The 72,089-nt window shown below is 40.3% G+C and overlaps 2 protein-coding genes across 3 annotated transcripts; one reads left to right on the top strand and one right to left on the bottom strand.

Annotated features, from left to right (window-relative positions):
* Positions 1-50,512: 50,512 nt before the first annotated feature.
* On the top strand, positions 50,513-52,486 carry LOC122020113. Its single transcript, XM_042577878.1, has one exon. The coding sequence runs from the start codon at positions 50,726-50,728 to the stop codon at positions 52,313-52,315; it is 1,590 nt and encodes a 529-aa protein (XP_042433812.1). The 5' UTR covers positions 50,513-50,725; the 3' UTR covers positions 52,316-52,486.
* Positions 52,487-52,582: 96 nt separating this feature from the next.
* Positions 52,583-56,869, bottom strand: LOC122020112 (BTB/POZ domain-containing protein At3g44820-like). Of its 2 annotated transcripts, XM_042577876.1 has the most exons (5): positions 56,657-56,869; positions 56,374-56,573; positions 55,808-55,877; positions 53,815-55,017; positions 52,583-53,112 (listed from the first exon to the last, which is right to left on the bottom strand). In XM_042577876.1, exons 1-5 carry the CDS (start codon positions 56,666-56,668, stop codon positions 52,741-52,743), a joined length of 1,857 nt encoding a protein of 618 aa, XP_042433810.1. In that variant the 5' UTR covers positions 56,669-56,869; the 3' UTR covers positions 52,583-52,740. The 2 variants fall into 2 exon arrangements, with proteins under 2 accessions (XP_042433810.1, XP_042433811.1); XM_042577877.1 differs by lacking the exon at positions 56,657-56,869 and having other exon boundaries at positions 53,815-55,048; positions 56,374-56,446.
* Positions 56,870-72,089: the final 15,220 nt, after the last annotated feature.

Below are 72,089 nucleotides of genomic sequence, written 5' to 3'. Positions count from 1 at the left end.
CCGAAATTCAGAAACTCACAACAAATTCCAGAAAATTCCAAAAATTATAAAATTTTGAGGATATATTCCTCATAACATATACTATCAAGGAAAAATAGTTTTCTATGAAAATAACTTCCATTTTCAAATCTTGATACAAAGTTCGAAAAGTTTTGAAATAGCTCAAAGTTTCAAAAACTTTGTATCACTTTGTTCAATGATGAATGCTATCACTAGAAAAGCTTCACCAAGGTTTTTCTAATCACTTTTGAAATGATTTTAAACCTTTTAATTTGGGACCACAATCTTAGGACTATATGCACATGACTTGTACACAAGCTTTCCCTATGATCCCCAATCTCTTGAATTAGGCTCATCTAGGTACAAGAACTATGTACCTTGATCCTAACTCATGATCCTAATATCTCACACACATCTAAAGTGTATCAAACACATCCAAGTTAATTTTGATGTGAGATATGGGTTTAGGTCATCTTAGGCTAAGTTCTCATGCATTTGCTAAACTACACTTTGATCTCAATATCAAAATGTGTTTTTATCCTTAAATCAATTTCATTGATCATTAATGCACAAGATGATGACATGGCATATAATGATTTCATAAGTAAAAATATGTGCCAATGTCATGATGTCATGGCATAAAGTGTGAAACTTAAATAAAGCATGACATTTAAACTAACCTAATCATTATCATGACATTTTAAATGATCATAAAATAAATATGATGTCATGACATGGTATATGGCAAACAACCATGGTAAGTTAGCACAAATAAAATACCTAGATTACCTATCTAAGTATCCTTAACACCTTAGCTAACTTAAAATCTAAACCTAGATTGCTCAAAGTGCTTCAAGAGAATACCCAAACCTAAGTTGGCATTCCTATTTTTCTTGATTAATTTATGCCACTTAACATTAAGTATATCCTCAAATATTGGCATATTTCATATTTCCTCAAGAATAACACCTTTTTAATTAAGGCCTAGATTGTCTTAAATTCCTAAGAGAGTACCAAGACCCCAACTTGGTATTTCTCTAGGTTTTCCTAACTTGTGCCAATGAGGATTAAAGTCGATATAATTTTTATTTTCAACTATGGCACAATTTACTCTTCAAGGAGTAAATATTAATGATTATTCCATTTCATTTTCAAATGTTCACAAAACCTTGAAAATGCTCCTTGAGTGTCAATTTCCTCAAAGTTGGGTTAACTACCCTTCTAATCGGAGTTGACACTCTCTAACCCATCTATGGGGTAGAGAAGATGCTCCTAGGAACCCAATACCTATTAGAGCTCATTGGGTTCACTAAATATTCACTAGGAATAACTTCCCTAGCAACCCTCCTAATGACCCTCTTAGGCTTTAAAGCCTTGGCCATTTGGGACTCATCAAGATCAACTCTAGGGGTGACTCCCCTTGTGACCTTGGTGTTGGTCTTCCTAGCCCTAGGTGTTGTTCCATAATCGAATGGAACATTATGATAGGTGGGCTTGACCATTTGGGACTTAGGTTTGTGACCCAAACCTTTCTTGTCCTTGGGCTTTGAAATTTGACCCTTAGACCCTAGAGTTGACTTCTCTAAATTCTTTAGGGTCTTTTCTAGAGTGTCAAGTCTTGACCTCAAGACTTGATTTTCTTTCTCTAAAACCTCAAGTTTTAATTTATCATTCTTTCTTGAGGTGTTCCTAGGAATATGTCTAGTTGTCTTGGAGTTTCTACCTAGATTTTCCTTAGCCTTAGATGAGTTGATCCTAGGATTGGCTTTCCTAGTGTTATCCTTATCTAGGCTAACATGTTTAGCACCTAAGCACATATATTGGTTCCTTAAGTTAACATGCTTATCATTATTAGCAATTGCAATAAAACTACTAGCATGTGTCTTATTAGAATTGCAATAATGAGCTTTAAATGTTACCTTAGGGTTTGCCTTCACTCCCCCTATTGACGTGCTCGGTCTCTTGTCCTTGTGAGGTTGCCTCCCCCTCGGATTGACTCCTATAGTGTCCCCTTCGCTTGCATTGGAAGCACACCACGTGCTCCTTGCCTTTGCGTATCGGGACTCCGGCTTCCTTGACCTTTGGCGCCGGTGGAGACTTTCTAATCCTCTTTGGACACTTACTCTTGTAGTGCCCACACTCCCTACACTCAAAACACATTATGTGTAATTTGCTTGAAATTAAAGTGCTTGAGTTACCTAGGGTTGAGGATGAATGTAGACTCTCTCCTTCATCCCTTCCGGAGGTAGATGCTTCTTCTTGCTCCAATCTTGAAGAAGTGCTCTCCTCCTCTTCTTCCTTAGATGTTGAGTAACCCTCAACTTCTAATTCCTCTCTTCCATGGTGTGAGCTACTTAGCTCACTTGACTCCTCTTCATGGCTTGAAGTGGAGCTCTCCTCATGGAACTTGGCCAAGTTGTTCCACAACTCCTTGGCATTGTTATAACCACCTACCTTACACAAAATGTCATTAGGTAATGAAAATTCAAGAATTTTCGTTACCTCATCGTTGATTGTGGATTGGTGGATTTGCTCCTTTGTCCACTTTTTCTTCTCTAGGGTTTCTCCGTCTTTATCCACCGGATGAGTAAACCCTACCTGCACACAACTCCAATTTTCAAGGTTAGTCATAAGAAAATACCTCATTCTTACCTTCCAATACTCGAAGTCGCATCACTCGTAGAATGGTGGAAACGTGATGTCTTCTCCGAGTCGATCCATTCTCTAGCTTGTGCTCCCCCGGGTGTTAATCCGACGAAGAGCAACCTTGCTCTGATACCACTTGATAGGATCCTTCGTACGGAGGCTAGAGAGGGGGGTGTGAATAGTCGACACCAAATCGTTGTTTCTTTCTACAAAACGTGTTAGCGCAGCGGAAAATAAACACAGAAACAAAAGGGAAAGAAGACAAACCTCAAACAAACCGATGTAACGAGGTTCGGAGACAAACTCCTACTCCTCGGCGTGTCCGTAAGGTGGACGAGTCCAGTCAATCCGTCGGTGGATGAGTCCCCGGAGAACCGGCTAATACAAACTCCTTCTGGGTGGAGAAACCTCGCCACAACACACTCTTGCAACAGCAAGTAAGGAGAGTACAGAAATACAAGGAAAAAACAGCAAGAAATACAACAGTAAGAAAACTCTTGCTTGCCTTCTCTTCGACTGGAAGAAGCAGCAGCTCCAAGCGCCTGCTGTTCTACAACAGCAGGTGACCCAGCCAAAGGGAAGCTCACGCGAAGCTTCAACGCTTCAAGAACTCAGCAGAGCTCAACAGCAGAAAGAAGAAGAAGGTTCGGAGAGGAGGAAGAAGATCTGTAGAGTCACTCGAACCCTTATATAACCTGCGAACCTGCAAGCCAAAAAGCCAGAAACACATAAGCCAAAAATAGCCTAGCCGTTGTCTCTCAACGGCTAGGGCCAGATCAATCAGGCATCGCCCTGATCGGTCTGGAGCTATCCTGATCGGTCCGAGAGACCGATCAGGCCCCAGTCTGATCGGTCCGGACCATCCTATCGGTGAGGTGGTCGTCTCGATCGGTCGTGGAGACCGATCAGGCCCATCTTGATCGGTCTCCGACCGATTCAGGAGTACCCTTCTCTGTGCATACCTGATCGGTCCCGGGGACCAATCAGGCTTCATCGATCGGTCCCAGGCACCGATCGAAGCTCCTGAGGCGATCGCTTCGATCGGTCTCGAACGGATCAAGAAACCACGATATCCGGATCGGTCACGGACGATCCAGTCTTAATTTTGCCCAAACCAAGTCCAAACCAATATCCGGTCAACCTTGACCTATTGGTACATCATGCTTAACATCCGGTCACTCACTTGACCTTCTCACACTCCGATCACCATGATCCACTTCCCATCTGCCCGGCTTCACTCACCAGGACTTTCACCTAGCTTCACTCACTAGGATTTTCACCTGGCTTCACTCACCAGGATTTCCAATCTACCCGGCTTCACTCACCAGGACTTTCCAACTGCCTGGCTTCACTCACCAGGACTTTCCCACTGCCTGGCTTCACTCACCAGGACTTTCCCACTGCCTGGCTTCACTCACCAGGACTTTCACCTAGCTTCACTTACTAGGGTTTTTACCTGGCTTCACTCACCAGGATTTCCAATCTGCCTAACATCCCAGTTAGGACTTTCCCTCGTGTCAAGCTCCCTGCTTGGACTTCTCCGTGCCAAGTCTCCATACTTGGACTTTTCCGAGTCAGGTCAACTCACCTCGGGTCAACCAGGTCAACCTTGACCACGAGTTGCACCCACAATCTCCCAAGCTTGTATCCTTGTCAAACATCAAGATATAACTTTTCTGTTCACGTCATAACTCGTCAAACATCAAAACATAACTCGAGTCAAGTCAACTCGAGTCTGGTCAACCAGGTCAACCTTGACCTAAGGTTGCACCAACAAAGAATTCAGCTTTTTTCTTTGATTACTAGACTGATTCAGATAACAAATTTAGTAGGTGCTTTTGGGCTGATCATGTATCAAGAAGGGCATACAGTGTATTTGGTGATGCAGTTGTATTTGATACTACATATAACACCAATAGATATGGCTTAATTTTGGCACCATTGGTAGGAGTTAGCCATCATCATTAGACGATTCTTTTTGGTTGTGGATTTATTAGTGATGAGAAAACTGAGTCTTTTGTTTGGTTGCTTACAAAGTTTTTAGAAGTCATGCCTAAAGGTGCACCAAACATTATCATCACTGATCAAGATCCTGCTATGACAAAAGCTATTACACAAGTATTCCCTCAAACAGTGCATCGATATTGTTTGTGGCATATATTGAACAAATTCCCAGAAAAATTAGACCCTTTGACTTTTCAAAACCACTATCACAGCATAAAGAATGTCATTACAAATTCTACTGTTAGAGTGTATACTGAAAGCCTAAGCTTTTGTAAACATTTATTTTGAAAAAAGAATCATATTTGGTCAAATTGTCTATATTTAGTTGTAGTTGTTCAATTAATTTATATTGTAGATAGCATAGTATGTGGTGCCACATACAGAAGATGATGTTATCAATACCTTATAAATTATAAACAGTAGCTCACGACCAAAATGGAAAGGAACAAACCATTGGAAGGTCATAGTGTAATTAGGAATTAGTTTATCTTGACTATATAATTACACTAGTACACTTAGAGTGTATTGAGTAGGATCATTTGAGGTTGTTTCTTTTATACTGACTTTATAAAGGAACAAATATCTCATTTATTATGGAAGTGTGTGCTCTTAATCCTAATATAATAACAAGCATATATATTTGATATTTATTTCTTTAATTTATCAATGGGTGAGATTTAGTTCGATGAATCAATAAGCCCGATAAGTTGGGAAATGATATCACTTATAGTGTGTGTTGTTAATTATAGAAGGAAACTGTGTCCTAGTAATCTAGGTTGATAATGCCCCCAAGATGAGCTCATAAAGATTGTCATATTAAACCCTGCAGGTGGACTTAGTCCGACATGACGATAAGGTTGAGTGGTACTATTCTTGGATTAAGATATTAATTAAATGAGTTGTCAGTAACTCACTTAATTAGTGGGCATTCGACATCTTAAACACAGGGAGACTAACACACTCATAATAAGAAGGAGCCCAAAAATGTAATTTGGGATTGGTGCGGTAGTTCAATAATAGTTCTCTAGTGGAATGAATTATTATTGATAAAATTAAGTTGTGTGCTCAGGGCGAACACGGGATGCTTAATTTTATCGGGAGACCAAAACCAATTCCTCCTCTCGGTCCCTATCATAGCCTCTTATTTATAGAGTACTATACCCACCTATACCCACCTTCGTACCCATGATGTAGGAGCCGGCCAAGCTAGCTTGTGGTTCAAGCTAGGGCCGGCCAAGCCTTGGTTCATAGGTGGCCGGCCCTAGCTTGAACCTAAATTTAGGTGGCCGGCCCCCATTAAATTTAAAAGAATTTTAATTTTAAATTTTTCTTATGTGGAAAATATAATTTATTGGAGAGAATAAAATTAAAATATCTCTTTTACAAAGATTAAGAAAAGAGATTAGATCTCTTTCCTTATTTGTAGAGAGGAAAGATATTTTATTTTTTCTCTTTGTAAATTATTCACATGTTAAAAAATTAAAATTATAGAAATTTCTTTTTATCAACCATGAAGGGATTTTAAAGGGAAATTTTATTTTTAAAATTTCCGAAGACAAATAAGGAATTTTTAATTGTTGATTAAAATTGTCTTGTTTGCTCTCCATGAGGTGACCGACCATATACAATTGATTAGGAAATTTTATTTAATTTTTCTTAATTAATTGTTATCAAAGAAAGTTAAGGAAATTTTATTGTAATTAAATTTCCTTATTTACTGATCCTGTCCGAAAGCTGAATCAACGGACGCTGGGCAAGTGGCGCTCTCCGGTCGCTGACGTGGGTCTTCGAATGCTGGTGCAAACTTCCGGCGATCCTGCAAAAAAGTCGGGCCGGGAAGGGGTTCCCGGCGGCGACCCTCCGACGCTCAAGTCAGGCAAGCTAGCAGTGAAGAAATGGCGCCGAAAGTTGTAGAACGCGTACCTCCGGCGAAGTATAAGACTCCTTATATAGAGTGGTGAAAGAGCTCACGCACACCTATCGAGGCAAAACACGTGTCCTTAGCCCATACCTCGGTATGTGTTTGTCAGAAAGCTTACCTGACACCATACTGCTATAGCCTCGGCACGTCTTCGATGGGACAGCAGAACACCTCATCACCAGACTAAGAGTATGGCCTAGTCATAGGACTAGACGGCTGTCATAAGATGTTCCTTGTCCTTCTCTCCCTACCCCATGCCGAGGCGTCCGTCCGGTCAGCTGGACGGGGCGTCCCATCCGGCTGGCCCTCATTTTACGCCTGGCCGAACGACACTCACATCCCGTCCGGCCTTCCGTTTGCATCGGTATGTTGGGGAGATCTTTGGTAAGGTGTCATGTAAGGACTGCTAGCAGTATGCTACCTTGTGTCTTCGGCCAAGACTTCCGCTCGGCCCATCGTTACTGTTCAGTCGAGCGCCGGAACTCCGATTCCTGTCAGGGCGCCTTTTGCCCTCGGTTATTCATCGGTCTGCCGGCCGGGAGGTCAGCCCATCCTTCTCCGGTCGGCCGCTCGGTCCGTCCTTCTCCAGTCGATCACCTGGCCTTTTGACTTCCACGTGGCGTTGACTCCTCAAAATGGGGATCGCCTGTTCTATCCGCCGGATCACTTGCCTCCCCCTCAAGTCTAGTCGAAGGAGGCGAAGTCCGACTGACTGGACTGCCGATCTGACTGAGTAACGGCCGCTACACAAGTCCGCTCGGCCAGGCATAGAGATGCTCATCCGGTCGGCGGTGTATTGCTCATGCCTTGTTTAAAAATCCCTACCAAATCCTTTCCTTTACTGCCAGTCACGTGCGCTGCGCACGGTAAGGGGTACTCATTAAATGTGACCCGTATCCTGTTGACACGTGGCGATCCTGCTTTTGTCAGCGTATGGCGGTAGCGTCACCTTCGATGGGACATCCGCCGTTTGAAATGAATGGCCGGATGATGGCCTCGTATTTCACGACCTGAATCGGACGGTGAAAGTTGATTGCGGCCGTCATTATAAAGCTCCCGACTTCTCCTCTTCGTCGCACTTTGGCTTCATCGATCCCAGACGCCTCACTGCTCCTTTCTTCTCTAACGACCTCGCTTCTCCGACGACTTCAAAGCCCCCTGCGACCATCTTTTTGCTTGTAAGCCTTTCTTTTCCTCGATTTCTCACTCCTTTTCTTCCTGTTAATCACCTCCATCATTCTGCCCCCTTCTTTCCTGGCTTTATTTCTTTTTCCTTTCATTCCGCGTTCATTCCCGGCCCTATACCATGACTAGTACCTCACAGTCGACCGGCGGCGCTCCCGGTCTCTGGTACACGACCATGGAGAGCCGGTTTGACGAGGAGGACGCACTGCGCCTCGCTCGGACTTATGACATCCCTTCCGACCACCATATAGTAATAGCCACCCCCGCCGACTGGCCACATGAACCACCGCCCGACACTGTTCTTTTCTTCCGAGACCAATTCTTGGCCGAGCTACGCTTTCCACCCCATAAGTTTTTCTTGCAAGTTTGCAATTATTTTCGCATCCCGCTCGGCCAACTGGTTCCGAACTCCATCAGGCTACTGAGCGGGGTGGTAGTTCTCTTTAAATTGAACAACATCCCATTAGACCCCAAAGTGTTCCATTACTTCTATTACCCCAAGCAAGCCGAGTGGGGAACTTTTGTTTTCCAATCTAGGATAGGTTTCGTCCTTTTTGATAACATGCCGAGCTCCAACAAACATTGGAAGGAGCACTTTTTCTACATGCGTTTCCCCGAGCCACCGGCCTTTCGTATCAAGTGGCAAATGGCGATGCCAGCGCAACCGGAGCTCGGCAAGTTCAGGAGCGATCCGGCCTACCTTCATGCAGCCGACCGGCTGATCGGCCAGCGATATCACATCGACAAGCTGCTCCTTCCGGGAGTATTGTATCTATTCGACTTGTCTTCCATCCCAGCCGATCTGCCTTGCAGCATGAGTAAGTTCTCTTATCTTCCCGTTTCTTTTGTTCTAATTGATTTATTCTTTGCTTCTGCAGCTGAAGTCATGTGGCGCGCCAAGGCTACCGAGCGGCTGAAACTGAGAGCCGCTGAGATCGAGGCGGCCAAGAATAAGGAGGTCGCCGAGCGGGGCTTGGCTTCAGCTGATCCGGCCGGCGAAGAAGATGAGGGGACTCAATGTGTCCCCGAAGCCTTAGACGCTCCTGCCTCTCATGACGAGGTCACGGGCGATATAGAACCCTCTACTCAAGTCGAGGTAGAAGGCCGTTCGACCGACGACGTTCCCCTGGCAACTCGGAAGCGCAGACGGCCAGAGTCAGCATCTCAACCGACTCCATCTGATGAACCACAGTCTGAGCGGGGCGATGAAGCTCCAGTGTTATCCGGGACAGTTTCTATAGAGAGTGTTGGGGTTGCAAGGTTGCAAACATAGTCTCATATTGAAAACACATGGAAAAGATCATGGGTTTATAAGAGAAAGATATCTCCATTGGTATGAGGCCTTTTGGGGAGAGCCCAAGAGAAAAGCCATGAGGGTCTAGGCCCAAAGTGGACAATATCATGCTATTGTGGAGATATCTAAATTCTTTTCGATCCTACAATTGGTATCAGAGCCCGGACTGCCAGAAGGTTTAACCGCCGACTGTGCACAAGAGCTATGGTCTGATTGAACCATGTGAGTACAATATTGACCTCGAACAAAGAAAGTGGGGGCTCCTATGTTCGGATCAAGAGGACCAGACACCAGGCAGGAAGTCCTAGTAGGTCGGGTGGACCGAGGGGCAGGAAGTCCTAGTAGGTCGGGTAGACCGAGGGGCAAGAAGTCCTAGTAGGTCGGGCAGGCCGAGGGGCAGGAAGACCTGGTGGGTCAAGGATCGGACGTGGGAAGCCCATGGTCCTTTGTTTGAGGGGGGGGGATTGTTGGGGTTGCAAGGTTGCAAACATAGTCCCATATTGAAAACACATGGAAAAGATCATGGGTTTATAAGAGAAAGATATCTCCATTGGTATGAGGCCTTTTGGGGAGAGCCCAAGAGCAAAGCCATGAGGGTCTAGGCCCAAAGTGGACAATATCATGCTATTGTGGAGATATCTAAATTCTTTTCGATCCTACAGAGAGTACCCCGACGCCGCGTGGCTCTCCAAGGGCTACCTCTGAGGTGCCGCCTTCCAGTCCTACCCGCACCCTACGACGTCTTAGGCGGTTGGGCGACCGTCCTTCTTCCTCCACCGGTGAGCCGTCCGGTAAGGCCGCTGCTTCTCAGGGTGATCCGAGCGGCCCCAAGTTGATAAAAACCGTCCTGCGCCTCCCGTCGGAAGAATAAATGGCGGCCGCTGATCGGCCGATGGTCCCCGAGCAGCAAATCACACTCACGGGTCCTCTCGCCAAAGCTTGGGAGGATGCTCGGCTCAGAATTACCATGATGACTCCTGGGCAGCTCGGCGACAGTAATTTACAACAGGCGACTGGGGTATGTTCTTTTGCTTTATTGGTTATTGTGGATTGAATTTCTAAGTTGTTCATATTCGTTCGCAGAACTGGGTGGAGCAGATTGCCATCAGCAATCGACTGGCCGAGCTGGAGGATGAGCTGAAAAAGCTCAAAGCTGCGGGGGACAACAGACAATCGACGACCGCTCTGGAGAAGGCCAAAAGGTTGCTGGAAGCCGAACGGGGTAAGTCTTCCGGCTTGACGAGCGAAGTGGCCCGCCTCGAAGCCTTGGTCAAGCAGCAGGACAAGGAAATAAAGACTGCGACCACCCGGAAGCTTAAAGCCATCGAGGACATGGATATAATGAAGGTAGAGTACCGGGGGTTAGAGCAGCGCGTGAAAGACCTGGACGCCCTGCTGAAGACCGAACGGGATGGCCGCTCTGCCGACCAAGCTAAAGCGGAAGGGACTCTGGCAGATCTCCAGGCGGCCCTTGACGCTTCCGGAGCCACTCTTAAAGCTAAGGACACGTGTTTTTCCTCGGTAGGTGTGCGTGAGCTCTTTCACCACTCTATATAAGGAGCCTTATACTTCGCCGGAGGTACGCGTTCTACCACTTTCTGAGCCACTTCTTCACTGCTAGCTTGCCTGACTTGAGCGTCGGAGGGTCGCCGCCAGGAACCCCTTCTCGGCCCGACTTTTTTGCAGGATCGCCGGAAGTTTGCACCAGCATTCGAAGACCCACGTCAGTGACCGGAGAGCGCCACGTGCCCAGCGTCCGTTGATTCAGCTTTCGGACAAGATCATTTACCAAAGCTAAGGAATATAAAAGAGAGGGTTGGGGTACCTTCATGAGATACAACTCTATTATTCTCTCCCTCTTTTCCTTGATGTTGTGGTCGGCCATCCTCTCTCCCTCTCTTCCTCTTTATGGTGGCTGAAACTCTACCTTGCTTGGAGCTTTTGTGGTGGCCGGATACTACTTGGAGAAGAAGAAGAAGGAGAGAAAGCTTGCATCCCTTGGAGCTTAGTTGGTGGAAAAAGTTCTTCATCCTTGGATTTTGGTGCTTGGCCGAAACTTGAAGGAAGAAGAAGAAGGTGCTAGGTGGTCCTCATCTTGGAAGATCGTTGCCCACACAATGTCCGAGGTTAGAAGAGGAATACGGTAGAAGATTAAGAGGTCTTTCTAAAAGGTATAACTAGTATTTTTCCTTTCCACATCATACTAGTTATTTTTGGAAATAATACCAAATACAAGAAGTATACGATTCTAGTATTTCGAATTTGTTTTCGATGTTGTGTTCTTTTGTTTTTTCTTTTCCTTGTGATTTGATTGTTCTTTTCGGTTGACCTAAAGTTATTTAAGAAAATTAAATATTAACTTTCCTTAAAATGTTTTGTCTAGTCGGTGGTGGTTGTTCCCATATCCAAGAAGGTCATGTGCCTCGCCACGTCAATACTGGGAGCCAATTTTGGAAACTAATATTTAATGAAATTAATAACCTAGGTGATTTGGATCGAACGTGTTAAGTTCCGCAGGAGATCCGAGTCTAAACCTAAAAGAACAAATAGATTAAATTTGGATCAAACGTGTTAAGTTCCGCAGGCGATCCAAGTTTAATTTAAAAGAACACATGGTAGTTAGGTAAAGGTTCAGACCTTTGTACAAAATTTTTGTACAGTGGAACCATTAGGTTTACCAAGTAGCAACCAACATCTACAACACCTGATGATTTTAAGAAGTCATGGGAAGAGACTATCAAGTGTGCTAACCTAGAGAAAAATAATTGGTTATCCTTGATGTATGAATTGTGACACAGATGGGTTCCAGTATATTTTAGTCATGTATTTTCTGTAGGAATGTCAAGTAGTCAAAGATCTGAAGGCTCACATGCATTTTTTAAGAAATTTGTCTCAAATAAGAACTCATTAATGGATTTTATCACCCATTTTAATAGAGCACTGAGACACCAAAGACACAATGAGTTAGTTGCAGACCATATTGATATAAATGAGCATCCCAAGGTTAAGACAACCTGGCCAATGGAAACTCAAATGGTTAAGCTATACACAAAAAAAAATGGTTGGAGTTTCAAAATGAAATGACTGAGAGTCATAGTTATTATGTGCAACAAACATTTACAGGAGTTACATCAGCGGTTTACAATGTGATGAAATTTCAAAGTTCTTCTTCCTCAAAACCAAGAGTGCTCACGTATTACAAACAAAGAGATTGCATATCGTGTAACTGCACGAAATTTAAGTTCGAGGGCATTCCATGCAGACATATGTTAGTTTTTTTTCGTATAAACCAAGTGCTTATTTTGCCTAATACGTATATACTCAAACGATGGACACGAGATGCAAAAGTTGGAGCAATATATACTTTAGGGGAGCAACATTTCATTGATGATCCAGATTCAGAAAGGTATTTGATGTCAAGACACTCGAGGTTATCCTATAAATCTTTAGTATTAGTTGATGATGCATCTTTGAGTAATGAGAGGGCAACCTTCTTGGATGAACAATTTGATTATATCTGCAACAAAATTCAAGAGATGTCCATTAGTACAACATGAAGTGATAGAAGTCAAAAAAAGAAATCTATTGATGAGGGCATTGGTATTATTGATCCTTCTACAGTAAGAACTAAGGGATGTGGGAAGAGATTAAAATCATCAAAGGAGAAATCAACATCAAATTCCAGGCTTTGTCGTGCATGTGGACGTCGGGGAGTATCACATGACAAACGTAACTGTCTGTATTTACAGCAAGGGTATGAATCGATTAATTTTACATTTTTATTATATTTTAATATATTTTATATATGACAATGTGTCAATTATTAGAACAATTGAAGATAATAATTATATCAGTCTTGACGACGCATATGAACCTGATTTGGGATCTATAGCTGGTACTATCAAAGTTTTAATTTGTTAAATTATAGTAATTTATTGTTTATTGAGAAAATGAAATTAATAAATTATCTTTATTGTTGCAGGTTCTAACAACATGCGTTAGGATGTTGATTTCTACAAGTATTTTTCATGGTCATTTATGTGAGCATCTTTATTACACTGGTTTGTTGATTTCTGCAAGTATTTTTCATGCATTAATCCAATATATGAGTAGAACAAGATGAGTTTGCACATTTTGTTTTCCCTAGTGTTTACAGTATGAGCTTGAACATTTTCAATGCCTATGGTTAGTGTGGTTCTTTCCAAATATATATTCATTAAGATTATTTGTTGTTAATTTATGATGTATTCAGATCTTAATTATATATTGCTTTCTTTTCTGGATTTCTATATATTTTCAGCTAGCTATTATGTGCTTCCTTTTTCTGGTAGATATGAAGCACATCTTTAGGATAACAGTTGCAAGCAAGAAGGCCAGATGAGGAAAGGGAGGCAAGGTGAGTTGAAAAATGAGATGAAGTGTTTGCTGGAAAGTAATTACTTCAGTTTCATGTTTAATTTTTGCATAAACCCTTCTAACTACAAATTATAATCTTGTTTGTTATGTTATTCCTTGTGCCGAATCTCGTAAATGAATACGCTTTTTTTGCAGTTTATCTCGGTAAGCTTGCTTTGCACTCAAAAACTCTATCTTCATTTCTTCTGTTTCAATATTTGTTTATCTTTGTCATTTCGGCCTCTTAGGGGGTTATGATATGGAGGAAAAACCTAGTAGGGCATATGATCTTGCGACATTGAAGTATTGGGGACTATCAACACATATTAACTTTCCAGATTAATGTCATGCTGCATCAAACTTGGGGTGGCCTTCAACCGTTTTGAGATCTGAAATTTTAGTTCCTGATTTTGTTGATAATTTTAACTATGTAAACTAAAACGGTGGCACTAGAATTTGCAATACTTAATGTGCTTCTTTAATTTGCAATACTCACTGTGCTTCTTTAATTTGCAATACTCAATGTGCTTCTTTAATTGTCATCGTTATTCACCGCTGGCACTAGAATTCTTCTACACTTTTAGTCTTCATGTCGGTTACCTACTCTTGAACACCATCATAGATGTTCAAATTGGATGCTATGGGACAAATTTCAGAAGTTCAATAAGATACAAAAAGATGAATTTCATGTTGTTTGTCTCTCTTCACATTATTTCTCAGATCTTGCACTTTGTTCAATGACACAATTTACAAACCCATGTATGGTGAGTTGGTTGCTCTATACGAGTTCTTTTGAAATTGCTAATCATTATTTCCTGATATAACTTGTCTTTTATAGGAGACTGTCTTTGACCCAGTTTCTCTCACATGTGGCCATCTTCTAGGCTACATGTGTTGTTGTTCTGCTGCATCGGTGGCAATAGTTGATGGCTTAAAGGCTGCAAACCACAAAGCAAAATGTCCTCTTTGTCGACAGGTACACATTACTCCCAATCCTTGTCTGGTTATATGTATAGTAGAAAATCGAATTACTTGATGGATGTTGTTCGACTGATAAATTACAGGAAGGAGTATATGAAGATGCAATGCACTTAAATGAGTTGAATATCTTGTTGAGCCACAGGTATGTTTCAGAAACATGACTTGCCTTTCTGCAATTCCTTTGCTGCTCGAGATTTTTCCCTAATTTGTATGTCAAACAGTTGTCGTGACTACTGGCAGAAGCGGCTTGAGATTGAAAGAGTTGAGCGAGTTCGTTTGACAAAGAAACACTGGCAATCTGTGAGACAGGATTTCCTTGGTTTCCAATGAACAAAACATTGTTTGTCAGTCAGTGATCAAATTGCTTTGGTGAAATAACTCTGGTTCAAACCCCTTCTTACCTTCTTGTTTACAGTTGTAAGTTTTTATAACCAGATGATTCGCGTGAAGTCCTCATAGGTCAAAGAATAATGTAAATGATACTGTTGTGAAATTTTCTGAAAGTGTATGCTTGATAGCTAAACTTTAGGATGCTATACTGCTAAAAGGTATTTTCGTGGTTGCCTTGCTAGTAATGTTTTGTTGATGTATTACAATATAATTAAGTGCACTAACAATCCATTTTCTATCTCCTGTCGCAAAAAGTTAAATGAGGTCTCTAGCTAGGTGGTGAACAGTGAATAAAAAATGAAAACACAAACAAACTAAACACCTGGATTTAACATGATTCGGCAGCCTCATCTTCTACACTACTTATTGATTATTCAATTGGATCACCTCCAAAATAGCTAATCACTTTGGAGTTTACAATGTAGCACAAAGAAAGTTAAAGAAAATTATAATGAAGTTCTGGAATGCTTGAAATTTTTCTTCTGATTCAATTTTCTAAATTTTGAAAGCTCTTCTGCCACCTCTTTTGTCGTAAGCCTTTCTTCTCCTAAAAACACTAAGTCCAGCATGCGGTCCACTTCCAGTCATTCTTTTGTCGTGAGCTTTCCACTGGGGATGAACTCTAAGACCAGCATTGGTGTTCCACTTCCAGGCAACAGTCCAAAAGCTTTACTGTGATCATAGGTCTCTTATTTCCACAGTCCAATTATCGTTCAAGATTCCTTTGTATACTGTTCAACGACCACCAGCCTCAATAATTTGATTCTTGTTGAACTTGTTTGTTGCCACCACATATAAAAATGAAATTACTTCTGATGAAATGTAAACGACGATGATGATAAACTTCAGTTGTTCGAGATCAGAAGTGAGAAGATTTGGATTGCAAGAACGGAATAGTCATATATAGATATTAAGGATTAGAGTTGATCTCCATCACAATTGTAACACTAACATTATGCAACAATGTTTAATGTTTCCAACACCAACTAACAAATTAATTTTGGTCCAGAATTACAAACATTTAGCTAGTTACATTATAACATGAGCATTACTTAACACTAACTAACAAGATGAACTAATAACACCATCAAGATTATGGCTAAGAGAATCAAGTTGACCATCACTGATATCCAAATGAATTTCGGTACTTGGATTATTCTTGGGTTATGTCCATGTAAAACATTGTGTTCACTTTCAATATTACTAGATGAACTAGTATCGGGCGTCACCCACTTTTGCCATCCATGTTACCTACAGCTGTAATACTGTCTTCCAGGATTCTTGGTTGATCTAGAAACACACACCAATGTTCTTTGTCCGCAATCCCTGCATGTTACAGGTTGAAGTCTTGTATTTTCGATGCTGCTAAAACTTGATGATGCCATGAAATAGCAACCTAATAATCAAATTTTCTTTACTTAAATTAAAATAAATATTATAACATTCTGCAGAAGAAATATTGAAGATAATTTGTTATGGAACTAACACTATAGATAATGTTTAGTTAAAAAGAAGACAAGTTGGAGCCCTGTGCTTAACCATACAGAAAGATGAGTAGTGTAAAATAACTTCATGGTAACTTATCATATGAGAAGACATCAAAATCAACCAACCACAAGAGCCTTGTGCTTAACCATAAAGCACAACTTGATGTGAAAGTACGGACAGAAAATCTCTGAAGTAAAACCTTAAACTATTTATCTAGGTTAACTAATAACAATAATAGAAGATGCAGGAGCATAGTCAGAGGATTTCCGAAATATTAATAGGTTGTGAAGTAAAGGGTAACCTTAAACTATCAATAAGACAGTTACAAATGCGAGCAAAATGTTGGAAAAGAAATATGTTGGTGCTTGACACCGTGTTGCTAGAAATATGTTGGTGCTTGACAAATGCGAGCAAAAATTTTAGGGAAAACTCACAGGAGCTTGTCTTGCGTCTCGGTGAAGTTGTTCTTACGGCGGCGAGAGAGGGAGGAGCGACTGCGAAACGGCAAGCTTCGGTGATAGAGGGAGGCAGCAAGCTTCTCAGCGAGAGAGGGAGGAGCGATGGTAGAGGGAGGCGGCAAGCTTCTCGGAGAGAGAGGGAGGATCGACGGTAGAGGGAGGCGGCAAGCTTCTCAGCGGAGAGGGAGCACCCCATGACGCACGAAACCTCCTTCGCGGCGAGAGATGGGAACGACGCAAGAAACCTCCTTCGCGGCGAGAGATGGGAAAAAAACTGTAACGACCACCCTTCTTACTACTACTACTACTCTCTAAGGATGACCGTTACTTACTACTAACTCTACTTAACCGGTATGATTAAAAATCACATAGAAACTCTACCGAAAAATTTCGGCAGAGTCTCCCCTGTACCGGTGACCATATCCGTAAATACATACAGAGTATACTCAGCCACAGGCGGCTGTAACATATAATTTCACAACCACGCAGTATAATAGCACAATAAAAATATGAAACTACTCTAGCAATGGCAAACAACCATATCACTCCAACAATAGGAGGTATCAAACTACAAATGCGGAAATAAACTCAATTTCAATATAACATTAAAAGAGAACTAAAAGAAAAGTCTTGACAATTTTGCCCGCTAATTCTGGATCTCTCCATAGTCCAGTCATCACACACCGTCACAGCATCTCCTTGTCGCCTTCTTCCTTATACTTTAGCTTTTCCTTTATCTGCAGTAGGAGGAAAATAGTATCTATAAGCTAAAAGCTTAGTGAGCGCTATCCTACTCACAAAAACTCGATATGCATGTATATAAATAAAAACATGCTAAAACTGAATGCTAACATGTAAAGCTACTCATGCTCATAAATAGCAAAGAAATCAACTAACTGGAAAACTAACATGTATAGCTACTCATGCTCATAAATAGCAAAGAAATCAACTAACTGAAAATCTAAACATGTATAGCTACTCATGCTCATAAATAGCAAAGAAAACAACTAACAGAAAAACTAACATGTAAAGATAATCATGCTCATAAACCAATAAGGAATCATACTAACTGAAATACTAAACATGTATAGCTAATCATGCTCATAAATAGCAATAAGGGAATCACACTAACTGAAATACTAAACATGTATAGCTAATCATGCTCATAAATAGCGAAGAAACTAACTGAAAAGCTAACATGTAAAGCTAATCATAGAACTATCATGTGTATCAATAAAAAACTGAATTGCTACCTAAGCTAAACTAATTAATGCTAAACTGAGTCTAACTTGTATTCACATAACTAATTTGTGAAGTTTTGAAAACTATTTACATAATAGATTAAAATAATAATCATGCTGCTGATGGGCCCGGCAACTGTACTTGCTGTGCGCGCATCCCTAACTAAACCCGGGATTACAAGTTCCGAGTCTAGTAGGGTTTACTAGGTTATCTAAACCTAGGGACGACTGTGAGAGCCCAACCCAATGGATATCTAATCCAGTACAGTGCCACTGCTGAAAGTAAAATACTAGTTCATAAGCTAATTAACTTATCTTGCTTTTACTAGGTTATCTGAACCTAGAACTAGGTTATCTGAACCTAGAGGCGACTGTGGGAGCCCACCCATTGGACATCTAGTCCATAAAAGCTGTAGCAAGACTATATAAGTTGAATTAAATGCTTCTTACTGCATTCACTGTGCTATATAGATGCTTACTGTAGCATCCTACTGAGCTAAGCATTCTATCGAACACTTGGTGTGCACTAGAACACACCCTACGTACTGAAAATCTGTATACAAAGCTTAACATAAATCTGCATGCAAAGCTTAACAAAAAATCTGCATATTAAGCTTATCCAAAATCTGCATACTAAGCTAATAAAATTCTGCATATTAAGCTAACACAATTCTGCATACTAACTTAATTAAATTTTGCATTATAACTTGCTAAAATCTGCATTACAAGTTTCACCAAAAATCTGCAAATCTAGTTAAGCTACTAGGGATCTAATTGGATCTTCCAATGCTAAACCATCAAAACTGCAATGCTAAACAAATCCATGACAACTGGTTTAACAGTATGGTAACCACATCAGTCGTTCCTACTAAAAGGTTCATCAGAAAACCAAAACTTCGTGTATGGATTAGCTACTAAGGATCCAACTGAAACTTCCCTAATTAAATCTGCTCATTGTTGTTCCTTTACAAGCCGATCATGCTTAAAAGAAATAAATCTATTTAACTAACTGTTCTTAAACTAATAGCAGGTTCCAAAGGCAAGGAAGGACTAAATCCCTAGCAACCATAATCTGTTACAGCAGGTTCCAAAGGCTGTTCTTTTCAATGCATGGCACAAACAAAGCTAAAATCTGCTGAAGCTTAAAATCTAATTAAAAATCTCTTCTCCTCTTCTTTATCAAACTCACGGCAGTAACTAAATGGTTCTAAAACTGCACACTAAATCTGAAACAGGAAACACTTAAACACTTGCTGTACAGAAAAAATCCAAGCATGGAATCAAAGCATACTAGAATCCTGACTGTAACAAGCTCTAAGGGGGGCTGTTCTAAGCTCTAATTAAGCTGTTCATGGTTACGAAATGCAAATAAAACTGCATGTACAATCCGGAACCAACAGCAAGGGCTGTTCTTGCCCACTAGCAAACTAACAGATCCAAGGGTTTCATAGAATAAGCAAAGCCTCTTTACACATACTACAACAGAACATAAAGGAGCAAATAAAACTAAGTCCACATTCTATCAGACAAACACATTGAACCAACACGCTGTGCTACGCAGGAAATCCACAATCGTGGCAAGAAATCAAACCAATCGAAAACCAATCGAAGGGAACTACTCCTACTGCAGGTGAGTAGCAACTCACCTTTTCTTGGAATACTTTGACTTACAACCGGAGAAGATGAGATTCTCGGGTTTGGAGAAGCTTGCGATCTCGGTCTCTTCTTGTGCTCACGGACTCTCCTCAACGAGAGGATCTCAAGGAGGTGGAGAAGACCCCTCGGAGAACCTTGACCAGCCGTCGGAAGAGAAGCCCTAACCTAGCTCCGCCGCCTCCTTCGCCCGAGCAGAAGTCTCGACGCCGCGTGAGGAGAAGAGGTGAGAAAGAAATTAGGTTTCGGGAAAGGAAAATAATTCCCTTTAATAACCTAGGTTATTTCAGTTCCAACTATTACTTAAATTAATTCCGCCCCATATATGATTAACGAAACAATTACAGCACAGTTGGTTGGCTGCTGCTTGGCTCATACTTGGAATCACGGGTTCGAATCCTGCCGAGCCCCCTTTTTATTTCCAATTTATTTCCTATTCCCTAACTACTGCTTAAATGTGTTTCGTTACATATAGGGTTAACGAAACACTCGCAGCCCAGTTGGTTGGCTGTGTCCGGTTAGGTTGGGTTCGGCCGGAGGTCTTGAGTTCGAGTCTCAACTTTAACATTTTTGGTCAAATCTTCTTTCTGTTTGTAAACATACTAAACGAACTCCAAAAATTGCATATAAATACTCTAAAAATTTCTAAAAATCTCTAGAATTTTTCTAAAACATTTCTAGATTTTTATAAGGACTTTTAGAACTTGAAATAGGGAAAATTGGGTCGTTACAAAAACCCTAACCTACGACTTTGATTTTTTTATTTCCTTTTAATTTTTTTAGTTTTGATTTTAACTAAGGTGACGTGGCTTGCCAACTCACTGTTGCCGCACCAAACCGTAGGAGACAAACCGCAGGGGAGCACTGTTCTATATATATATATATAAGTCATGATATCTTATACGACTTCTAGTCCTTATCTGTGCACGACATGTGCTCGGGACGTCTGGAATTGGAATTGATCCAATCGCCTTATTACTGTAGAAATTAAGAAAAAGAAAAATTAATCATATTATTGAATCTAAAATTGATAGAGAAAATAAAGAGTACAAGGCTTTTATATAGTTAATTATGAGAAAAAAAATCTAAACCCTAAACTGAAAAGGTAAAACACTAAATCTAAACACTAAACTGAAAAGGTAAAAGACTAAATTGCCCTCAAGGCTATAAACAAATAATTCTAATAGAGTATATAATATAAATTATATAATCTAACATCTCCCTCAAACTCACGATGCTACAGCCAGAAGCATTGAGAGTTTGTCAGATAAAAATCGGAAACGCGAAGCGGAATGAGACTTGGTAAACATATCAGCAATCTATAACTTTAAAGGAATAAAAGGCAATGTGATGGTGTCAATCTGAAGATAGTGATGAGTAATGTGACAATCAATTTCAATATGTTTCATCCATTCATGAAAAACTGAATTGTGCATAATTTGAATAACACTCTAATTATCACAATATAACGGAGTAGGTTGATGAAGAGAGATACCTATATCCGCAAGTAACCAATGCAACCAAACTATCTCACAAGTAGTTGAGGTCATGACACGATACTCAGCTTCTATGGAAGATCTAGAAATAACATCTTACTTTTTACTCTTCCAACAAATGAGGGAATCACCAAAAAAAACGCAGAAGCCAGTGGTAGATTTGCGATCCGTAGGATCACAAGCCCAATCGGCATTAGAGTATGCTCGCAGCTCAAGAGATAAAGTAGAAGGAAATAAAAGGCTTTGAAATTGAGTGTCCCGAAGATACCTGAGAATACGAAGAACAGCATCCCAATGAACTGTAGTTGGTACAGCGATAAATTGACTAACCACATAAACAGCATACGCAAAAGTGAGCCATTAGATGGAGAATATCGAGCATTAGTCTCAATAGGAGTATCAACAACCCTATTATTGTTGGTACGGTTAGCACTAACGGTCTAACTCTAACTCAAGTTTTGATGAATGATAAAGTAGGTTAAGTTAGCTTCATATTGATCTAACACTTCTACGAAGTGTACAGGAGAAGCCCAGACGAGTCGATGGGCTGACCTGACATCTGGCACGAAGTCCAGCTAGGTTGATGGGTTGACCTGATAGCTGGCATGAAGCCCAGACGGGTTGACGGGTTAACCTAACGTCTGGCATGAAGTCTAACTAGGTCGATGGGCTCACCTGATAGCTGGCACGAAGCCCAAACGAGTCGATGGGCTACCTTACGTCTGGCACAAAGTCAAGCTAGGTCGATGGGCTGACCTGATAGCTGGTACGAAGTCTAGACGGGTCGAAGGGCTGACTAGAGGTCTGGCAGGTAAGTTAAGGTAAGTCACTGAAGGGGAGTGACTGTGAGAACGCATTCCCGGGAAGGGAACTTAGGTGTCGATCCAACTTAGAATTATTTTGGAACTCTAAGTTGAGATCTTGACTAGATTCCGGTCTCGGTGAGACGGAATCTAATTACTATTCTGTTTGATTATAAACTATGCTAACACTCTATTTTGCATGATATATAATTTATATTTGCCTCAGACTAACGTTTTCTTGCAGGAAGGAGATTGTTGGAAAACAAGGGTCCGGATGCCCGGAGGCAAGTTTTATCCTCCAACACACGTCGACATGTGGAGCTTCGTGATTGGCTGGGCTACGTCACATTCCAGGTGCCCAGAAGGGATCCGGGCGCCCGAAGCCTCCTTTATAAGGAGGGTGAAGGCTGGAGCAAAGATAACTGACAACACAAGATCTTCCATTGCTAGCTCTGTTGTGCTCCTGCGACGCTGCGACTGACAAAGTGTTGTTTTTCTTTTTTGCTCTTTATTGTCGATATTTCTTTTTTTTTAAAAGGCAATTCTACACTCTACTTTTGTAATATTTCGAATTGCTAGTGGATTACCCAATGAAAGTACTTAACGAGTGTGGGCCTTGGAGTAGGAGTCAACATAGGCTCCGAACCAAGTAAAAAATTACTTATGTTAGCGTTGCTTTAATTTTATTTATCCCGCTATGTACTCGATCTTCTTTGCGACGTTTTTTAAATCGATATTCCCCCCCCCCCCCCCCCCGCTCCGTCTATCAAATTACACGATCCAACAATTATCAGTAAGACGAGCACGCTCAAACAGATCAGATATATATTTTGACTGAGATAAAAGATAACATTTCGGGGAATAGGCAACCTCAATGCCCAAAAAGTAACGTAGTATATCCAAGTCTTTCATAGCAAAACAATAAGTCAGCTCAGACTTCAAATAAGCAATTTCATCAGAATCATCACCAGTAATAATCATGTCATCAACATATAATGATAAAAGAATATGACCTACACTCGTACATCTGACAAACAATGTTGAATCCTGATTACTAGGATAAAAACCAAACGAAGTAATCACTGTAGAGAACTTCTCAAACCAAGCACGAGGTGCTTGTTTAAGACCATAAAGCGTTTTACGAAGCTTTCAAACTTCACCAGGATGGTGTGAAATACCAGGAGAATGTGTCATATAAACTTCTTCATGAAGATCACTATTTAAAAATATATTCTTAACATCCATTTGAGATATTCTCTATCGACAAACAGAAGCAACATCAATCAGAGTACAAACAATCGTCATTTTTGTAACAGGAGCAAATGTTTCCTCATAATCCATGTCATACTCCTGAGAATAACCTTTAGCAATAAGATGAGCTTTGTATCGTTTGATAGATGCATCAGATTTAGTTTTGATCTTATATACCCAATGAGAATCAATGGTATGTTTTCCTGGTGGTAATGTGACCAAATCCTATGTATGACTAATGCAAAGCAGTTAATTCCTCAGCGATAGCACTCTGCCAAAGTGGGTTACAAATAGCTTCTTTATAGGATACAGACTCAGAAAGACAATGAATAGATGCAACAAATGAAGCAAAGGAATGAGAATAACAAGAGTAAGCAAAATCTGGTAGTTTAGTAGACTTATGAATATGAGTGGATTGACGACGGTGGAGAGAAGGATCATCCACAATCTCAGGAGATGATTGGGTGATGGCAAAAGGAGGAGCATGTGGAGCGGATATCTCAGGAACCAAAGTACCAGATTCAGTTAAGCTACCAGTAGGAGTTGTGGGTGAAGTTTCCTCAGTGTCGGTATTGAAAGGATCAATGCAAATTATATCTGACTTTGTCATATTATGGGAACTAGCAGGATTAAAAAAGAATGGAATATGTTCAAGAAACACAACATGATGAGAGACATACAATTTTGACTAACAAGATCAAATCAATGATATCCTTTTTGACTAACACCATAACCCAAAAAAATACAAAGAGCAAACCGAGAGGTTAACTTATTACGCTCTGCATGTGGACGAAGGACAAAGCAAGTACAACCAAAAACACGCAAAGAGGAATAGACAGTAGCATACTCATATAATTTTTCAAAAGGTGACAAACCTGAATTGTGTGAGGTTGGAATTCTATTAATGACATGAGCAGCAGTAAGGATTGCTTCCTCCCAAAAGGCACTAGGAACATTGGCAGATAATAAAAATGAACAGGTTATTTCTATTGGATCATGGCGGCCGACTAGAAGGAGAGTTGAATAGCCTGAAAATAAAACGCAAACCCTTCTCGAACTCTTAAACTAACACTTGCATAAAATTGAAAAACAATAACTTAAAACAGAAAATACGAGGCACCGGAGTTGACTTGGTTACAATCGGGGAGGTTGTTAATCCAAGGAGAATGATCGTACTAAAAACTCCTTCAGGCGGAGAAGCCTCTCACAACGATGAAGCGCAGAAAACAGAAGTTTAACTACAGAGAAAGCGTACAAGTGTAGAAAGAATGAATTGCTTGAGTTGTTCTCATTGTTGAAAAAGCTTCTGGACCAAGGCTATATTTATAGCCTTGGTCGGGGCGCCCTGAAGGTTCTGGGTGTCCTGGGGGGATAAACTTTATCCCCCAACGTTCAGATTGAGTCAAAACTCGATCCTGTGAAAAATTCAACTCCGGGCACCCGGAAGGATTCCGGGCGCCCCGGAGGGGTCTGGGCGCCCTGGACAGCTCCGGGTGCCCCGGACTGTTCCCGGGCGCCCTGAAGGAAAAAGTCAACCCCATTGACTTTTTCCAACCGGGGTGTTCTGCTCCGGTTCCGTTCACCTTAGACCGAGTCTTCCGCTCGCTTGGGTGATCTCTGTCATCCGGAATAGGGCTCATCTTAACCCAACTTCCGGTCTTCTCGAGCAAGCTTCTGCTCCGGCTTCTCGTCCCTCGGAATCGCCACATCCTTCCTTCTCGTCCGCCAGCGTACTCATCCGCAGTCTTTGTCCCTCGGTTGCACCCCGTGCCGACCTTCTCGCTAGCTCTGTCTCTTGCTCCTCGAGCAGTCTTCCGCTCCGGCTTCTCGTCCCTCGGAACCACCGCAAGCTTCCTTCTCGTCTACCGGTGTACTCTTCCGCAGTGCCTCGTCCCTCGGACGCACCGCGTGTCGTCCTTCTCACTAGCTGTGTCTTCCACTCGACTACCTGTACTCATAAGTTCCTGCACACTTAGACACAAAGTTAAAAACACACAGGACTTAACTTAACCTGTTGATCACACCAAAACAACCTTGGGGTTCCAACAATTTCAACAAGATGTCTATGTTTTCGTTCAACCACGCTATTTTGTTCAGGAGTATCTGTACACGAGGTTTGATGAATAGTACCATCAGAAGTAAGTAAATGTGAAAATTGATTCGAAGTGTATTCACCCCCCAAATCACAATGAAAACATTTTATGATACTAGAATGTTGAGTTTTCACAAAAGCTCTAAAGTTATTAAAAATTGTAAGATAATCAGACCTGTGTTTCATAAGATAGAACCAAGAGTACTGAGTGTAATCATCAATAAAGGAAACATAATACCTTGAACCCTCTTTTGTAGGAATAAGAGAGGGTCCCCACACATCAGAATGGATAAGATCAAATGGAGCGGAAGAAAAGAAAGACTTTTAGAAAATGATAAGGTGTTAAAATGTATACTAAAAGTCTAGCTTTTGGTATAAACATTTATCTAGAAATAAGAATCACATTGGTCAAATGTCTACATTTATGATAAATGTAGTTGTTCAATTAATTTATATTGTAGATAACATGGTGTGTGGTGTCACACACAGAGGATCATGTTATCAGTACCTTATAAATTATAAGCAGTAGCTCACGACCAAGATGGAAATGAACAAACCATTGGAAGGCCGTAGTGTAATTAGGTATTAGTTTATCTTAACTATATAATTACACTAGTACACTTAGAGTGTATTGAGTAGGACCATTAGAGGTCGTTTCTTTTTATACTGACTTTATAAATGAACAAAGACCTCAGTTATTATGGAAGTGTGTGCTCTTAATCCTAATATAATAATCAACACATATATTTGATATTTATTTCTTTAATTTATCAATGGGTGAGATTTAGTTCGATAAATCAATAAGCCCGATAAGTTGGGAAATGATATCACTTATAGTGTGTGTTGTTGATTATAGAAGGAAACTGTGTCCTGGTAATCTAGGTTGAGAATGTCCCCAAGAGGAGCTCATAAGGATTGTCATGTTAAACTCTGCAGGTGGACTTAGTCCGACATGACGATGAAGTTGAGTGGTACTACTCTTGGAGCTAGATATTAATTAAGTGAGTTGTCAGTAACTTACTTAATTAGTGGACATTTGTTATCTTAAACACAGGGAGACTAACACACTCATAATAAGAAGGAGCCCAAAATGTAATTTGGGATTGATGCGGTAGTTTAATAATAGTTCTTTAGTGGAATGAATTATTATTGATGAAATTAAGTTGTGTGTTCGGGGCGAACACGGGATGCTTAATTTCATCGAAAGACCAAAACCAATTCCTCCTCTCGGTCCCTATCGTAGCCTCTTGTATATAGAGATTTATACCCACCACATACCTGTTAGGATCGATGTACTCGGCTAGAGAGGGGGGGTGTGAATAGCCGACCCCAAATTCTTCGCGTTTCTTCCTACGATTAGGGTTAGCGCAGCGGAAATGAAACCGTAGAAACGAAAAGGAACCTCAAACTCGATGGATGTAACGAGGTTCGGAGATATACTCCTACTCCTTGGCGTGTCCGTAAGGTGGACGAACCCTATCAATCCGTCGGTGGATGAGTCCCCGGAGAACCGGCTAATAAGTACTCCTTGTGGGTGGAGAAACCTCGCCACAATAACTTGCAACAGCAATATGGAAATACAAAGAAGATCAAGAACAAAATACACAATGAATGTACAAATACTCGCTTGCCTTCTCGTCGACTGAAGTCCCGGATGAAGCACCAACTTCACGGACGAATGCCAACAAGAAACTCAGTCGAAGAAGCTCACCCGAAGCTTCGGAGCTCAGCAAAGCTCAAGAGCACAGCAGTGAAGAAGCAGAAGCTTCGGACCAGAGGAAGAGTGAGAGAGTTACCGCACTGTAGAAGCCCTCAGCCCTCTTATACCTGCATCCACCTGCGAAGAAGAAGCCAGAAGACAGAAGACCGTTGGCTCACAACGGATAGTTCTGGACCGATCAGGCTGAAGCCTGATCGGTCCAGGGTACCTCTGATCGGTCCTGGGGACCGATCAGAGCTTCCTCTGATCGGTCCAGGGACCGATCAGCATGCATTCCCTTCCTTTTCTCCCGAACTTTTTGCCTTCTGATCGTTGTTTCCTGATCGGTCTGCAGACCGATCAGATAACACTCAGTAGGCTACTGTTTGGTTACTGATCGGTCACCAGACCGATCAGCCGTATCACTGGATCGGTCCCCAGATCGATCCAGAACTTGGTTTTTGCCCAAACCAAGTCCCAAGCCTTCCAAACCAACATCCGGTCAACCTTGACCTGTTGGTACATCATGCTTAGCATCCGGTCACTCCCTTGACCTGCTAAGACTCCCCACCAAGTGTCCGGTCAATCCCTTTGACCCACTTGGACTTTTCTCTTCGTGCCAAGTATCCGGTCACTCCCTTGACCTACTTGACCTTCACAACACCAGATGTCTGATCACCCTTGATCCATCTGGATTTTCCCTTGCCCGGCTTCACTCACCAGGACTTTCACCTAGCTTCACTCACTAGGGTTTTCACCTGGCTTCACTCACCAGGATTTCTAATCTGCCCGGCTTCACTCACCAGGACTTTCCAACTGCCTGGCTTCACTCACCAGGACTTTCCCACTGCCTGGCTTCACTCACCAGGACTTTCACCAACTGCCTGGCTTCACTCACCAGGACTTTCACTTTCACCTAGCTTCACTCACTAGGATTTTCACTTGGCTTCACTCACCAGGATTTTCCCGACTGCCTGGCTTCACTCACCAGGACTTTCCGAACTGCCTGGCTTCACTCACCAGGACTTTTCCTTTCACCTAGCTTCACTCACTAGAATTTTCACTCTGCCTAACATCCCAGTTAGGACTTCCCAGTCAAGTATCCGGTCAACCTTGACCTACTTGACTCTTCTTCATTCAACCTGATCAGACATTGATCAGTATCTCTCCGCATGGACAACTGCACATGCATTGTGTATGTCTACATGTCTTTCTGTATTGTCAAACATCGAAACCATGACCAAGGTTTACGCTTGGTCAACTAGGTCAACCTTGACCTACTGGAAATTGCACCAACAATCTCCCTCTTTTTGATGTTTGACAATACCTTTAAGTTAGGCTAATCCAATAGCCTCAACTTTCTTCATGCCACTAGGTAATGAAACATAAGTTACAACCTTACATTCTCCTTCTAAGAAGGCAACCTCCTTCTTAGATAATGAAGGCCTAACTTAAACCCTTCATTCTCCCCCTATTGGCACACATCAACAAACTCTCCCCCTGAAGAGTAAGTTATCGTTGTTCACAACTTCACTCGTTGTGATCAACAAACTCTCCCACTAACTCCAATGTTCTTCCTTGAACATTCTCTAGACATTCTCTCCCCCTTTTTGATACACATCAAAAGGAGTAAATCAAGGTCAAGAGTTTCTTCCTAATGAAAGTCTCATACCTTTTATTGAAACCCTTAGTTTCCCCCTTGATACTCAATTCAACAATCAACTTAGTGATAATTCCATATCACTCATCCTCAAAAATTTCAACGAGTAAAAACTCCCCCTAAAAGTCAATTTCTCTTGACTAATAGGTAAAACTCCCCCTAAAGGTCAACTCCCCCTTGACCATTGCACCAACAATGTCTTGGAGAGTTCCAAACCTTTAGAAATCCAAAACACCAACTTCATTGCTGAAATTTCAGAAATTTTAGACAGCACAGTCGAAACTGGCACGCCCTGATCGGTCACCAGACCGATCAGGTCTTCCCTGGATCGGTCACAAGACCGATCCACACTCTCCTGGATCGGTCCTAGTGACCGATCCACACTTTCCTGGACCGATCAGAATCCTCTCTGATCGGTCCACAAGTCTGATATCAGAATTTCTGATTTTCCTCCCGAAATTCAGAAACTCCTAGAAAATTCCAAAAATTGTAAAACTTTGAGGATACATTCCTCATAACATATACTATCAAGAAAAAAAAGTTTTCTATGAAAATAACTTCCATTTTCAAATCTTGATACAAAGTTCAAAAGTCTTTGAAATAGCTCAAAGTTAATCACTCTTTGTATCACTTGTTCAATGATGAATGCTATCCCTAGAAAAGCTTCATCAAGGTTTTTCAAATCAATTTTGAAATGATTTTAAACCCTTTAATTTATGACCACAATCTTAGGGCTAAATGTACATGACTTGTACACAAGCTTTCCCTATGATCCCCAATTTCGAATTAGGCTCATCTAGGTACAAGAACTATGCACCTTGATCCTAACTCATGATCCTAATATCTCACACACATCTAAGGTGTATCAAACACATCCAAGTCAATTTTGATGTGAGATATGGGTTTAGGTTAGCTTAATCTAAGTTCTCATGCATTTTTCTAAATAACAATTTGATCTCCATATCAAATTGTGTTTTAGTCCTTAAATCAATTTCATTGATCCTTAATGCACAAGATGATGACATGTCATATAATTGTATCATAAATGGAAACATGTGCCAATGTCATGATGTCATGGCATAAAGTATGAAACTTAAATAAAGCATGACATTTAACTAACCTAAGCATTATCATGACATTTTAAATGATCATAAAATAAATATAATGTCATGACATGGCATATGGCAAACAATATATGGCAAATAGCACATAAAGGTATAGAAAATACCTAATTCTAGCCTTAGTTGCCATTTTTGATAATTTTGATCATTTTGCCATAGGTTCTATATTCCTAAGTATAATAGACCTAGCATCTTATACTAAAGATTTTTAGATCACTATGTGCCAACTAGATTGACTCTAGAAAACTCCTCAAATTTGATTGGCACATTCTAATCACCTTAGGAATAATTCTTAATTTCATTTTCAAGGCTTGATTATACCTTGAAAATCCTAAAGTGTCACCTTTTGCCATGATTAGGTTAACTACCTATTCAAGTAAGGTTGGCACACCCTAACTAATCTAGCGTGATGAAATCACGCTCCTAGGAACCCAATACCTATTGGAGCTCATTGGGTTCACTAAGTATTCACTAGGGATGACTTCCCTAGCAACCCTCCTAATGACCCTCCTAGGCTTTAAAGCCTTGGTCATTTGGGACTCATCAAGATCCACTCTAGGGGTGACTCCCCTTGTGACCTTGGTGATGGTCTTCCTAGCCCTAGATTTTGTTCCATAATCGAATGGAACATTATGATAAGTGGGCTTGACCACTTGGGACTTAGGTTTGTGACCCAAACCTTTCTTGTCCTTTGACATTGGTTTTTGACCCCTAGACCCTAGAGTCAAATCCTCAAGAGCCTTTTCTAGAGAGTCAAGTCTTGACCTCAAGACTTGATTTTCTTTCTCTAATACCTCAATTTTTAATTTGTCATTGTTCTTTGAGGTACTCCTAGGCATATGTCTAGTTGATTTGGGATTTCTACCTAGATTTTCCTTAGCCTTAGATGGGTTAATTCTAGGGTTGGCTTTCCTAGTGTTATCCTTATCTAGGCTCACATGTTTGGCACCTAAACATGTGTATCGATTTATATAATTAACATGCTTATCATTCTTGACAATAGCAATAAGGCTACTAGCATGCATCCTACTAGAATTGCAAGAATGTGCCTTAGAGATTACCTTAGGGTTTGCCCTAGCTCCCCCTATACATGTGCTCGATCTCTTATCCTTGTGAGATTGCCTCCCCCTCGGACATTGGCTCCGATAATGTCCCCTTCGCTTGCATTGGAAGCACACCACGTGCTCCTTGCCCTTGCATGTTGGGACTCCGGCTTCCTTGACCTTTGGTGCCGGTGGAGTCTTTCTAACCCTCTTTGGACATTTACTCTTGTAATGTCCAAATTCCCTACACTCAAAGCACATTATGTGTAATTTATTTGAAATTGAAATGCTTGAGTTACCTAGGGTTGAGGATGGATGAAGACTTTCTTCTTCATCCCTTCCGGAGGTAGAAGCTTCTTCCTCTTGCTCCATTCTTGAAGAAGAACTCTCCTCCTCTTCTTCCTTAGATGTTGAGTAGCCCTCAACTTCTAATTCCTCTCCTCCATGATGTGAGCTACTTGGCTTACTTGACTCCTCTTCATGGCTTGAAGTGGAGTTCCCCTCATGGAACTTAGCCAAGTTGTTCCACAACTCCTTGGCATTGTTGTATCCACCTATCTTACACAAAACATCATTAGGTAAAGATAATTCAAAAATTTTCAATACCTCATCGTTGACTAGGGATTGGTGGACTTGTTCCTTGGTCCACTCCTTCTTCTCTAGGGTTTCTCCTTTCTTGTCCATCAGAGGCTTGAAACCTAATTGAACACAACTCCAATTTTCAAGGTTAGTCATGAGAAAGTACTTCATTCTTACCTTCCAAAACGTGAAGTCGTCGCGATCGTAGAAGGGTGGAATCGTGACATCTTCTCCAAATAAATCCATTCTCTAGCTCGTACTCCCCCGGGTGTTGATCCAACGAAGAGCGGCCTTGCTCTGATACCACTTGTTAGGATCGATGTACTCGGCTAGAGAGGGGGGGTGTGAATAGCCGACCCCAAATTCTTCGCGTTTCTTCCTACGATTAGGGTTAGCGCAGCGGAAATGAAACCGTAGAAACGAAAAGGAAGAAGACAAACCTCAAACTCGATGGATGTAACGAGGTTCGGAGATATACTCCTACTCCTCGGCGTGTTCGTAAGGTGGACGAACCCTATCAATCCGTCGATGGATGAGTCCCCGGAGAACCGACTAATAAGTACTCCTTGTGGGTGGAGAAACCTCGCCACAATAACTTGCAACAGCAATATGGAAATACAAAGAAGAGCAAGAACAAAATACACAATGAATGTACAAATACTCGCTTGCCTTCTCGTCGACTGAAGTCCCGGATGAAGCACCAACTTCACGGACGAATGCCAACAAGCAACTCAGTCGAAGAAGCTCACCCGAAGCTTCGGAGCTCAGCAAAGCTCAAGAGCACAGCAGTGAAGAAGCAGAAGCTTCGGACCAGAGGAAGAGTGAGAGAGTTACCGCACTGTAGAAGCCCTCAGCCCTCTTATACCTGCATCCACCTGCGAAGAAGAAGCCAGAAGACAGAAGAAGACAGAAGACCGTTGGCTCACAACGGATAGTTCTGGACCGATCAGGCTGAAGCCTGATCGGTCCAGGGAACCTCTGATCGGTCCTGGGGACCGATCAGGATAAGCCTGGACCGATCAGGCTATGTCCTGATCGGTCCAGGAGGAGTCTGATCGGTCCCTAGGACCGATCAGCCTTTCTCCTTCTTCTCTTCTGTTTGCTTCCTGATCGGTCTTCAGACCGATCAGATAATCCACAGAAGCATTCTGTTTGGTTACTGATCGGTCACCAGACCGATCAGCCGTATCACTGGATCGGTCCCCAGATCGATCCAGAGCTTGGTTTTTGCCCAAACCAAGTCCCAAGCCTTCCAAACCAACATCCGGTCAACCTTGACCTGTTGGTACATCATGCTTAGCATCCGGTCACTCCCTTGACCTGCTAAGACTCCCCACCAAGTGTCCGGTCAATCCCTTTGACCCACTTGGACTTTTCTCTTCGTGCCAAGTATCCGGTCACTCCCTTGACCTACTTGACCTTCACAACACCAGATGTCTGATCACCCTTGATCCATCTGGATTTTCCCTTGCCCGGCTTCACTCACCAGGACTTTCACCTAGCTTCACTCACTAGGGTTTTCACCTGGCTTCACTCACCAGGATTTCTAATCTGCCCGGCTTCACTCACCAGGACTTTCCAACTGCCTGGCTTCACTCACCAGGACTTTCCCACTGCCTGGCTTCACTCACCAGGACTTTCACCAACTGCCTGGCTTCACTCACCAGGACTTTCACTTTCACCTAGCTTCACTCACTAGGATTTTCACCTGGCTTCACTCACCAGGATTTTCTCGACTGCCTGGCTTCACTCACCAGGACTTTCCAAACTCCCTGGCTTCACTCACCAGGACTTTTCCTTTCACCTAGCTTCACTCACTAGGATTTTCACTCTGCCTAACATCCCAGTTAGGACTTCCCAGTCAAGTATCCGGTCAACCTTGACCTACTTGACTCTTCTTCATTCAACCTGATCAGACCTTGATCAGTATCTCTCCGCATGGACAACTGCACCTGCATTGTGCATGTCTACACGTCTTTCTGTATTGTCAAACATCGAAACCATGACCAAGGTTTACGCTTGGTCAACTAGGTCAACCTTGACCTATTGGAAATTGCACCAACAATACCCACCTTCTTACCCATCCAATGGGGCCGGCCAAGCTAGCTTGGAACCCAAGTTAGGGCCGGCCAAGACCAAGTGGATGAGCCAAGTTGGTGGCCGGCCAAAGCTTGGGTCCCAAGCTTAGGTGGCCGGCCACTAGAGTATTAAAAGGATTTTTATTAAAATTATTTCTTATGTGGATATCAAGGTTTTTAAAATAGAGTTTAAAAATTAAAAATTTCCTTTTATAGCTTTCTACAAAAGATTAAGAGAAGAGATTAATCTCTTTCCTTATTTGTAGATTAAAAGGATGGTTTTAATTTTTGGTAAAAACTTTCCTTATTTGAAAATCATCTACATGTTTAAAAGAGAGTTTAAAATTTGAAATCTTTCCTTATTTGTTGATTAAAAGGTGGATTTTAAATTTTAAGAAAACTTTCCTTTTTAACCATGTTCATGATTTAAAAGAGAGTTTAAAAATTAAATATTCTCTTTTATAAGTTTCTACAAAAGATTAAGAAAAGATTTGATATCTTTTCTTATTTGTAGATTAAAAGAGATTTTAATTTTTAGAGATAACTTTTTTTTTACCCACATATTTAAAAGAAAGATTTTAATTTATTAAATTTCTTTTTTATAAACCAATCATGAAGGGATAAAAATTATTAGAGAAATTTTATTTTAAAATTTCCGGAAACAAATTAGGAAGGTTTTAATTCTTGATTGAATTAAATTTCCTTTGCTTAGATTATTGTGCCGGCCATGTTGATTAATAAAAGAGAAATTGATTTTATATCAATTAAATTTATTTTTCATGGCAAAAGAATTAAGGAAATTTTTATTAAAATATTCTTATTTTCCAAGACCAAGGGTTATAAAATAGGGGGTAGAGGTGCCTTCATGACAAGAACTCTATTCTATTTTTCTCCCTCTTTTTCTTCCTTGGTGTGGCCAACCATCCTCTCCTCCTCTCTTCTCTTTGATGGCCGAACCTCATCCTTCTTGTGGAGATTCATATGGTGGCCGGATCAAGTTTAGAGAAGAAGAAGAAGAAGGAGAGAAAGAAAGCTTTGTTTCTAGCATCCCTTGGAGCATGGTGGTGGTAGCTGAACCTCTTCATCCTAGGAGAAGTTTTGATGGCCGAAACTTGCAAGGAAGAAGAAGGTGCTTGGTGGTTCTCATCTCGGAAGATCATTGCCCACACAATGTCCGAAGTTAGAAGGGGAATACGGTAGAAGATCAAGAGGTCATTAAAAGTTCACAAAGAAAGGTATAACTAGTAATTATTTTCAACATCATACTAGTTTTATTTCTTTGTAAAAAATACCAAATACAAGAGGCATGTGATTCTAGGTTTCGAATTAGTTTTCGATGTTGTGTTCTTTTGTTTTCCTTTCGAACTTGTGCTTCGATTATTCTTTTTGGTTAACCTAGAGTTATTTAAGGAAATTAAATATTAGCTTTCCTTAAAAGGCTTTGTCTAGTCGGTGGTGGTTGTTCCCATATCCAAGAAGGCCATGTGCCTCGCCACGTCAGTACTGGAAGTCAATTTTGGAAATAGATATTTAATTGTCTTCGTAACCTAGGTGATTTGGATCAAACGTGTTAAGTTCCGCAGGAGGTCCAAGTCTAAACCTAAAAGAACAAATAAGTTAAATTTAGGATCAAACGTGTAAAGTTCCGCAGGCGATCCAAGTTTAATTTAAAAGAACACATGGTAGCTAGGAAAAGGTTCAGACCTTTATACAAAATTTTTGTACAGTGGAACCGTTAGGCTTTCCGAGTATAAAAGAAACATAATACCTTGAACCCTCTTTTGTAGAAATAAGAGAGGGTCCCCACACATCAGAATGGATAAGATCAAATGGAGCAGAAGAAAAGAAAGACTTTTAGAAAATGATAAAGAACAAAATTTGGTCAGTTTACAACCACTATAATCAAAAATATCAAAACTTTTTAAAGGTCCTAATACTCCTGTAGAAGCTAAAAACTACAAACGAGACGTTGAAACATTACCTAAACGGAAGTGCCACAAATAAAAATCAGAAGATGAATGATTCAAATGAAAAGATGATAAATCCACACTTGAAGCTACAACTTCTAGTACTTTGAGTTGATCTAAAACATAGAGTCCTTCTTGCCTATGACCGGTCCCAATTAGCCTCTGAGATCGCAGGTCCTGAACATAACAATTGGATGAAGAAAAAGAAACTAGGTATCCAGACTCACATAATTGACTAACAGGAACAAGATTTAGAGTAAGACTTGGACTATAATAAACATTAGTTAGAGATAAAGAAGATGTAGCAATTGAACCGACACCTGCTAATGGCATAGAAGTACCATCAACAGTCACAATAGATACAGATAAACTGGGAGAAAAAGAAATAAAAGATGACAAATTGGATGACATATGATGGGAGGCACCAGAGTCCAAAATCCATAAGGACGAAGATATATCTGAAATACCAGACGATAAAAAACCTATATGAGAAGAAGCTGACATGACAGAGAGCTATGAAGCAAGGAACTGTTGAAACTGCACAAACATAAACGAATCAAATTTCCATGAGGTATTTGCACGACCAGGCATGATGACAGAATGAATAATTTTCAGAATAACCAAACTGTAAGGATACACATTTGTATAATCTGCAAAAACTGACATCAGTGTCGAAATTAGTAGAAAAGGGTGTCAGTGCCGAAATTGGCAACATAGGGCGTCGACACTGAAATTGACAGAAAAGAACGTCGACATTGAAATTGGCAGCACATGACGTCGGTGCTGAAATCAGAAGAACAGGTGTCGGCGTCGAAATAGTTAGAAGTAGGACAGAAAATAGATAACGACGCTGAAATCGACAGAACAGGGTGTCGGCGCCGAAATCGACAGAAGCAGCCGAAATCAACAGCAGCAATAGGAGACGACAGCAGCAACAGGAAGCAATAACAGGGGCGGTAGAAAAAAAGAATTAGGTTAGAGAAGGAGAATCTCGCTCGGATAACATGTAGAAATTAAGTGAAGGAGGATCTAACTATATTATTGAATCCAAAATTGATTGAGAAAAAAAAAGTGCAAGGCCTTTATATAGTTAATTATAAGAAAAAAATCTAAACCCTAAACTGAAAAGGTAAAAGACTAAATCTAAACCCTAAACTGAAAAGGTAAAAGACTAAATTTCCCTCAAGGCTATAAACAAATAATTCTAATAGATTATATAATATAAATTATATAATCTAACAGTTACTTTTTTAATTTTTTTTTTAAATTTTAAATTTCTTAAATCTTAAACCCTAAATATTATATCCTAAATTCTAAATTCTAAACCTTAAAAAGAATTACGTACCCTAAATATTATATCCTAAACACCAAATCCTAAATCCAAAACTTTTTTTTTAAAAAAAAAAAATACACACCCTAAATCTATATACTATACCGCGTGAGCATCTAAAAAATTTTTTATCTTGAATACTATAACTCAATCCCTAAACTCTAAAGATAAAATCTAATTAATTTAACTCCTAGCTAAAAACATAAATAAATAAAGAAGAAAAAAACATTTATAACAACTAAGATGCCTCGAATTGATTCGAGGCACCTCGTCGTAGAAAATGAAGGAAAAAAAAAAGCTAAAAACGACTGAGGTGCCTCGGAATATTCGAGGACTAAACCGCACCGATGCCGCAGCATAAGGAGAGTAGGATATCATTTCATATATATATATATATATATATATATATATATATATATATATATATATATATATATATATATATATATATATATATATATATATATATAGTTTTAATATATCTATCGCACACTCCCATTAGTACATATTAAAAATCTTTTCTCAAGATTCATTTATCTTAAACTTTCAACATCACAATAATGGTTCCCTACCGACCATTGTTTTCAATGCTTAACCTTGAGCATACACTCATCTTCCTATTAGGACCAAAGGAATTTATAAATTTTTATAATGGTATGATATTGTCCACTTTAGGCCTAAGCCCTCATGGATTTATTTTTATGCTCTAGCCAAAATGCCTCGTACCAATGGAGATATCTTTCCCTTATAAGTCCATGATCCTTTCCATATGTTTTTAATGTGAGACTTTATTTGTAACCATTGCAACCCAACAACCCCCCCCCCTTCAAACGAAGGACTACCCCCTCAAGCCTATCCACTTGATGTCATCTAATCCTTGACCCACCAGGACTTGAGCACCTGAAAAAATCGTTTTGAAATTTTTTGTGCTTAATACTATAACCCAAGTAGTTAACCCCTAATCTCTAAAGGTAAAATCTGATTGGCATAACCAAGAGTAGGGGTGCAAATGAATTGAATTAAGCCGAATAATATGGAAATATTGATATTTGAGTTTAAGCTCAAAAAATATATATAATATTTGAATCTCGATTCGAAACTCAAAAATATAAATAATTTTGGCTTGAGCTTAATTTGAAATAAAATTCTAGCTCGAGTTTGATTCGAATTGTTTGAATCTTGATTCGAGCATATTAGAACTATAATTCGAATTGATTTAAATTTAAATTCGGTTCAAATTATTTGAACCTTATTTTAAATATATTTAATTTAAAATTGTGTAAAAATAATTAAGATTTGATTTGAGTTCGGTTTATGAACGACTCATGAACAATTAAACAAAATATTATATATTCAAATTTGGCTTGAAAAAATTATCGAACATGTTAGAGTTCAGGTCAAATTCGATAATTTCGAATACGAATCAAATATTTTTCAAGTCGGCTTAAAAAGCTCACAAATAAGCTCAATTCATTTGCACCTCTAACTGGGAGCTTAAAATTTAAAAAAAAAAATAAAAAATGAGTTATTTTGGGCGTGCACAAGTGAGCACGGCGCAGGCACCTAGCGTAAACTCGCCTATGCACACCCAGCATAACTCATATTTTTTTATTTTTATTTATTTATTTAATCTTTCGATTATGCTAATTAAATTTTGTCTTCAGGATTTAGAAGTTGGGCTATAGTATTAAGCACACAAAAATTTTTAAAAAAAAAAAAAAATTGATGTGCTCAAGGGATGTGCAGTATATGCCAGTGTATAGATAAGACTTCTTACAAAGGTTCTTATTTATTAACGCATGAACTATCATATGCATTAGCATTCCACGAACTATAAGAAAACTGACAATACTTGATTGTACTTTTATAGAAGATCCTTGTAACTTAGACTTAGACCTTCCCAAAGATTTATTTTTTCTCACATATTTACTACACTTAATAAAGACACAATGAGACCTAGATTATCTGATATCTCAATTAGAAAAAATAGAAATCATAGGCGAATATCCTACCAAATATTGGGAACGGTATAAGATCTATTACAAATTAGCAATAATAAACCCATACTTTACCATAAAACCCCAAGATTTAAGATACACCAATTGAAAAATAGAAGAATGCACAATGCATATCAAACAATTAATAGCTCGAGCAATCCAAAGATCTACTTCTAGGCATAGAAGTTCAGCTTTTATAGTAAACTATTTGAACAAAAATATGGATAGTCCAAGATGATTTTTAACTATAAAAGACTTAATGATAACTGTCAGAAAGATGGATATAAGATACCTGACAAAGATCAACTTCTAAACAGAATATAAAACTAAAATGGTACTAAAAATTTGATATGAAATCAGGATTTTAGCAAGTTAAGATGCATCCTGATTCTACAGAATGAACGACCTTCTCATGTCCAGAAGGACACTTTGAATGGTTAGTCATAGTATTTGGACTTAAGGTAGTAGCTTAAATCTTCCAAATAAAAATGAATGATATATTTAAAGATATCTCTTTATTCACATATGTGTATATTGATAACATCTTAGTTTTCTTAAAAACAAAAGATGAGCATTACACTCATCTCCATATGATCTTTGACCTATTTGAAAAACATGGTCTTATAGTATCCCACAAAAAGATGAAACTAGCCATTAAACATATAGAATTTTTAGAAGCATAAAATATATAAGGAAAATTTTCGCTTCAACCTCATATTACTTCCAAAATCTTGACTTTCTCGGACAAAATGGAAGACACAGAGGCACTTAGAGTTTTCTTAGGATTTCTCAATTATGTTAGAAGGTATCTAAAAAACATAGGAAAAATTAGTAGACAATTATACAATAAGATATCAAGCACAAGGCAGAAATATTTTAATCAACAAGATATATAACTAGTGAAATAAATCAAATTAATGGTTAAAATATTCTAGTCTTAACACTTCCAGTAGACACTGATTACTTGGTGATAGAAACAGATGGATATGAATTAGGATAGGAGGAGTATTATTCAGAAAAACTTTAAAATATAATCCTAAAATCACTGAAGCTTTATGTAGATATGCTTCAAGAAAATACAAAGAGAATGGACATCTGACTTTTTTAGATTATGAACTCTTAGCAGTAATTTATTGTCTTGATGCATTCATATTTTTCATTTGCAATAAGCAAGGAATTACTATTAGAATTGATTGTGAAGCAATTGTGAAGTACGACCAGCAAACAAAAGGATTAAGAAAAACTCTAAGCACAAAAAGATGGTTAAAATTTATAGACACAATCATAAACTAGGATTAAAAATCCATTGGGAACATATTAAGGAAATAAATAATTTCATAGTAGATACTTTATTTAGACTTTTACACTAACTTTTAATGGATATTTCAGGAATGGATAGACAATGAAAGGTGCAAACTTTTTCCATGAAAATCATGTGGTTTGGCAAATTAAGAACTTCAATAATTTACAAAACATGATAATCAATTCCATTTATCCTCAAGAGAAAGACTTGGCAGTATACAAAAATTTTTACTTGACAATATTTGAAATATCCCAATAATACCAAGAAGTTTCAATTACGAGATTATTATAATTAATGCATTATCAAATTACTTCTTGACAACAATACAAAAACCAGATGGAAATAAGTACTCTTGTTACATAGTCTTTTATAGAACACAAGCAAGAGTTTACTATGGTTGGAAAGAAGTCAAGTCATACAAGAGAATGTGAAAACCCATTCTACAAATGCTTTTACTCCTTAGATGAAGCATTTACTTTTGCGAGAGAAAGAATATGCCCTAAGTTTTTTATAAGCACCTTATTAAAGGCAAGCGAAAAAATTCAGTCAGACAAAACATATGCTCAAGCAGCTTTCGATGAGTCTAAAAAACAAACACACGGCCTTCAAGCCTTATTCATAGGCCCAATTACTCAACTTTAGCCCAGCTTAAAGCTAAGGCTACTGAAACTTCAAAACAAAGGGCTTCAGAATCAATGCTTTTGGGTTTCCCTGCTACTATCCCAGAAGACATATCCACATATGTTCGAAGTATGGCAAAAAGATCTACTTTTTAGACTTTCCTTAACTTGTGTGAAATACTCAAGGTATTTCATATAAGTCCTCTTGAAGGTATGACAATTGTTTACGAAGTTGAATTCAGTTATATACTAAAATGTCAAAAACTCTCCAAAGTCTGTGCAAATTTAGAAAAATACGGTTGTCCATGCCAACTAATTTACTCCTTCAAAAAAACTGATATTGAACTTTGAAAAAAATGTACAAACAAATTTCAGAGGAAGACTTATTACTCCATTTACTTTAATGGATTATGGAATTTTACACAAATTTGGATACACGACTTGAATTCCGTTAAAGACTTTCCAAAGAAATTAGGCAACATTATAGCTCACACTCTTGAAGAAAAAGAAACATTTGCTATCTATACTTTTGAAAGTTCTCCACCGAAGTAGATAAACTTAAAGATAGAACCAGTCAGACACTTAATCAAGATAGAGATCCATGAAATTAATGGCCTTCAATTAGAAATTAAAGAATATCCCTCTGATCTTGATCTAGAGTGGGCAGCACTTCTTGCACCAACAGATCAACTTAAGCACTAACATGCTTCAACTCAAGAAAACAATTGGTTCTAGGATTAACATAAAGATCCAAAAAATTAATACTAGTCAGAGAAACCTACACTGAAAAAATCTACATGCCAAGAGACATGGGCACTAGGTTTTTTCGATTAATTTCTCTATTCAACATACAACTCTCTGCCAACATTATCAAAAGAAAATAGAAAGGTGAGCAGCAAAGAAAATAGCCAACTCAGCAAGATCAACCATGTCCTACAGGCGTGCTCTAAACACTGCCAACACTTTGACTCAAGCTACCAACTCCAGAGCCCCATCATTAGACTCAGTAGGTGAACACAATTTGGAAAATATGATGAAACCCTAAAGACGATGTAAGCAATGATGCCAAAAATGTAACCAATGATGTCATCATACAAAAATGTAAGCAATGTGTCATCATACCAAAAACATAAGTCATGATGACATGGAGCATTATTCTAGACCGATAACTTTACTAGCTGGCAACAGCTTTATTCTCCACTATCCCACTTTATTCTCCACTACCTTGACATCTCACCTCCACTACATTTATCACCCCCCCCCCCCCCAAACTTATCCTAAAGCAAACACTTCATCACCCCAAAGCAAACTCTCCCTCTCCTTCTATAAATACTTCTCTTCTTCAATGCTGAAGGCATCCAAGAAGAGTGCAAGAGCGAAAGAGTTCAAGTGTGTTTCAAATTTTTTGTAAATATCTCTTGTAATATCCTTGTAATTTTCTTATGTAAGCTTGTACCTAACTTATAATTTCCTTATGTAAGTTTGTAACTAGCTAAGTTAGCTTGTATGCTTTCAATTTTCTAGTTTTATATTTTTCTATAAAATTTCTATGATAGCTCAATAAAAAAATTCTGTTTTCATCTCATTGTCTTCAAAAGTTAGGAATTGTCTCATGATTTAAGCTTGTAAAATTTGTGCTGACCAAGTTGGGTAACAAAAGATACTGAAAGCTTGTTATAAGGCCTACAAAGTTAGGGTAAAGCTTGACAATAAGACAAAATTGATGAGAAGGAAAAATGAGGAAAATATCCTTCCAAAAAGCCTAGATTTGACAATTAATGTTAGAAATTACGATTCACAATTACTGTTTGAGATTTCTATTCACTTTTTACTATTTACAAACTTTAGAAAATTTGAAAAATATAATATATATATATATATATATATGAATGATACCTTGCACAACGATGGGTGACATCCAACGTGGATGATCTAGCATGGCCAAAACTTTTTTTTTTTTAATTTCTCTCTCTCATCTGTATGCAATTCTCTTCTCTCTCCTATATGTAAGGTAGTGCTGGTTTTTACAAACTAGCACCAAGGTGAAACTGATATTTAAAGACTAGCATGTTGGAGTTGATCTTTTAAAACCAACACCAGCACATTGGTACTGGTCTTTAAATATTAGCACCAGCACGTTAGTGCTAATTTGTGAAAACCAGTATGTTAGTGCTACTTTGCGAAAACCAACACCAACTACTAGTGCTACGTGGTGCAAACCAGTACCAATAGTTTATGCTAGTTTGCACAAACCAACGCCAACGTGGTGCTGGTTTGCACAACTAATCTTCTATTGGTGCTCGTCTTTAATGACCAGCATCAACGTGGTGTAAACTAGCACTAGTAGTTAGTGTTGGTTTGCACAAACTACTATGTTGGTGTTGATTTACGCAAACCAGCACCAACGTGGTGTTAGTTTACGCAACTGGTCTTCTGTTAGTGCTTATTTACGTAAATCAACACCAATGTGGTGCAAACCAACACCAGTATTTGGTACTGGTTTGCGCAAATCAGTACCAACATGTTGTTAATTTGTGCAGTACTAACATACTGGTGTTGGTCTTTATAAACTAGCACGTTGGAGCTGGTCTTTAAAGATAAGTTTTGTTGGAGTGTATACTAAAAGCCTAGCTTTTGTATAAACATTTATAAGAATCACATTGATCAAGTGTCTATATTTATATATACCAAATGTAGATGTTCAATTAATTTTTATTGTAGATAACATAGTGTGTGGTGTCACACACAGAAGATCGAGTTATCGGTTCTTTATAAATTATAAACAGTAGCTCACGACTAAGATGGAAAGGAACAAACCATTAGAATAGTCGTAGTGTAATTAGGTATTAGTTTATCTTGACTAATAGATTACACTAGTACACTCTAAGTGTATTGAGCAGGACCATTTAAGGTAAGTTCTTTTTATACTGATTTAATAAAGGAACTAGACCTTAGTTATTATGGAAGTGTGTGCTCTTAATCCTAATATAATAATAAGCACATATATTTAATATTTATTTCTTTGACTTATCAAAGGGTGAGATTTAGCTCGATAAATCAAAATGCCCGATAAGTTGGGAAATGATGTTACTTATAGTGTGACTTGTTGATTATAGAAGGAAACTGTGTCCTAATAATCTAGGTTGATAATGTCCCCAATAGGAGCTCATAAAGATTGTCATGTTAAACTCTGCAGGTGGACTTAGTCCGACATGACGATAAGGTTGAGTGGTACTACTCTTGGACTAAGATATTAATTAAATGAGTTGTCAGTAACTCACTTAATTACTGGGCATTCGACATCTTAAACACAGGGAGACTAACACACTCATAATAAGAAGGAGCCCAAAAATGTAATTTGGGATTGGTGCGGTAGTTTAATAATAATTCTTTAGTGGTATGAATTATTATTGATGAAGTTAAGTTGTGTATTCAGGGCGAACACGGGAAGCTTAATTTCATCGGTAGACCAAAACCAATTTCTCCTCTCGGTCCCTATCGTAGCCTCTTGTATATAGAGATTTATATCCACCACATACTCACCTTCTTATCCATCCTAATGGGGTCGGCCAAGCTAGCTTGGAACCCAAGCTAGGGTCGGCCAAGACCAAGTGGATGAGCCAAGTTGGTGGCCGGCCAAAGCTTGGGTCCCAAGCTTAGGTGATCGGCCACTAGAAAATTAAAAGGAATTTTTATTAAAGTTATTTCTTATGTGGATATCATGGTTTTAAAAGAAAGTTTAAAATTTAAATATTTCCTTTTATAGCTTTCTACAAAAGATTAAGAAAAGATTTAAAATCTTTCCTTATTTTTGTAGATTGAAAGGAGATTTTAATTTTTGAGAAAACTTTTTTTTTAACCATGTTCATGATTTAAAAGAAAATTTAAAAATTAAATATTCTCTTTTATTAGTTTCTACAAAAGATTAAGAAAAGATTTGATATCTTTCTTTATTTGTAGATTGAAAAGAGATTTTAATTTTTAGAGATAACTTTCCTTTTTGGAAATTATCCACATGTTTAAAAGAAAGATTTTAATTTATAAAATTTCCTTTTTACTAACCAATCATAAAGGGATTAAAATTATTGGAGAAATTTTTTATAAATTTCCGAAAACAAATTAGGAAGTTTTAATTCTTGTTTTAATTAAAATTTTCCTTGTTTTGGAGAGAAAGTGGCCGGCCAAGAAAATTGGAAAAAGAAAATTGATTTTTAATTAATTAATTTTTCTTTTTCATGGCAAAAGAATTAAGGAAGTTTTTATTAAAATTTTCTTATTTGCCGACCAAGGATTATAAAAGAGGGGGTAGAGGTGCCTTAATGGCTAACGACTCTATTTTTTTCTTCCTCTCTTTTTCTCCTTGGTGTGGTCGGCCCTAGGGTCTCCTCTTCTCCTTCTTTTCGCTTCCTCCTTTGTGGCCGGTGGCATCAACTTAAGGGAAGTCCATGGTGGCCGGTTCTAGCTAGGAGAAGAAGGAGAGAAAGAAGGCTTCGTTTCTAGCATCCCTTGGAGCTTGGTGGTGGTGGTCGGACCTTTACTTCTCATGGAGAATTAATGGTGGCCGAATCTAGCTTGGAGAAGAAGGAGCTTGGTGGTTCTCATCTCGCAAGATCGTTGTCCACACAACGTCCGAGATAAGAAGAGGAATACAGTAGAAGATCAAGAGGTCATTAAAGTTTACAAAGGAAGGTATAATTAGTAATTAATTTCCGCATCATACTAGTTGTATTTCTTTTGTATGAATTCCAAACACAAGAGGCATTAGATCTAGTTTTTCGAATTAGTTTTTCAAGTTTGTGTTTTCTTCTTTTTCGAATTTGTGATTCGATTGTTCTTTTTGGTTAACCTAGAGTTATTTAAGGAAATTAAATATTAGCTTTCCTTAAAAGGCTTTGTCTAGGCGGTGGTGGTTGCTCCCATATCCAAGAAGGCCATGTGTCTCGCCATGCAAACCTGGAAGTCAATTTTGAAAATTAATATTTAATGGAATTAATAACATAAGTGGATTTGAATCAATAGTGTTAAGTTCCGCTTGCGATTCAAATCTAAACCATTAAGAACAGATAAGTTAAATTTGGAATCAATGATGTTAAGTTCGGTCTGCGATTCCTAATTTAACTTCTAAAGAACACAATAGGTTATTTAAGGAAAGGTTCGACACTTGTACAAAAATTTTGTACAGTGGAACCGGTATGATTTTCCTATGACTAACCAACAAGTTTCATGTTGATGCTGATTTGTAAAAACTAGCACCACCTTGTATGTAGGAGAGAGAAAATAATTACATGCAGATGAGAGAGGAAAATAATAAAAAAATCAGTTTTGACCGTGTTAGACCATCCATGTTGGATGTCGCCCACCATTGTGCAACGTAAGTTGTGCAGGATATTGATAAGCATAAAGTATATAGAGTTTTTATTATATTTTCACACTGTTTTGGATCAACTTTGCACGTATGAATTCCATGATATTCTACTTTTTTGCTTCTTTATTATGATTTTCTACTCCTAGATATTGCTTTCATGTAATTTTGATGGCAGAGGCAAAGGATGGAGTGAAATGAGGAGTTAAAGACTAAGAGGAGAAACTCTCGCAATCAGACATGGGCAGCTCATGCCCAGCGGCACGAGTCGTACCCGGATCAACAACCCTGCCATGGTGGCCCATGCTAGACTCGGCTTCCTCGCCACAGGTCATGCCCAATGGCATGGGTCGTGCCCGGCAGCACGGGTCTTGCCACACGGCATGAATCGTGCCTGGCCTCACGGGACGTGCCCTGCTTAGGAGCCTTATTATGACTTGCATGTGCCCATCAGCATGGGTCATGCCCGGTTCTGCTGCCTCTCCACGGTCGTCCATGCCTAACCACACAAGTCATGCCCTACAAATCTGAACTTCTGCACGCAACACCAATACCCATGCCCACCAGCACGAGTGCTTGACATAAGCACCTGTGCCCACTGGTAAGGGTGCTCGTGCCTACCGGCACGGGCTGTGTCGTGCGAACGATTTCAACCCCTATAAAAGGGGCAGAGGACTTCATCCTCCTCCTTAAGAAAGGGTTTCCCACTCTAAGGGAAACCCTAGAGCAATCACCTTCATCTTCTCCGACAATTTGTCCACCTCCAAAGCAAGGAATCATTCCGAAGACACCTGCAATTTCCTTGATAAGTATTTCTTCTTCTCTATCTCATGTTTGATTTTAAGAATGTTTTATATTGTGTCTTTCGTTTGCAAATTCTTCACAATGGTGTAGATATCTGGATTTTAAGAGTAAGGAGTAGTTATGATATAATGTGATATATGAACTATGTATTTAGAAATTTTCTTATGACATAATATGTTTATTGACATATTCTATGTGTGTTATGCCTTGTATGTGTTTGATAAAATGTGTGTGAGGTCAACTCATATAGATGTAGAGTTTTGTTCACCGTGTAAAGGAGGTGTTTTAGATTGTATGACTAGGGAACCTTGTGACCGAGGGTATCTTTACTTTTTACAGCATTCCCTTGAAACGGAGGGTAATTCCCTATAAAGGAAGCTAATTAGAGTTTGTGAGTTTTCCCCATATTAATGTTAGGAAGTGATTTGCATAATTTAGAGATTGTATGACTGAGGGACCCTTAGTGACAAACGGTGATGCTTTAACCAGACTTTCTAGGTTACATCTTCTACTTAATGTCATTAATCTACTATTAGAAAGTACATTAGATAACGCTAGTGATTGTATGACTAGAGGTCCTAGGATAATCCTTTAACTGGACTTTCTAGAATTTCTTTTTTACTTAATGGAGTTAGAACTTGGGTAAACTCTCTGGTGTGATCTTCATGGAGTTGTGTCGGACTTTAATTAGGTAGATGAATATAAGCATTGAATTAGGTAGATGAATACTGCATTAGGAACATTAACTAGCATCATAATGAAACCAAAATCTTAGATTCATCCTCAAATTCAACTTCACTTTTGCTCACTTGTGCTCACTCTCTCTGCTCTCTCTTTCCTCCTCTCTTTCTCTCCTCTCAACAACTCTCTCTCTTTCTTAGCGCTCATGAACCAACTTTAGATTTTTCTAGATAACTCGCCATGTGAAGTCCACTACTGTTTAATCAACCGTTCCTGTGTATCGATATTTTATTGCTCGACAACACTTCTATGCACTTGCATATTTGCTAACACATCATATATCATTCTTAGTGGATGACATTCAACGTGGATGATCTGACGCGATCAAAACTTTTTTTTAATTCTCTCTCTCATTTGCATGTAATGTTTTTATCTCTTCTGCATGTAAGCAACTATTTTCTCTCTTCTACATGTAAGGGAGTATTGATTTGTACAAACCAGCATCATCATTGGTGTTGGTCTTTAAAGATCAACATAGGGATAATAATGTTCCCCACGGGTTCAGGGTCTCGTGAGAAAAATTCGAAACGGAGACGGGGATCCCCGATTTATTCGAGGATAGGGACGGATTCGAGGCTGGTATGGGGATACTGCTCCCATCCCCGAACCTCTCCTGAAAATAATGATAATATTATTATTATTATTATTATTATTATTATTATTATTATTATTATTATTATTATTATTATTATTATTTTAAAGAAATATTAATAATAATGTCATTAAATAATATTGATAATAATATTAATATTTTAAAAAAATAAAATATTAATAATAAAATTATTATTATTATTTTTTATATTAATATTATAATTAATACTAATAGTAAAATAATAATACTATAAAATTAATTTTGGGGATGGAAGAGAATGGGGACGGGATGGAGATTTGATCCTCATTGATTCGGGTTCAGAGATTCTCCGAACTTGAAAAAGTGGGGGATAGAGACGGGGATAAGGGCAGGGATGGAATTTGGGGATGGGGATGGCAAATTCGCCCCCTCCCCAACCCATTGTCATCCCTAGATCAACACCACATTGGTGTTAGCTGATGCTGGTTTCAATTCAGCATTGGTTCTAGTATTTAAAGACTAACACTATGTTGGTGTTGGTTGGTGCTAGTTTCAAACACCAACAAAAATCAGTACCAATGTTAGTGTTGATTTCAAACTAGCACTGGTGCTAGTTTCAGACCCGCACTAGTGCTAGTTTCAAACCCGCACTTGTATCGATTTTTAAAGACTAGCACCAATACTGATGTAGTACTGGTGCTAGTCTTTAAAGAGTAGCACCATATTAGTGCTGGTGCTAGTCTTTACACTAATATTGGTCTTTAAAGATTAGCACAAGCGCTAATTTGAAACCAACACTAATCAACACCAGTGTTGATTTTTAATGACCAACACTAACGTTGATTATTAATGACCAACACTAATATTGATTTGAAATTAACACTAATATTAATGTGGTATCATTTAGTTTTTAAAGACTAGCACCAACATTGACATTGATTTGCACCAATTAACACTAACTTATATACAGAGAGAAAAAAGAATTATTTGCATGTAGAAAAGAAAAAAAAAAAAAGCGCTACATGCAAATGCAATATAGCAATAAAAAATAAATAAATTTTACCACGTTCTATCATCCACCTTAGATATCATCCATCGCCACTTAGAATAGATTGTACACGATATCACCCACCGTCACCTTTTTATAAAGAAAGCCTCACCCATCGAGTGTGTGATGCTAAAGTAATGAGAGGACCACCGAAGAGGATTAAAATTTGAATTGTACTCGGAATAAATATTTTGAAAGTCTACTTATGCATGAGTTCAGACGATCTTGGGAGTAAGACCGTGCAACTAATATTAAAACAAATAAATAAAGCCTTTGATAAATTGTCCATATACAATAATATAATACAACTTTTATGAATTGTAATTTTTTTTTATCGATGTTCACACTTTGCAATAGTCAATTTTCCGCCGATATTCACACTCTCCTAAGAATTTGCAATAGAATTAATATAAAAAAAACTTCAAAATATTAGATTTCTTAAAAATCTTTGAAAATTCCATTCCACTCCAACTTGTTAGTGGCTCTGTAATCCTACCTATCGAAGCATTGCCTACTCAATCCCATTCCATTGTAGCAAAGCTAAAGTGTTCAGCAAACTCCTAAAATCCACTGTTTAAATTTTAGTTATGATGCACGGTAGATATTTTACTCCTGTGAAATAAAAAAATCTAAAAAGTTGGTTGCTCAATGTGGACCCATTATGCTTTTGAATTTATCCTATGGATAAACCGAGAGAAAAACCACCCATCTCTAAGATTAATTGAGCCAAGGTTTACATAGTTGGATTATAAAAAAAAATAGTAAATGTAATCAAAAGTACCAAGATGCTTATAAAAATCTACCACTGATATTCTAATCATCAAACATACCCCACTTGCTCAAGATCTTCAAATATTTTTCACTTACCCTAACCTAACCTCATATATCAATGTTAATATCAAATTAGAAAGAGATGATGAGATGAGAATTGAAATTGGCTGTAGATATGAACTCCCGGACTTCTTGGCTTTCGTTCAAATTGTGCTTCTCAATCTTCGCTGACAAATGTCTTCTTTTTCCTCTACGTGTCCTAACCTCACAGGATAACTAACTGTATGTGTTAATTTTATATATTTCAAAATATCTTGACGAAGGAACCGCAAAGTCTTTGATTAGCGGTGCTGCGGCGTGAAGCGCGATGTATGAATAGATCATTAGCATTTATCCTTCTGTTTTTTTTTTTTTGTTTCCTTCCAGTTATTATACTTTCAGACGGATTCGATTCACCATGTGCTTGCAACCACTTCCGAATTAAGTACTTTGGATGAGTGTCCATGCTCGAACTAATCTGTTGCTTTCGATCTCCACTGGATGTCAACGAGGTTCTTCAGCAGGATTGCTGATTGGCCCACGCTCTCGTGAGACTGGAGCTGTCTTCTACCATGCATGGTAATGGCAGCTGCAACCAACAAAGGCGCAGTGGAAGAAGGATCTTCGTATGTGGCTTGCATTTGCTTAATTCCACCACTTCTGCTGCGTTTGTTGCGTTCGTTCTCTTGCGTCGATGAGGACGGTGAAGTCAGAGTCGTGGCTTGCCCGAGTGAGCCTCGTGAGAGGAGGTAGTAAGAGGAAGACCGAACAGGGGAAATCCGCCGTCGTCGGCGTGCTGGCCTTCGAGGTGGCTCGGCTCATGTCCAGGGCTGCCCGCCTCTGGCACGCCCTCGCCGACGACTGCATCGCCCGGCTCCGCGACGAGCTCCGCTGCCTCGAGGGCATGCGTAAGTTAGTTTCCGACGACGATGACGTCCTCCTCCAGTTCGTCCTCGCCGAGATTATGGACGGCGTCGGGTTCCTAGCAAGCTCTGTGTCCCGCCTGGGCCGGCAGTGCTCCGACCCGGTGCTGCAGTGCTTCCACGCCGCGATTGCGGACCTGCAGGTTGAGACCGGCGCTGACACGTACGGCTTCGAGTACGTGGGGTGGAAGATGGAGCGCAAGGTGAAGAAGATGGAGAGGTTCGTCGCCTTGGGGGCAAGTCTGCGCGACGAGCTCGAGGTGCTGGGGGAGCTAGAGCAGGCGCAGCGGCGGATACTAGCGAACCCCCAGGCCACCCACCTCGTCGATGAAATCGATCGAAAGGTGGTGTGGCAGCGGCAGCAGGTGAATTCCCTGCGCGAGGCTTCGCTGTGGGTTCAAGACTACGACTACGTCGTCCGGCTGCTGGGCGGGTCTCTGTTCTCTATTGTGAGGAGGATCAGGCAAGTCTTCGGAGTCCAACAGAGAAAAGAAGCCATCAAGCAGTCCGGCGGCCATATCCCCCGCCTAATTCGTAGCCGCTCGGTTGCCGGATTCATCTCCAGACCTCTTGTGGCCGCCGTGGAAATAACGAGATCTGAGAACCGTTTGCTTGACAAGGCAGACTTGCCTCCTGTTCCAGTTAGGAAGCAACGCAATTCCCGAACTAATTATCTAGCCCGCGACGGCGACGGCGAAGACCCAGCAAAAAATCTTCTTTTGCCGATGATGGACCCGAGATTCCGCTGGCTAAACGCTCCCGCGTCGACCCTCGGAGACGCAGCTCTAGCTCTGCACTACGCCAACATCATCATCGAGATCGAGAAGCTGGCGGTGTGTCCCCATTTGATCGGTCCGGATGCGAGAGACGTCCTGTACAAAGCGTTAACCGCGAACGTGAAGGCGGTTCTCAGGACACGTCTCAGATCATTCGCCAAGAACTTCAGCTCAGTCGCTCGCGACCCAATTCTCGCAGCAAAGTGGAGCGCCGCCGTGAGGAGGATACTGGAGTGTCTGGCGCCACTCGCCCACAACATGATCAAGTGGCAGTCAGAGCGGGGCATGGAGCAGCAGAGCGTGGCGTCGAGCTCCAACGTTCTCCTGGTGCAGACGCTGTATTTTGCAGACCAAAAGAAGACGGAGGATGCCATCACTGAGCTACTCGTGGGGCTGAATTACCTGTGGAGGTACGGGAGGGAGATGAATGCTAAAGCAACGACGGAGGGCGCCGGCAAAAGAAATCTCCATGAATTGTCTCACCTCCAGTACGATTTTGATTCGTGCCCTCAAGTGCAGTTTTATGATCATATTACGCTGCATGGCCTTGCTGAGCTCGTATCTCCTGCAAACAGAAAAGGATAGGAAATTCGAACTGGTGTAGCATTATTGTACTCAATTTTTGCTATGGAACTCCTTGATATCTTCTATACAATGATTGAATTATTAAATTTACGAGCCAGCTTGAAACTTCACTGGTACCAACTAGATTGACTGGTGAAGGGAGGATGGAGATTTTGTACCATTACCGGACATGCTGACCAGAAACCGAGTTGTAAGGATGACCAACCATAGATTCCGCATCCAGCACAGAGAACCACCCATGGTAAGTACTCCAGTGACCAAAGGAGAGATTTACAATTATCCACGTTACCTTACCAAATTTATAGGTGTTGTCCAGATTTACAATCTGTGTGGAGATAGGTATTTGTTTCGTATAATAACAGCCACCATGCTTTCAGGCACATAAAGTTAAGTCTTATGGACATAAAACAAGTGTTGACAAAGCACTATGCCATCTGTCTAATTTGTTGTTTTATTATAGCTAGATCCTGCTCCAAACTTCCAACCCTGGACACAAGTGCTTCCAAGTCAACCTTGAGGACTCTATTTTCACGAACAAGTGAAACCCACCCATCTCTCCGCAGGAAATTTCCGGCCATGCTATTTGCAGCGGCAACGCTGTCTGTGTCCATAGCATCAAGGTATTGAGAAAGAGCCATTTGCATCTGCAGCTGCTCAAAAAATAGAACCTGTAAAATGATTCTATGTGGCAATCGTTCATTCTGTGATGCATGTACACATGTAGCAGTAGAGAGTTTTCGAAAATCTATAGTGCTGCAAAGTAGCATCTTATCCTTCTCTACCAGCGAAGGGTGTCCCTGGAGATGAAGACAGAAAATTAGCACATAATAGTTTGTCAAACCTGAAGCTTATTGGATAATTTTTCTTAAATAAAAGAATGACCCATTTGGTGTAACTTTTAAATATTCCCATAGCTTGAAGCTAGTTGCAGGAAAACAATGACATGAAAGCAAGCATCATGATTGCTTAACTATCGCAAAGCTTTGTTCCTTGGCCATCTGATTCATATTGGTATTAAACACATGCTAGAGTAGTACAGTTTGAAAGTTGTCTTACGAGTGCATAATTCCCATATAATACATATTAGAATGACAATCCCAAGAAAATTAGAAAAAATAAGATCAAAAATTGATTAGCATGTTTATATTGTTATCTAGTAATCTATATATAAGCTAGCATAAGGATTTTAATGATAAACTTTCTGGAGAACATATGCTCTTTGACATTGCAAAAAGAATGGATTTCTTTGGAGTTTAACATATGACAGTTGAATTGTAAAGCATCTATCATATGTGAATTGAACACGGGCCATCAATCAGAGAGCTAGAAAACAAAATGCCAAGCTTTTAAATTTACCAAGTTATCTCAACCATTGGAGAAATATATATCAGCTATAACAAAGTTACTTCAATAATCAGCTATAATACAGTTAACAAGAATCCTTTTGAGATAAATATGAACTTCAGAACTGGCAAAAAAATGATAGGATATATTCAAACCTTCAAATACACATCCAACGCTCTATACAATCCATCATACTGACTTCGCAAAGATTTTGGAAGAGCTCGAAGAAGAGCAAGCATCTTTTCAGGCCTTAGATTGATATCAGGAGCAACCTCAGTAATGTAACTGTCAATCAGCTGTGTGACTCTGTTCAAGGAAGAAGTCGATCTAGTAAAAGTAGAATCAGATGAGGGAGGTGAAAATGTTCCCATACTAGACTCTTGTGAATCCAAGAAATAATGAATAATCTGTTCAACACAGTCAGTGTCATACAGATTGTCAGAATCTAAGAAGTTTGGAATTAAAAGGCAATCAAGAGTCACCAAATCAAGTTGCATGCCAATATTTCTCTGGAGAGTTTCTTTGCATGACTGGTTAACTTTTAGTATTACAGCAAACCTTAGGAGTCCTAAAAGAAAACGACAGTAGGACTTTCCCTTCTTTTGCGGAAGCAAGTCAACAATGCTTTCAATTAACACTTTGTGATTTATTACATCTGCTGATGAATTAAGACTCGTAAGATATCTACCACCATGTTTCTTTTCCCACCGAGCAAGGCCTGGTAATTGTTTTTTAGCATAATGCATCAGAGCACCAGTGACAATTATGGTTCTTACATGTCGCTCCTGCATTGTTTTAATCAGTCTTTTGAAGATCCAAATACCTAGCATTGAGATATCTTCGCACCACCAGTCAGATTGTGAGCTTCTAATTCTGGCACCTGTACGTATCCCATTCCATAGGATACTACCACCAGGACTTTGCAAGCTTCCATATAGCATCATTGGCCACCCAAACAAACTAAGATCAGTACATATCATCGTTGAGAGAGCATTAGTACATTTACCAACAATATGTCCAGACTCGCCATGGTAAAGAGAAGGATCAAAGCTTTGTAGAGCCACAATACAGTCTTTCCAGCTGTGAAGAATGGACTTATGAAAGAAACTTTCTGCTTCTGGAAGTAGATTCTTTTCATCAAGTTCCTCTGTCATCTCAAGGTATTCAGCTATACAATATATAATTATGATGTTCTTTGGCGACAATTCCACCTTGATTCCGTAGCAGAATTTGGCTACTATCAGAAATGTAACAGCTCCTCCAGGACAACCTGATAACATATGATGTGTGCTTTCTTTGGCAGTTTGCAGTCCTTCTAAAACACGTGCAATTTTCCCACATTTTGACATGAGTGGGAACTGAAGGCCCAAATACATTCAGATATTGTAACTGACATCAATTGGTAACCAAGACAAGTAATCAAAGAAAGATAAAAAAACATCATGCTGGTAGGAAAAAAAATATAAAAAAGATCCTATGTTTCTACAATGCAGCTTTAATGTATACCACAAAACATTTACAATAATATTGAGGAATGCCTCTGCATTCATAGTTATTTTGAAACATTTGCAGTATATGGCAAATTGGCAGCATTCAACTGTTCTACAAGCTCCTACAGTTGTTTGGTCTAGCAGTAAGGGAAAAGTCTCACATTGAATGTGGTGCGAGGACACATTGTGGTCAAGACCAAACAACAAAAAACTTCCATGCATGTTGCTCTAATCCATGTTACTTGCACCATTTACAAGTTAAACCTCATTAACATGTGGAAAACATACATCCTTTTTTTTATTACATTTAAAACCAAGTCATTCCTATTGTTTCATATGGTCGACAAAATATAGCTTATAATCTATATCTGGATACTTCAATTGCAGAATAGTAGTACAAAAATCTGACAATTCCTTGTGCTCTAATGATTCTTTTCTAACTTCATGTTTTTTAAATGGCATGCTTAAGATGTAGTGGCAATCTGTTTCTCTAATGAAAACAATATATATTATAAACATTCAATATCTTGAATAATTAAGTTGTATGCTATTGGTACATAGACAAAATTTTCATGCTATGGACTGAATGAAGAGATGAGAATGAAAGAAATAGAAAATGTTTCTCAGACACGTGAAAGATAAATTGTTGAATGGTTACCTTATGCAGATGAAATAGTTGCCCCTCTACTTCAATAACAATATCACTTGGGATCCTTGTTTTAGAGAACCTACATATCATCAAACAATTAGTTCATATATGTTGAATACAAGCTCTGGCTGAACAAAATTTTGTATCATACATTTCTTTCGATCCGCATTCATGTAGATAAGGTAGAGAATTCTTACAATCCAGTAGAAAATAAATTGTCAGATGTTATGATCCATATCTTACTTAAAATCAGCAAAATGTTTCCTTTTTTTAAAAAAAAAAGGCGGGGGCCCGGGAGTCCAACTGTAACTAAGATTAACAAACTTGACTTTACTTGTTCGTTATTCCATAATGTCTCTTGAAATTTCAATTGGCTGATCGCCTGATCCCACAGCAACATGGGTGTCTGCTGTCTCATTAAAAACTAATCTCTTGTCTTAGTGTGTAATAATCAGAAAAGTTCAACGGCAATGATGCTTCGAGACAACAAAAACTCCTGTTATCCGATAATTAAAAAGCCAAATCCTAATGTAGCTACAACTAAGAGATAAAGAGGTCTGTAAATCAAAACGTACCAATCATTTCCTCGACGATAAAAATAACGATCCTTCCCATCCGTCGAAGCCATCCTGTTAGGGTTGCAAGAACCCCGAAAATTGCAGGCGCCTGAAGCGTGACACCTGAGGATAGATGAAATCTTCGATCCGATCAAAGAACCGTGCAGGGAGCGAGAACGAAGGCGGGCAGGTCGGAGCGAGGAAGCGACCGATCGCAGCTGTAAACAGCACTAGTGCAGTGGTGGAGAGAAGAAAAAGGGAAAGGGCGAAGAGGAGGAGATCGTTGGCTATCTTGACCTACCAGGGGGGACATCCATCATGAGCAGCTCACTCTGTGGCGGCCTCGGGAGGTCGTCAGCCTCCTCGCGGCTTGCCTCGGACAACGACGCTCCACCGACTGAGTACCCCCATCGCCATCGGGATGGGAAAGAAAATCGGGAAAAGCACGGAAGGTAACTTAATAACGGCTTTTTAGAGCATCCATCCAAACTTCACTTCACACGCGGTTTTGTGATTTCTAAAATGTCCCTTTTTTAATCGTACGAAACATTCTAAATACTTATCAATGGCCAATTAGATGTTAAATATGGCCGTATGGGGGTGTTTAGGGTTGGGAAGGGTTTTCATCTAAAAGTGTTTAAAGACTCATTTAATCATGTAGTTGAATGAAAGCAACTGTTGGGTGAACAAAAAGGCTCTACTCAATCATTAAGGATGTGATTTCAATCAATTAAATTTTATTAAATAATTTTAGGTAAAACTACTTAATGGTCCTGAGGTTGAGGGTGAGCATTTAATATGTTTGGTGTGTTTCAATTTTTTTTAACTCGATATTAAGTATTAAATCTACACCAAATAATTCTGAAAATGATTGATTTAATTTTACGAAAATTTTCACTGACTACTAACATAAATCAGATATTAATCTAATATTTTTAAGGCAAGTGTCTATTAAAAAAAATTATCTATTAATTTATTAAAATTAGAACTGGAGAGATGTTTTATATGCACAATCGAACCAACATATGTAATTACCTCCTATTTAGTTGATAAAAGGTAATTGTATTCATCCTAGTGTTTTTGTCAATCTAACCAACATATGTAATTAATCCCTCCTATCTAAGACAGAACGTATGGGTAAGCTAGACATCTTTTGGCAGGTGTTATGGTGCTAATAAAATATATGCACAATGTCAGTAGGATTATCCAAAAAAAAATAATTATAATTAAGTGGCCACTAAAAAATTCTATTAAGTCAACACCTACAAGTCAATAGTTCGGTCAACTGATGTTTTACCAGGAATTTTTAGACAAAAGTGTTTAATAATCTTAGAGATCTCAAGATAAGATTTTTTTTAAAAAAAAAGAAAAACAATTGAAATACTTGAGGAATCATCAAAGGTGAATGTCGTGTGTCTCAGAGACCTAGGTTGATACTTGAAAGATAGATTTATGTCACAGATTAAAATTTAAATCTAGATTCATTTCTCTAAGAAATAAATTTCTAATTACTAAGAGGTCATTTAATACCCTAATTTATCTCCCTTTTATAAAGTCTTGGGTGAACAATGAACGCCCCCGGGGTATGGTAGTGCGGTAGAACATTCAGGTTATTACCTAGGTACCCACGGTTCAATCCCCAGCTACGGTCTATTTATAGAAATTTTCCTCCAAATGGAGAGCGCAATCAAAGGATGTTGGGCGTCTGGGTTGGCTGTCGCACGCGCTTCCCGATTTATCCTTATGGTCAGTGGAAAATTTTCATGAGATCGGACCGATCATCCCAAAAATAATCAATAAGACTAATTGAAATTATCATTTTTTTTAAGATAAACAATAAACAAATATATAGGATGAACGATACCATCTTTTACATGTGGTAGAAAGGCGATTCGTTCGTCCCCAGTACCTCCGCCAACCCGTCCCTAGGTCAACACGGAGGAGATAAATCACGAGTGGCTACTAGCCATTAGTGCAAATGGCCAAGACATGGGGGAGGTTATGCTCGATCACGCCGAGTTTCGACCCCAAGACCTTATATGGCAACACCCTATATCTTCACTATTGTACCGCCCCGAGGGGACCGATATCATCTTTTACATGTAGATATGTGACATGGTGATAATAGAAAACATGAATAAGATTTTATGATGATTAAATATTTGTTTCAAAAAAAAAATTAGTAGTAAGCATTAGTTAATTGATTAATGGTTGAAAAAAAAAACTTCAATCGAACAAGTATTTGCATTTGGTCGATTGATCGGTTAATTAATATTTGTCAAATAGTTTTGTCCAGAGGCCTTAAATTAAAATGGAGTACAAGGGACGGAGAGAAAAATAATATGAGAAGACAAACCACTAATAATGTCATGATGTAATTAGATCCGACCTCAGGCCGGGTCTAGTTTGGATCCGGCCCGGGTCCATAACCAGGTCAACGGGCCAATTGCCCATTGACCCGGTTCGCTGGGTCAAACCGGAACCGGCCCTGTAAGTTGTCGGTGCCGGTTCATTGGCTGTAAAACCGGCGAACCGCGTATTAACCAGCGGTTCAGCCGTAAAATTTTTTTTTTCTTTCTTTAAATGGCTTGAACCACCGGTTAACCGGCGGTTCATAGCCGTTGGAACCTTCGTAGCCGTTGGGAGGGTTTTTTGAGTATTTTTTTTTCAATTGTTAGGATCATTTTACCGTTTTTTGATCAATGACTATGATTTAGTGTTCGTTACTATCAAAATTCTATAAATAGAGAGCTTATTTCATCATTTTTCACATACATCTTCTTTACTCTTAATCTCATTTTCGTATTCTCTAATCTCTACACGCTTTCATTTCAAATTTTCAATTACAATGGAAGGAGGCCGCGGAGGTGCATCATCTCAAACTCGGAAGGGAAAGCAAATAATGAATCCGCGGGAGAAGGACCCTCAACATTCAATCCACCGATGATGAGATCGAGCATCTTCCGAATCCGACACCAAACACAAGGAAGTACTAATGCAATTACTTCTAAGGTTCAAGAACTTCCTCCTCTAAAGTCTTCTATTTTCACTAAACATTTTGAGAATGTCACTCTTCCGTCGGGAGAAATGCGTGCAAAATGTAAGCACTGCAATGCTTCCTACAAATTCCAAGCCGGCGACGGCTATGGATCGTTGAAATGACATGTAGAAACGAAGCACCTGACGAAATATGGACTCGACCGTTCTCAAACACAATTATCAAGATATTTTTTCAACTAGCGGTAGTACCGATTTCAGTTTATTTTTATATTCGGATAATAAATTAAGAGAATCATTAGCTAAATTTATTTCCGTAGAACATCTTTCTTTTAGTTTTGGATCTAAATGCACATTTGAAGATTTTTGTAAAGAATCTCTTAATGCATGTGCTAAACGTGTTCCTAGGACTACACTTACTCGTACAATTAAAAAATTAGTAAAACAAGGAAAAAAGAATTTAATTGATGAATTTAGTAAATTAGATAATAAAGTTTCTTTATGTTCCGATATTTGGAGTGATCATTGCAAACACATTCGTATATGAGTTTGACTTGCCATTGGATCGATAACTCTTGGAACTTCCAAAAAACATTATTAGCTTATAGAGTTTTTGATGAATCACATCATGCTCATAATATCGCACAATTATTATGTTTAATTTTAGAAGAATATGGTTTAACTCATAAAATATTTTCAATATCATTAGATAATGTTAGTTCCAATACCGCTTGTATAGATGATCTAAAATTTATTTGTTAACCTATTATTGGAGGTTATTTTTTCATATTCGTTGTGTATGCCATGTTTTAAATTTATGTGTTCAAGATGGTTTAAAAATTTTAGAAAGTTATATTAAACCAATTAGAATTGCAATTTCTTATTTATGGTCTCATCCATCTATAATGAAACAATGGGGTAGGTTTTGTAAAATTAATGGAATGAAACCTAAAAATTTTCCATGTGATGTACCAACACGTTGGAATTCAACATACCAATTATTACAAGATTCATTTCAATATAAAGAATTATTATGTTCATTTTTTGCACAAAACACTAATACTAATATATATTTATTTTCACAACAATGGAATATTTGTAGTAGTATTTGTGAAATTTTAAAAGTATTTAATGATTCAACCAAACAATTTTCTGGTGTTTATTATCCCACTACTCAATTAGTTTTAGAAAATTTTTATAATATAGTATTAGTTTTAAATGAACATATTAATAATGAATCTTTATCTCCTTGCATCTTAGCTATGAAAACTAAATGGGAAAAATATTTTTATTTAATTCCTGAAATTTATTTAATTGTATTTGCTTTATATCCTAGATTTAAATTAGAAGTTTTACAAGAAATGTTAACTTTATATTATGACGCTTTAATTCCAATTAAAGATCTTTTCCCCCTAATCCAGTTAATATTATATATAATGTTAGAATTTATTTATATGATATTTATAATCAATATTATGCAAAATATGGAATACAAATTAATATTTCTGAAATACAACAAACTACTAATAGTAATTTAAAACTTACAAAAGCACAACTCTTATTAAAAGAACGGACAAAACGTCCACGAGGATCCTCAAGTTCCACACAGGAACTTGAGAATTATTTTATGACTTCTTTTGATTTTAATGAAGCAGATAGCGAAAACTTCGATATCTTAAAGTGGTGGTCACACAAGGCTCAAAACTTTTCCGTTCTCTCCGTGATCGCAAAAGAAATTTTAGCTTGTCCAGTGTCAACTGTTGCTATGGAGCAGACGTTCAGTGCCGGCGGCAACATATTAGATGAATGACGATCAACTTTGTCTCCCGACTCATTGGAAGCCCAAGCGTTATTGGACGATTGGACCAAAGCGGAGAAAAGAATCTAAGGAATGCAACTTTCAGATGACGAAGTTGAAGATTTTGATACTGAAGGAACAAATACGACAGGAACAAGAAATGGAAGTGAATGAAAATGTAAAAGGATAAAAATGTAAAAGAACTACGTGGATTTTGATTCCCCTAAAGGGATACGTAGGCAACTTAAATAAGTGCAAGTCCTTTTTTCAATAAATTTTAATTTCTAATTTTTAATGTTTAATGTTTAATTTTTAATTTTTAATTTTTTTTTAACATATTAATCTTGAACCGTGACGAACCGTGAATCGGCGGTTCTGAACCGTGCACCGTAATCGTCTTGGGCGGTTAAGGTTAAGGGTCGACCTACCTGGAACCGTCGAATCGGCGATTCCGAACCGTCGAACCGTCGGTTCCAAACCATGGTCAAGTATTGATGTAATGTAATAAAAACATGAGCACGACAATACAGTATCATATTGATGTTAATGTGTAAATATTATAGCGCTTAAATGATATTACAACCAATGTAGATGGATGTTATAATATTCATATATTAACCGTGATCAATTCTCAAAATTTATAAAAAATATCCACAAATAAGAAAATAAATTTTAGATATAAAGAATAAAGATAAATGATTAGTGAGAGCTATAAATAAATATTGATTATTAATGTTAAAATGAATAAGGGTTAATAGAAAAGTAGGTATTAACATAATAGATATATGACACATGTTTTTGAAAAATGATATATATTAATGTCAAATCAATGCAAATGCTCTTGGTGCATTTAATTAGGGATTATTCTTAATAACTTTAGTTATTCATCCAGATTCTTAATCTTATTTGATTTAGATTATCAATGATTCCAAGTAATGATCCATATCTGACACTTCAGTAAAAAAGACATGTAACCTGGAAATGGAAAATTTTGAAAAAGTAAGATTTTTCTTGATTCCGAAATTAATAAAAATTTTGGCAAAAAATATTCTCTGATATTTATACTTTGACACAAAATATCCCTAAATTTTTTATAATGAAAATTTCATTTTAAATTATAAAAAATAAATACAAAAATAAAAATATGTGATATTTTATTTTTAAAAAATAAATTTAATTGTTTGAATATAATATATATATAGGAAAGTAAACAAATATTAAAAAAAATGTAAAGTTCAATTTTTTTTTAAAAAAAAAAGCGTAATGCGTAAAGAAAAGAAAAAAGGAAAGTAAAAAAAATAAGAAAAAAAACTTAAAGTTAAATTAAAAAAGAGAGAAAAAAATACGTAAGGTTTAAAAAAACGTAAAGTAAAAAAAATAAAATGTTCAAAAGAGAAAAACGTAAAGTAAAAAACAAAACTAATGTTAAAAAAGAGAAAAAAAAAATGTAAAGTTAAAAACGACTGTAAATTTTAATAATAATAATAATAATAATAATTAATTTTGTAATGAAAGATAAAATATTAAATTAAGTTATATATTAAGATCTTTAAATAAATTAAATAAATTTTTATTGTATTGTTTAAATTAAACTAAATAAAATTAGATATCCTATAATTTTAATTTGTATAATTTTAATTATGTGATTATTAAATAATAACAATCACATAATAAAAGTTATACAGGATGACTTAGAACCAAATGTTAAGGTTGTCCAACATATGTTGTTCAAATAGTGTTTGATGACAAGCAATCAATTGAAGGTTGAATAAAAAGTTAGTATAAACTGATTCTCCTTAAGCAATTCTTTGACAAAAGTGCAATCAATTGATTAATTAGCTATCAAATCTTGGATTTATGTTAACCATATTTTTTTTCTTCTTCATATCTTGACCATATATACTCATAGATAGTAGTCATCTATGATTTATCTTCTCAGTATTGACCTAGAAACGGGTTGACAGAGGCATTAGAATAAGAAAATCATCTTTTGCCATATGTTAATCATATTTTTTTATTATGTATTTTCTTAATTGGCATCAAATATTTATCTTATGCTGACTAATTTTGTTGGTTCTATCTTACAAAAGTTTTTCATTTACTATCAAAATAAATATAGAAGCATGAATAATTTATCAGTACTCTAATATTTTTAAATCAATCGTTCATTAAAAATATATTAACCATATTACTATCTCTTCCATTCACTCTCCTTAATAATCTTATTATGGTAACCTAGGATTTATGTTAACCCTATTTCTTGCTTCTAGTATTTTTATAGACAGCCCCTCTCCTTAGTAACTTCTTTTAACCATTCTTTCCACTCAATTTGTAAATAAGGCTGGATGAGAGTGTGGCTGGCAAGGGAGGATGGAAACTCGTCGCATTTAATTTTGGGTAAATAAAAAATGGTAAAAAAATTATCAACAGACAAATCTGAATTATATATGGATCATCTTTGAGTCAAGTAAATAGGAAAAAAAAAAAAAAACTGTCTTGACATATATGCAATTCATTTTCTTCTTTAACTAACCAGAGAAAATAGGATACTTTAATTCATCTCTCGAGTAACCAGGGTAGTAATTATAGGATCGAGACCAACCAGAAGGGTGAATCTCATTTTTAAATTTTTTTCTTTTTAATTTTTAAATGTTTTTAGAAAACATTGTATGTAGTGAAAAAATAAAATAGAAAGAAAAAATAATAAGAAGAATGATCCTGTCCGAATCAGGAGTCAAGGGACGCTGGGCACGTGGCGTTTCCTGCGGAATCCTCGAATGCTCCGGTGAACCTGCAACAAAACCGGGCCGGGAGGGGTGTCCCGGCGACGGCCCTCCGACGCTCAAGTCAGGCGAGGAATAACAAAAAGGTGGTTCCCAAATCAAGATTTTTCATACCTCCGGTGAAGAAATGGAGGCCTTATATAGACCTTTGGAGGAGACCCGAATGCCCCGGTCAAATCAACAACATGCCTTTGACCATGCTCAAGTATGGGTCTGTCAGAAGGGCCATGCCCAAATATGGATCTATCAGGAAGATGTTCATGAGACCATACTGCTACTGTACCGACCATTTCACGATGTGACGGCGAGATCCTCCATCGTGCGATTTTGTGTACGGCCTAATCATCAGACATGCTCCTGCTAACATCCTAGATCCAGGGCCGAGCGGATGAGCCGCTCGGCTACCTTTTACCCTCGCCCATATTTCTGCCGAGCGAACTCCCGCTCGGCCCTTATGCTTCTGCCGAGCGGACTACCGCTCGGCCCTTCAATCTCCCAGCCTTAGCGGCTACCTTTTACCCTCGCCCATATTTCTGCCGAGCGAACTCCCGCTCGGCCCTTATGCTTCTGCCGAGCGGACTACCGCTCGGCCCTTCGATCTCCCAGCCTTGACGTCGGAAACCCAAGCCCTTGGATGGGTTAACTCTAGCTCCGCTCGGACCTACCCCAGCTGCTCGGCTCGCTTAGTTAGCCTACCCTGGGTCTACTGCCGGATCACTTGCCTTCCCTTCAAGTCTAGTCGAAGGAGGCAGTAAGTCCGACTGACTGGACTGCGTGTCCGAGCGGGTAGTCGTCGCCTATAATATTCTTTGAGCCGTTCGGTCCTTACATCAGGTTAGGCCGTTCGGCTATTCAATTGGGATGCCTTGTCGTTCCAGATAAATGTTTATTCGCCTGCATTTCCCGAAAATCGCGCAAAATCTTTCTCATTAAATCACAGCATGCGCGGTATGACGCGCATTAATTGCACTCGGTGACAGAGCGCCACGTGTCGATCCTGGTGTGGCGGCGACGTCACTTACGAGGGGATGCGCCCGTTTGAAATGGACGGCCCGATGGCGTCCTTGTTTCTCGTGCCCTGGATCGGACGGTGGAGGATCTCGCCGTCACATCGTGAAATGGTCGGTACAGTAGCAGTATGGTCTCATGAACATCTTCCTGATAGATCCATATTTGGGCATGGCCCTTCTGACAGACCCATACTTGAGCATGGTCAAAGGCATGTTGTTGATTTGACCGGGGCATTCGGGTCTCCTCCAAAGGTCTATATAAGGCCTCCATTTCTTCACCGGAGGTATGAAAAATCTTGATTTGGGAACCACCTTTTTGTTATTCCTCGCCTGACTTGAGCGTCGGAGGGCCGTCGCCGGGACACCCCTCCCGGCCCGGTTTTGTTGCAGGTTCACCGGAGCATTCGAGGATTCCGCAGGAAACGCCACGTGCCCAGCGTCCCTTGACTCCTGATTCGGACAGGATCAAATTGGCGCCGTCTGTGGGAACGCTCCTGCTTCCGATCGGAAACAATGGACGAGGCTGGACGACAGCACACGGTGACGCTTTCAAGGGAGGAACTCGACGCTCTGGTCGAGATAAGGGCCGCCAAACTCGTGGAGCAAAAACAAAAAGCATCCGCCGAGCGAGCGGAACAACAAGCGACATCTGCGTCTGGTGGCCGAGCGGAAGCACCTCAAGCCACCATCGCATTCCATCGGGCCCTATTTCGCACCCCTGAAGCAGCACCAGCTCGAAGAGATAGAGGCTCTTCCTCAGACGAAATGCCAAGACGGGATGACAGAAAAGGGAAAGCCCCCCGGACGGACTCATCTCCCGAGCGGACCAACCGCCAATTTTCGGAAGCCATTCTGCGAGATCCTTTGCCCAAGCACTACGTGCCCCCTACGATCGGCGAGTATAATGGAACAACGGACCCGGATGATCATTTGGGTAAGTTTGATAATACCGCCACGCTCCACCAATACACTGATGGAGTGAAGTGCCGAGTCTTCCTTACCACGCTCTCGGGATCGGCTCAGCGGTGGTTCCGTAGGCTGCCGGACGGATCCATCACAAGCTTCAAGGACTTCCGAACGGCCTTCCTCCACCACTTCGCCAGCAGTCGGCGTTATCAGAAAACAAGCGTCAGCTTGTTCGCCATCAAACAAGAGCCAAAGGAATCGCTTACATCCAGCGATTCAACCAAGTGGCGATGGACATCCCAACAGCCACATCGGAAACGATGATGAACGCCTTCACACAAGGCCTTGTTGATGGGGACTTCTTCAGATCGCTCATCCGAAAGCCGCCCCGAGACTATGATCACATGCTACATCGGGCTAACGAATACATAAACGTGGAAGAAGCGCAAGCCGCTCGGAAAAAAGAAGCTCCAACCGAGCGTGCACTTATTCATGCCGAGCGGAAGCAGCACTCCGCTCAGCAACCACCTAGAGGACCAAGGGCTGAAGCAATTCGATCTCCCCACACCAGATCGCATGTACAAGAAGTGGATGCCGCTCGGCCCAAGCCAAAGAAGAGGTGGACTCCTATGTTCTGCTCCTTCCACCAGTCAGATACGCACAACACGAGAGATTGCCGGAGTCTTCCCTTCGTGACTAATCCCGTTCCCAGGAGGGCTGAACGCCGGTCTCCCCCCCGTGACAGGAGGCAAAGGGCTCAGGAAGCCGACCGGACCCGCATGGAGAGGCAACATCACCAGACGCCCGATCGGCACCGATCACCCAGACAAGAGAATCGTCGGGCGTCTAGGGAACGGTCCCGACCATCCACTCGGGAGGAAGAAAACAGGAGCAATATTTCCCGGGGCGAAATCAACGTTATTGCTGGCGGGCCGACCGGAGGAGACTCCAACCGAGCAAGAAAGGCGGGCGTCCGGCAGCTGCAGATCCACGCAGTCGGCTGTAGCCAAGAGCGGGCGACCGGACCAGAAATCACTTTCGGGCCCGGGGATTTAGAAGGAGTAGAAGTACCCCATGACGACGCGTTGCTCATTAAAGCGGTAATAGCAAATTACACCATTCACCGCATATTTGTTGACACAGGGAGCTCGGTCAACATCATATTCAAGAAGGCGTTCGATCAGTTGCAAATTGATCGAACCGAGCTGCTGCCCATGATAACCCCGCTCTACGGGTTTACGGGCAATGAAGTTCAGCCGGTCGGACAGATTCGGCTGGCCATCTCACTGGGAGAAGAACCGCTCCGGAGGACCAGGACAATAAACTTCGTGGTGGTCGACTCTCCATCATCTTACAATGTCATTCTGGGACGACCGGCGCTCGGCGAATTCCGAGCGGTTGTCTCAACCTTCCACCAGAAGATAAAGTTCCCCGTGGAGGACAAAGTTGGAGAAGTGCGGGGAGATCAACTAGCAGCTCGACGTTGCTATATAGAGATGATCCGAGCAGAAGCTTCTTCCGCTCGGAAGGTCCCCCGAATTGAGGTACACGCCATAACTGAGAAACCCCCTGCTTTAATTTATGATGAAAAGGAGGAAGTTCAGATCCATCCGACCCGATCGGAAGCCACCACTTTCATCGCTGCGGATCTGGGGGAAAAACAGAAGGAGAGGCTGATCCAATGCCTCCAGCAAAATCATGATGTCTTTGTCTGGTCGACACATGAGTTGCCCGGCATTTCGCCAAGCCTGATGCTGCATGAATTGCATGTCCGACCGGACGCTCGGCCAGTGAAACAGAGAAAAAGGGACTTCAGCGCCGAGCAGAATACCATTATCCGGGCGGAAGTAGAAAAACTTCTAAGGGCCGGCCACATACGCGAGGTACAGTTCCCGAGCTGGCTAGCCAACGTAGTCTTGGTCTCCAAGCCGGGCGGCAAGTGGAGGGTCTGCATCGACTTTCGAGACCTGAACAAAGCATGCCCCAAGGATTTTTATCCTCTGCCCCGGATAGATCAGCTGGTGGACTCTACGGCCGGCTGCGAATTAATTTGCATGCTTGATGCCTACCAAGGGTATCATCAAGTGCCGCTCGCCCGGGAAGATCAAGAAAAAGTAAGCTTTGTAACGAATGACGGCACATATTGCTACAACGTGATGCCGTTCGGATTAAAGAATGCCGGGGCCACTTATCAACGCCTGATGAACAAGGTGTTCAAGGAGCAGATCGGGCGGAATCTAGAAGTTTATGTGGACGACATCCTTATCAAATCCGTCCGAGCGGCTGATCTTTTCAAAGATATGGAAGAAACCTTCCAAACACTGCGCAAATATGGAGTCAAGCTAAATCCCCAAAAATGCCTGTTCGGAGCTAAAGGAGGGCGTTTCTTGGGGTATATAGTGACTGAGCGGGGAATCGAAGCAAATCCCAACAAGGTGAAAGCCCTGCAAGACATGCCGCCCCCAAGAAATACAAGAGAAGTGCAAAGGTTGACCGGTCGGATAATTGCTTTATCCAGATTCATCTCTAGAACCTCCGATCGGAGCCTGCCCTTCTTCAAGATCCTGCGAAAAGCTACAAAGTTCCAGTGGGATGAGGAGTGTGACCGAGCATTTGAAGAGTTGAAGACATACCTAAATTCCCTGCCTATACTTGCCAAGCCGATCGGCGGGGAATCACTGTATATGTATCTGTCATCAACTGAGCATGCTGTAGGCTCGGCACTTGTGAGGGCGGGCGATGAAGAGCAGCCGGTGTATTTTCTGAGCCATATTTTGAAAGATGCTGAACTTCGCTACACCGGACTCGAGAAGTTGGCCTTTGCTCTGGTTCTAGCCGCTCGGCGCCTTCGACCGTATTTCTTAGCCCACACAATCATTGTCCGGACGAACAGTCCACTCGGAAGAGTCCTGTTGAATCCAGAAGCGTCCGGACGACTTATCAAGTGGACAACAGAGTTAAGCGAATTTGATATCCAGTACCAGCCCCGCCCGGCGATTAAAGCCCAATCCTTGGCTGATTTTGTGACCGAGGTACAGAGGCCAGAATTGGAAGCTCTATGGAGGATATATGTGGATGGGTCTTCCACTCGGCTCGGAAGTGGGATTGGGATATTGCTCATCTCACCGCAAGAAGAAAAGATGCACCTATCAGTCCGGCTGGACTACAAGGCCACCAACAATGAAGCAGAGTACGAGGCCATTATAGCCGGATTACAGGCAGCACGGCATGTGGGTGCCGGTCGGGTGATCCTCTATTCCGATTCACAGTTGGCCGCTCAACAACTTTCTGGCACCTTTGAAATCAATAGCGTTCGGCTTAAGCTCTACGCTGAAGCCTTTGAAAAACTCAAGGCTACTTTTCGAGAAGTGCTTATTCAGAAGATTCCCCGAACGGAGAACCAGGCGGCCGATGAATTAGCCAAACTTGCGAGCTCAATAACGCCGATCGCCATTCAACAGCCGATTGAAAAAACGCTGCTGGTGGCGCACGTCGATCGGATGGAGGGGCTCTCATTTCCAGACGACTGGAGGACATCCATCATAGAGTTCCTCCGCTCGGGAAAAACACCTGCCGATCGGGATGAAGCCCAACTTCTCAGGAGGAGGGCCGGTCGGTTTACACTCATCGGAGATCAACTGTACAAGAAAGCTTTCTCGCGCCCTTTGTTGAAATGTGTGAGCTCAGAAGATTCGGCGTACATCCTTCAGGAAGTACACCAAGGATCATGTGGCGGTCATCCGGGCGGGCGCTCGTTAGCCAAGAAGATCCTCTTGGCCGGGTACTTTTGGCCAACCTTACAAGCAGACGCCGCTCGGACAGTATCTACCTGCCTTTCATGCCAGAAGTATCACAACTTCTCCCACCGACCGGCAGAGGAGATGAAGGCATCAACCATCTCATGTCCGTTCGATCAGTGGGGAATGGATATTGTAGGTCCATTGCCGATGGCGACCGGGCAGAGGAAATTTTTACTAGTGGCGGTAGATTACTTCTCCAAGTGGGTGGAGGCCGAGCCGCTCGCAAAGATTACGGAACAAATGGTGAAAAAATTCATCTGGCAGCACATCATTTGTCGGTTCGGCATCCCCCGCCGACTAGTGTCCGACAACGGGAGGCAGTTCACAGGGAAGATGTTAGAAGATTGGTGCAATAGCTACGGCATTGAGCAACATTTCACATCCGTGGCCTATCCTCAGAGCAATGGTCAAGCTGAAGTCGCCAACCGGGAAATCCTTCGTATTCTGCGCGCTCGGCTCGATCATTTGGGAGGAAGTTGGCCAGATGAAGTGCCGAGCGTCTTGTGGGCCATCCGGACGACGCCGAAAGAAGGGACGGGAGTCACACCGTTCCATTTGGTATATGGCGGTGAGGCCGTCATCCCGGTTGAAGTCGGCGTTGAATCCGCTCGGATACAATGCTACGATGAGGGCAACGCCGAGCGGAGAAACATGGAGCTAGATTTGGTCGAAGAGGAAAGGGCAAAGGCGTCAGTTCGGCTGATGGCATATCGTCAGCGGATGAAACAAAACTACAACCGACGCGTCATTCCCAGAGCATTCCAAGTCGGCGATCTTGTCTGGAAAAAGGCCAAGCCGGTCGGCGACGTCGGTAAGCTGGAGGCTCCATGGGCAGGTCCTTTCAAAATCATCGAAAAGCTCCGCTCGGGCGCGTATTATCTGGAAGATGAGGGCGGTCGACAACTAGATAGGCCGTGGAGCGCGAACCACCTCCAGCCTTACCGGGCGGGGTGAAAGGGGTATCACTGTAAACCACTACGTGTACATTTTTCGACTGATTATTGAAAATGCAGAAATGAAAAATCCGAGGAGCAAAAATAAGACCAGATCATCAGCACTAGAAGACCCCAGGCCGCTCGGCCGGGCTGCGTATAGAACATAAGCATCGTCGCCTAGAAGACCCCAGGCCGCTCGGCCGGGCTGCGTATAGAACATAAGCATCGTCGCCTAGAAGACCCCAGGCCGCTCGGCCGGGCTGCGTATAGAACATAAGCATCGTCGCCTAGAAGACCCCAGGCCGCTCGGCCGGGCTGCGTATAGAACATAAGCATCGTCGCCTAGAAGACCCCAGGCCGCTCGGCCGGGCTGCGTATAGAACATAAGCATCGTCGCCTAGAAGACCCCAGGCCGCTCGGCCGGGCTGCGTATAGAACATAAGCATCGTTGCCTTGTAGACCCCAGGCCGCTCGGCCGGGCTGCATACTATTATGGCAGGATGGGAAACTAAAACCCTGCGCTGTTCAGGGTGATAGAGGGAGGTTATTGCCTAGGAGCGAATGCCTGAGCCGCTCGGCAAGGTACATTATAGCCGAGACTACCTCGGGGAGGATTATATGCAAGCCCAGCGCTCGATGTGAAGGCCCGAGCCGTTCGGCCGGGTATATGGTATCACTTGAAGACCGACGAGCACCGTCGTTAAAAATCGAGAGTCGGACCGGCGACTTAAAAATCGAGAGTCGGACCGGCGACTATAAACCGCCGGGCGACCGACCAAGAGTCGGGACGCAGTCGGACCGGCGACTATAAACCGCCGGGCGACCGACCAAGAGTCACGGCGATCGACCAAGAGTCGGACGCGGACCGGCGACTATAAATCACGGCGATCACCAAGAGTCGGACGCAGGACCGCGACTATAAACCGGCGATCACCAAGAGTCGGACGCGAGTCGGACGCACGGACCGGCGACTATAAACCGCCGGGCGACCGACTCAAGAATCGGACCAGCGACTATAAATCACGGGCGACCGACCAAGAGTCGGGACGCAATCGGACCGGCGACTATAAACCGCCGGCGACCGACCAAGAGTCGGACGCAATCGATATAAATCACGGGCGAAACCAAGAGTCGGACGCAATCGGACAGCGACTATAAACACGCCGGCGAAACCAAGAGTCGGACGCAATGCGACTATAAACCGGGCGGCAAACCAAGAGTCGGACGCAATCGGACCGGCGACTATAAACCGCCGGCGAAACCAAGAGTCGGGGCACGGACAGCGACTATAAAGTCGGACGCAATCGGCGACTATAAATCACGGGCGAAACCAAGAGTCGGACGCATGGACTATAAATCACGGGCGACCACCAAGAGTCGGACGCAATCGGACAGCGACTATAAACCGCCGGCGGCAAACCAAGAGTCGGACGCAATGGACCGGCGACTATAAACCCCCGAACCAAGAGTCGGGACGCAGTCGGAACGGCGACTATAAACCGCCG

The sequence above is a fragment of the Zingiber officinale genome, chromosome 9A (assembly GCF_018446385.1).
Source record: "Zingiber officinale cultivar Zhangliang chromosome 9A, Zo_v1.1, whole genome shotgun sequence".
Taxonomy (NCBI): domain Eukaryota; kingdom Viridiplantae; phylum Streptophyta; class Magnoliopsida; order Zingiberales; family Zingiberaceae; genus Zingiber; species Zingiber officinale.
The sequence above is the reverse complement of the archived record's forward strand: the minus strand, read 5'-3'. Positions and strand labels throughout refer to the sequence as shown.

Coding starts and splice junctions, on each gene's coding strand:
- LOC122020113 (XM_042577878.1), top strand. CDS start 50,726: ATGAGGACGGTGAAGTCAGAGTCGTGGCTTGCCCGAGTGAGCCTCGTG.
- LOC122020112 (XM_042577876.1), bottom strand. Junction 55,878..56,373: donor TATCGTCGAGGAAATGATTG/GTACGTTTTGAT, acceptor GATGATATGTAG/GTTCTCTAAAACAAGGATCC. Junction 53,113..53,814: donor CGTTGGATGTGTATTTGAAG/GTTTGAATATAT, acceptor CTTCATCTCCAG/GGACACCCTTCGCTGGTAGA.